The 72,089-nt window shown below is 36.4% G+C and overlaps 2 protein-coding genes and 3 long non-coding RNA genes across 6 annotated transcripts in view; 3 read left to right on the top strand and 2 right to left on the bottom strand.

The window, feature by feature from the left end:
• The first annotated feature begins 4,097 nt into the window (after window positions 1-4,097).
• LOC311084834 lies at window positions 4,098-8,535 on the top strand. The gene is made up of 4 exons (XR_014606632.1): window positions 4,098-4,641; window positions 4,793-4,892; window positions 7,418-7,644; window positions 8,227-8,535. It is a non-coding gene; the product is annotated as an uncharacterized lncRNA (long non-coding RNA).
• Window positions 8,536-17,785: 9,250 nt separating this feature from the next.
• LOC311084996 lies at window positions 17,786-18,819 on the bottom strand. The gene is made up of 3 exons (XR_014606694.1): window positions 18,685-18,819; window positions 18,021-18,135; window positions 17,786-17,903 (listed from the first exon to the last, which is right to left on the bottom strand). It is a non-coding gene; the product is annotated as an uncharacterized lncRNA (long non-coding RNA).
• Window positions 18,820-21,518: 2,699 nt separating this feature from the next.
• Window positions 21,519-33,834, top strand: LOC311084784 (uncharacterized protein). The gene is made up of 7 exons (XM_084117062.1): window positions 21,519-22,183; window positions 24,948-25,277; window positions 25,773-26,114; window positions 26,476-26,609; window positions 27,273-27,347; window positions 30,891-31,215; window positions 31,643-33,834. The coding sequence occupies exons 1-5, from the start codon at window positions 21,979-21,981 to the stop codon at window positions 27,285-27,287; spliced, it is 1,026 nt and encodes a 341-aa protein (XP_083973188.1). The 5' UTR covers window positions 21,519-21,978; the 3' UTR covers window positions 27,288-27,347; window positions 30,891-31,215; window positions 31,643-33,834.
• Window positions 33,835-52,529: 18,695 nt separating this feature from the next.
• On the top strand, window positions 52,530-65,445 carry LOC311085606 (uncharacterized protein). The gene is made up of 6 exons (XM_084118142.1): window positions 52,530-52,818; window positions 53,819-54,148; window positions 59,157-59,483; window positions 61,569-61,706; window positions 63,553-63,705; window positions 64,371-65,445. Exons 1-6 carry the CDS (start codon window positions 52,770-52,772, stop codon window positions 64,457-64,459), a joined length of 1,086 nt encoding a protein of 361 aa, XP_083974268.1. The 5' UTR covers window positions 52,530-52,769; the 3' UTR covers window positions 64,460-65,445.
• Window positions 65,446-71,286: 5,841 nt separating this feature from the next.
• LOC311084111 overlaps window positions 71,287-72,089 on the bottom strand; it is a 3,608-nt gene continuing 2,805 nt past the window's right edge. The window contains exon 5 of one of the 2 annotated variants that reach the window (XR_014606435.1): window positions 71,287-71,354. This is a non-coding gene — a long non-coding RNA (uncharacterized lncRNA). The remainder of the gene's footprint in view (window positions 71,355-72,089) is intronic. The other variant, XR_014606436.1, reaches the window with a different exon arrangement.

A 72,089-nucleotide genomic window follows, 5' to 3' on the forward strand; every position in this document is an offset into this window, starting at 1 on the left:
ATGAGGTTAAGGGTCGGTTTAGGGTCAAGGTTCGGGTTAGGCACTTAGTTGTGATGGGTAAGGTTAGGGTAAGCGGCTATTGCATTGTGTCAATGAATGTCCTCATAAAGATAGATGTACAAGAATGTGTGTGTGTGTGTGTGTGTGTGTGTGTGTGTGTGTGTGTGTGTGTGTGTGTTTTAAATTAGATTTGAACGTCCATAACCCCGTTGGAAACTGGAAAGAAAGTGTGGTGTTTAAGGAAATCAATATGTGAAGATTTAAAGCTTCCTGCTTGTAACAATAGGCTACTAACTTACAGTAATGCCACGTGTTCCTGCAGAACCTATATTTGTCCATCAGGTCAAACCACATTTCTGACAGGTGTAAAGAGAGAGAAAGAGAAAAGGGAGAATACAGTCGGAATTGTGAGGCTTTAAGAGTCGAACTTGAAAATGCTTAATTGATTCATACAATTTTGATGATTGGTAAAGTTATGAGAATAATTATTTAGCCCTTCATGAATCCATCTCTGAATATCTCACTTCAAACCCCTCAGAATAATCCTGAATGTGTCTGCTGGGATTTCCAAATAATACTCAAAGTTAAACCAGTCCAAAATTGTTAAATGCCTTGCTTTGAATAAAAATCTGAAGTTTGTATATCATCAATGGTTTTTAATGTGTGCTACATGTGTGATTCTCAGCAGTCTCCACAGACTCAGCTACGGTTATCATCAGAGGTTCCTAGTGAAAGCGTCACACAGCTGGAAAAAAAATTATCTTCTCATGGCGACAGGTACGTACTCTGTGTGATCCTCTTCTTTACCATTCTGTAAAAAAAATAAAAAAATGTACAAAATAAAAAATAAATCACACGATATATCTTAAAAAACAACAACAACAAAAAACGTAACCTCTGTCAGCGGTTCTCAGTGGTTTTGCTTCGGGACCCACATTTTACTAAAATAATGACATCACTTTACTATATAAAATTGTTTTCCTTCCATAGGTAAGGGGATTTCATTCAAATCAAATATTGACATGAAGTAATATTAGCATGAATGGCACAAATGTATATTATTACACGTCATATTACAAACATAATGCAAGATAAATAATATATAACAACACAAGTGTTATTTAAAGCAACCTGGGGCCCAGCATTATATCACCTTGAGCCAAGTGATTTCATGAATGAATGAAATGAAAAACAAAGGTGTTCTAGAGAATTCAGGTATTTGGAAGACACATGAATCAGAACTGAATTTCATTTCATTGTAATGTGAAAGATTCACTCTTCTTTTAATGAGCATCATCAGCACGTTTTCCCATAGACGGATAATTGCTAGCTGACTGAAATCAATAGAAATAATTCACTGAATACAGTGAAATATAGACAAATAAAGAAGTGTGAAGTCCGCACACTGAAAATTACTGCTCAAAAAGAATTTATTCAAGCATCGTTTCGACCCTCAGGTCTTCATCAGGCACAATGAGTGAACAATTGTGCCTAATGAAGTCCTGAGGGTCGAAACGTTGCTTGAATAAATTCTTGTGTGGACTTCACACTTTTCTTTATTTGTCTGTATCATTCAGTTGTCTTGCATCTGCGCCCAATCTGGGTGTTTGGGATGTGCACACCATTTTTGTATTTTTGATTCTACAGTGAAATATAAACATGGGTCTAACCTTGCTATAATTGCAAAACATTCGTTTTTGTATGTCAAATTGAAACTGATTTCACACAAAGGACTTCACAGAAGATCTTGCCTGTTTGTGCAAGTAATGTGGTCAGTGTTCACGGCATCAGTGATAGATGCTTCAACTGGAGAGTAAATGTTGAAATTAACTTGAATTTCATGTTGAAATGAACTTGGATTTTGCTTTGTCACAGAAAATGCACTGATTGAGAAACAAGAAGGAACACCTTCTTGGAGCTCCTTCAGATTGAATTGACAGAGATTTGACATGGCGCAGAGAGACCTTTTTCAATGATGATGATTCTCCAGATGTAGAAGCCTTTGACACTTGTAAACGATTTATTTTCCCTGTAAAGTTTTTATAGCAGTATTGGTGATAGCCAATTGTATCCAAAGGCAAGTCCTCTAATGTTAATGGAATCTGTTCACAAATATCCATCATGCGGTGAACTGGCTGCTCGGATATCTCGGATACTGTGTAGATATGATAGCTTCTCGCTTTCCGAAAGCCTGTGATTATAGTAAAAACTGTTGAAAAATTACTTTAAGTTATGACTACAAAGGTATATCTTAATTATAGTTTCAAATACTCACTGAAATTGTTCCAAAAGAGAGAGCAGTGGAAGATGGCGATCTGCAGGTACCAACCAACGGCCACCAACTGCCAAATGCAAAGCCCCAACATTCCCAAATGGGCAGTTAGTCAACTTTTTGGACCTTTTTGGATTTTTTTCTGTAGTTTATTATTTTATTTCCCTGGGTCAGAATTGTAAAGAAAAATGTGTCCATTTGTCTCTGTGAGTTGTTTACATCAAAAGTTATGCCACTTTATATCATATTTAGATTTTTTGGGTTTGTGCAAAGGGTTAAAAATAAAGCATTTTGGACATTATTTCAGCTTGGTACCCAATTTAATCTTAAAATAGACACTTGAATGATAAATAAATAACAGATTGTGAAAAAAAAAATCACCCCATGCGCTTGAGAAAATGAAAATATAGTTGATCCTCTACACATCTTTGGCCATTTTTTGCTATTTTTGTCCAGAAATAGGGTCAATATGTTGTCAAATGTCAAAAATAACCATTCCATTAAATTCCTGGGGTCAGAATTGTATGGGAAAATGTGTTCATTTGTCTCTGTGTGTTGTCTACTTTGTGTAGATGTTATGCCACTTTCTACATAATTTTTAGATTTTTCGGGTTCCGGTCGGGTGCAGCAAAAGGTTAAAAATGAAGCCTTTGGGACATTATTTCAGCTTGGTACCTGGCAGATTCTGAAAATAGACACTTTAAGGATTTAAAAACATCAGGTGGCATAAAATTGATCTTACTGAAATACATAAATATCATGATATACTGTGGACATTTGAAGCTGAAACGTCTCTCATAGCTAAAATCAAAAAGAAGCAAATCTTCTCCACATATGATGATGTTCCTGATGGGAGATTCAGATTCTGCTGGTGTGGTGGAACACAGGAGAAATCGCAATGGATATAGTAAAGCAAAACAGAATGCAAGTACATACAGCTTATTTTACAAGATCTCATATATCTTGTTAAATCTGATTTATGATTTGATTTATGTTAAAATCCTTTAAAATAACAGTTATAGGAATACATTATTGTATTATTAAATAATTACAATCCTTTTTTTAAATATAAAAAGTTCTGTTTTGTTGTTTTATTAACACTTTTTGGTTTCACTGTTTGCCTATTGCCTATATAGCTGGAAAGATATATGTATGTTCATGTGATAAATGGCATTAAAACATCTTATGAACATCCTTTTAATGGTGAATTCCTAGTTTGGACACTAGATGGTGGTCTAATGCAGTATGAATACTGCTTGTTGTATACACACACTTTATGTATTAATAAAATATCAGACAATGTATCCATCTCATTGTTCAACATGGAAGTAAGGTGTTTTCTGTGAATGTGCAAGACTTTATTATCCTCGATTTATTAGCAGCTACCATGAAGAATATCAAAGTAAACCAGCTTGTTTATAATTAAGACAATACATTAACATATATGTATCAGTTTTCAATATCGAGCAGCATAACAAGCTGTTTTATACAGTTAAAAATAACTTGGAAGTCAGACACATTAAAATTACAAATGGCCGTGCCCACTCTTATCTAAAAATAAGGTGATAAGTGTGAGATGTGGTTCTTACAAATAGGCTAGTAATAATAAATAGCATGGGAAACAGCAACAGTTATTATAGTGACATTACTTAAAAAAGAAATAACAAAAAATTATTTTAGAATTTATTTTACACTCTTTGAAGATCTTTCAAGAAGTGAACATTATTAATACAGTTTATAAAAACAGTAGGCTAGTATGATACCACATTTATTCTGGGTGGGAATGTGATCAATCCCTCTAGTGGTCAAGTGTTGTTATATTTGTATTTCTGAGGATCTTTGGGATAGAAATACAGAGAGGATGTAGCATTAGATGGGGACATGCACGTTTGATGCAGGATATTATTTACGTTTGGAAGAACATGGCAGCTAAGAAGTTATTCATTGTCAACAATCCAAAGTAAGAGCTTAGACCGTTTTATGCTCTTTTATTTGATCAAAATGAATGTTTTTGTGTATGCTACATCTCCCTGGATGCCGCGATGGTCACGTGACATTATCTTAGTGACATCGTAGTTAATATTAGCTGCGTAGTTATTTGAGCGGGATCCATTTTCTGAAACAATTTCAGTCCTGTGCTCCGGACATGAATGATTCCTAAAATAATGTGTGTTGTTGTTGAGATGTGCAATTATTTTAAGAGACCAGTTTACGATTTTCACCTGAATGAAGATGATGAATCAGGTGAAAAGTCCCTCAGACACACATTGAAGGAGGGAACCGAGACATCAAACCAGAAGATCACAGAGACTGAGAAAAGATGTGGGCACTTTGACTTGTAGCCTAAACAACCTCTCAGAGCACCCTAGGTAGGCCACTAAACAGGTAGCCTACTCACATCCACCAGAACTACATATTAGCTAATAAGGCATATTATCAAATATGTTAAACAAAACATACATTATATATAATGTATAAAGCCTATTGTTAATAGGATTAACACTCCTTTACACACACTAGTGTTTTGTTCCCTGATTCTTCATCTGCACGGGGTGGTTACAGAACTGGAACTGGAGCAGGAGTGGATATCTTGAGCTGTCCTCGTCAATGGAAACTTGAGGTGATATTTTTCTATCTGATTATGATCTTGATCTCATTCTGTTATGCTATAATTTAAAAAAAAAATCAAGATTGTTAGAAGCATTAAGTTAGTTTATTATCAAAATTGATGGAAAAAAAATAAATAATTAACAAAATCATACATTGTAAGTCATACATTGCATTTATTCTTAACATGACCCAGACACTGGGAGAAGAAAAAATGTGCTTTTTTTACGGCAAAAAAAACAAACAAACAGGATATGACCACTATAAGGTAAAAAGGTTATCAAGAATAGTTCTGCTTGGAGAGAACTGATGCTAGATCTAGAAATAACTTCTGAAACTGCACTCTCAGAAATAAAGGTACAAGTGGTCAATGTGGTGGTACCTTTTCAACCAATTAGATACTAATATGTACCCATAATGGAACAGATCACTTAAAAATGAAAATTCTGTCATCACTTACTCAACCTCAAGTTGTTTAGGACCTGTATGAGTTTCTGTCTTCTGCTGAACACAAAAGAAGATATTTTGAAGAATGTCGGTAAGAGCCCCATTGACTTCCATAGTAGGGTAAAAAATACTATTATTATTATTATTATTAGTCCATCAACTGTTTGATTACCAACATTCTTCAAAATATCTTATTTTGTGTTCAGCAGAAGACTGTTCATACAGGTCTAAAACAACTTGAGGGTGAGTAAATGATGACAGAATTTTCATTTTTAAGTGAACTGTTCCTTTAAGGAGTAAATAGGGTACCTTTTGAAAGCACCCCCCAATTAACAGCTTTTGTACCTTTTTTTCTGAGAGTGTAGTTTCAGTAGTTATTTCCGACTCAAAGTATGTGATATTTTCATTTCTCACAGTAGTATCATTGTTTGTCAGACATCATCATTGATAGTTCATAGTTTCTCTGTTGAGCAGAAGTCAATGGCTTCATGTGAGCAGGAATGGAAAAAACACCTGCAACGACATGCTTTTCACAGAAATGCTATTCACTCAGACTGACACCTTTGACATGCATTCACACAAACACGCTATTCACACCTCAGAGATGCTCTCACAAACTGCCATCAAACACAGACCTCCAGCAGGAGACACATGCCCATGCAGAAGCTGTTTGTCTACCCAACAGATCAAACCACATATCTGTGCAGAAGTGTATAAATGAATAAATGAGACCACATCCAGGGTTCACTTTGACTCCTTTTGACGAGAAGTTTGTATCTACGTTTTACACATTTGACCTGAAGAGTAACACATACAAATACTCCCATGGGTCATAGGATTTACATGATTAGTTTAAAGTCCCTGTATTATAATTAAGGTAAATACTTTTAAAGATTTTAGGAGAGCATTTAATATGTCCATTGTTAATATCACACTTTAAACCCCTTCAGGATGATCCTGCTGTATGTCTGCTGTGATTTCCTAATGAAACATGTGGTGATTCTCAAAAAACCCAAACTCAACCATTGACTCAAGCACTGAAAGTCGTTGCAGGATGTTCTTAGTGAAATTATCACAATCTGGGTCTTGTACTCATCTTGTGATCATCTTCTCATAGCGATTGGTGCATAAACCACACGATCCTCCTCTTCAACTTTCTGTAAAAAAATGCATAACACAAGATATAATAATAATGATAATAATAATAATAATAAATGTGAAGTGATATAGTTTTTCGAACTAATAAGGCTTTCATAAAGGGGTGCATTTTAAAGTTAAAATCAATCAATCTGGTGCACTTTGAGAGTTCAAAATTAAAAGCTCCAACCCATATTCAGTGTGTAAATTAAACAAAGGAAAATTCAAACCTCTTTTAGTTGTGTCTGTCTACTTTACACTACTACATTATAATAGTTATAATATTAATCCCATGACAGTAATACCCATATATTGTAAAACAAATGAACTGAAAAATAAAGGACGGTCATTGTCAGCGCAAAACACATTTTTGAGCACGTGAATGCTGATTCTTGTCAGCACTGGATTCTAGTCAGTGCTTGAGCGCTGGTCTATGATTGGAAAATTAATAGAGTTGTTGCAGTAACGATACATAGCTTAGGCTACATGTTGCATTAAACTGGAAGAAGAATCACAACAAGCGTATCGGTGAGAACACTCATTTAAACAGCATATACACACACCCGAACTTGACTGCACATCATATTTTTGACATTATTGATACTGCTTTCAATTGTAATGCAATAGAAATGAACACAAGAAAACCTGCCACACTCTGCGCATATGTTTTACAACATAATTTAACATATACATAGTCCTAACACTTTAAATAGCCCACTTAAAGTGTTTATTACAAATAAATTACTAAATGCTTAAAATGAATAAAAGTAAATTAACAAAAATTTGCGTTTAAATATTTAAACTCGTGAATGCCCCCCTTTCAAAAATCTTGGTTCCAAACTAATGACGGAACAGATGAACAGAATGAGTTATCAAATGAGTAACCATGGAAACAAAGACAGCAAACATACTCAAACTGAACATAACTGTGACTGTACGCCCCTTCCCGGAAAGGAGTGACCTCGAGCCAACAGTTCCAATGAGGGAGGAGGCTGAGGTGGAGGACAGGAACCAGTGTGGTGCAGATGGTGGGAGGAGCCAGGAGGAGGAGGAGGCCCGAGAGTCTCGCCGGGATGAAAACCCACAGCGGCGGCGATGGAGGGAGGACCATGGCAACGACTGAAGGCAGTCGCACACCGGACGAGAAGCGCTGCGTCATGCCATGCCTAGGACAAGTCGAGGTATCGCACACCAGACGCGCACTTTCTCAGTTTATGGCCAGCAATATTGCTATGTTTAAGGACATTATGAAATTAAGATAATGTCTGTACTGTGTTATGATTGTACTGTACAATTAAATACAATCGTTGAAAACTAAAGTCTGCAGTCGGAACACTTTACCTTGTGGCGTCCGTTAACTGAATGAATTGAGAATCTACCCTGAAAATTCGATAACATAAGCAATTTCCATCCATGCAGCTGATTTCTATAAATGAATATAAAACTAAATGTATCTTGCATCACAGGGTAAAGTCAGTACATTAACGACGATTTGAGACAAATATAATCTCAAATCTGACCGACCGTCGTCAGTCAGCAATATTCTGTTCTTGCATGGATATTTTGCTGTATAGCTAGTTAGCCAACAGTTTTCGTTTATTCGTACTTATAATTTTGAGTGACAGATGTTGTATTTAATGTAGCCTATTTTTCTCGGTGACATGATTGTTGTTGACAGTCTCATGATAAGACAAATAACAAATACAATTCTTGCATAGCCAACATTATATATTTTTTTATATACCAAATCACTCTTTCTTTAGGGGAAAATTATTCTAAGTGGACAGCGGGTAAACAGCGGAAGAGAACCTATCAGGGAGCGGGACGGGAAAAACAGTCCCGCGCAGACCTGTACCTGGTGGAGCCGAGGGGCCGAGGGAGGAGCAAAGGCAGAGAAGTCAGGGCAATGACCCGAGGCGGAGCAACGGGATCAGTGGGTGGAGGCGGAGCTAGGGATCCACTCTTATATCCTGGAGCAGAGAGGCTGATGGGGGGCAGCAGAGATTGGGCAGAGTAATGAGGCGATTCCAGAAGAGGAGGCAGGAGAGGGAGGCCGGGCGGGACCAGCAGAGATAAAGGTAGGCATTCAGAGTTGGGCGGGATCAGCGCGGGCATGGAATAATTCTCTTCCTAAATCCATTTCTCAGAGGTCCCTCACTCACCCTCTGTGAAGGGAATGTCAACGAGGCTCCAATCCCCCCGTACTCCACTCTTGCTGGTGATCACACACCTGGTCAGACTCATATTCAGACTCAGTCGCTCCATCTTGTGCCGGCTCTTCATCTGCGGTGGGCTCAGACGTCGTGTCCATCCCACGAGGGTGGTGTCAGGATGGACTCTGACTCAGAAGTGGGGCTGGTGATGTCCTCCTCGGGACTGATGATGAACTATGATACTTTGTTCACCAGCACCCACTCCACATAGATATGTCACAGTTATTTTCAGTTTAGAGTTTGTTTTCAGTCATTGCACTTTATTCACTTGTTCGTCATTTGTTACCATGTTTTCTCATTTGATCAGTCATTCTGTCCAACTGTGTCCAAAGTAGTTCCCTTTGTTTGCTCCTTGTATTTAAGTCCTCGTGTTTCATTTGAGTTGTTTCCCATCTCATCAGTGAACAGTTGTTACCTTGCCTGCTTTCATTGAGTTTCATGTTGTGGATTATCCATTAAATGGATAAAATAATGGATCAAACGACCGTACGTGACAGAAGCCCAGACCAAAGACAAGATATTTGCAGCGTTGCAACAGAGTGAGGTTTATGTGAAAGATCATTATACTATGAAAGCACATTTCCTCCACATAAGAAAAAAATCATGCTCTGATAAAAGTCAAATTATGAGATTAAAAATTCTAAATTATGTCATTCCATTCCATTTTAAGTCAGAATTTCGACATTGAAATCTCATAATTTCATCTTTGTGATATTTTTGTACTTTTTAAGTGATAATTTTGACTTTTAAATCTCATAATTTTTCTTTATGTGGTGGAAATGGGATTCATATTATACAGACAAAAACACAAGCGTACACTGATCAGGATCTGAAATTATAAAAATACTCAACAAATTAACAATAAAGTGTCTCACCGTTTTCTGTGCGTTTCTTTTGTAGAATGTCGTCTCAGCGTAAGTGATCTCATCTGAACAAGTCTCAACTGTATGAACAATAATAAATGCATTAAAACAGCAAGATTAAAACTAGATCTGGTTCTTCACAACATATATGTTATTATTAGGGCTTTCTAAGTTAACAGCAGTTTTTAAAAATGGCATTAACAAATTTCATTTGCTTTAGACCTATAACTTTTTCACAGACAAAAAGTTCCTAAAAGAGTGTTTATCATTAAATTTAGAGAGACACATAAATCACACATACATTTACACTTTTTGACAAAAGTAAAGTCTTTTACATTCTTTGTATTTATTCAGCTTTTGGCTCAACAAGCACAACAAAAGTCATCATTCATATATATTTTAATTTAAGCACCAGCTGCATCTTTGCACATGTAAGGCTACGTTCATAAAATGGAGACATCTTTTTATTTATTAAAAATAAACATTTGTTTTTGTATTTTCAGTGTTGATGCTGTTTGAGAAATACAGAGTCTGTTTTTTGTGCAAGAGAGATGAGTATAGAGCGACATTCTGTGTCATTATTTAGAAATAGACATGAATTCTGATATGAGTGCTATTGTGTTTGACCAACACACTAGTTTGGTTTCAAAAGATGTTAACTACAACATTATGAGAATCATTTTAATTAAATGATAAAATAGGACTATTATTTGGCTACAATTTTAGAGCATATTTTCTATTTATTATTTGTTTGTTTAAAAGCTGTATGTAACACTTGCCTTCTTTGTCAATTTTTCTACATTTCCTGCAGATCCAGAAGATCCAAAATCCTGCAACAATCATCAGAGATCCAGCAGAGATCAACACTATCAGAGACACTGAGACTGGAGGAACTGAAGGAGAGGAAAAGAGAGACATTAATGTAAGTGAATGTGTCTGATCTACAACAGAAGACAGAGATCAGGTCAGTAAACACACACATCTATCATCAGAGCTGTGGTACCTGCACATGTGTGACAGAGTGTGTTGATGTCCAGATGTGTGGTCTGGTTGCTGATGGGATTGTTCAGCACACAGCTGTAGGTGTTTTTATCCTGATATTCCACCTCCAGAGGTAGAGAGAGACTGATGCTGAGATCACACACACTGATGCTGGACAATACACTGATTCCTGCGTACCAGGAGAGAGTCGCATCACTCACATTCAACACTGATGAACACACCAATGAACATGATGATGATGATGATGATGATGATGAAGAACATTGTGAAGAGTTTCTGATGATGACTGGAACAGGCAGATGAGCTGAGAAAGATGAGATTAATAAGCAGAAATATGGATAAATCTACAGTGTTATTTTTGATTTATTGTTGATGAGCAGTGATTGTGTCTGTCATCTCATACTATAATATAATTAAACATTTCAATATTTAAATATCTAATAATACAAGAAGCACAAGAGGAATTGCATCTCGACTCACCATAGACAGAAACACTGAATGTTCTTGATGTCAGTGTCTGCCCTATTGTCTCTAGTTGATAATCTCCAGTATGTTCAGTTGTGGTGTTTGTGATGGTCAGAGATCCAGTTTGATCGTCCAGCTTCAGTCTGTCTCTGAATCTCCCATCAGGAACATCATCATATGTGGAGAAGATTTGCTTCTTCTTTTTGATTTTAGCTATGAGAGACTTTTCAGCTCCATATTTCCACAGTATGTCGTCGTTTTCATGTATTTCAGTAACATCAGTGTTTAGAGTAACAGAATCTCCCTCCATCACTGACACTGAATCACCAAACACACCTGGAGAACAAACAGATTTTAGAGATTAAGGCTCATGATGGTTTTACAAAGTCAGCTGAAGTTGAGAACATCCAGAGCATCAGCAGAAACACAATGTAAAATGTCTTTAAACCGCTACCGTACAGAGAAACTGTCAGAATAAAGCAGAGAAAACACAAATGTCAATTTTAAAGGATAACTCTCGCCAAAATGCAACCTAGGGTCTTTTTGTGAATCTACCCGAGGCAAACATTCGTTTAAAAGCGAATGGAAACGCCACTTTTAAGACTGACGTATTTTTGTTTTCTGTCAAATTGATTTTTGAATGCGAATGATTGGGGCATTTCTATGATAGCATCAAAAATCACTATTTTTAAAACACCAAGAAGGCTCGACACAACATGAAACTTACAAAGTATCACCAGGAGCTCTACACATGAACTCGAGCATTCAAAACATTGTTTGTGTACACAGAGTTTACTAAAAAGAAAGATTTTGAACACAACCCAACACGCGGTAATTCTTTGGATTTTCATACTAAATATTTCAGGCTATTTAATACATTAAAACATAAACGCATAAACCCCAAAATATGAACTCAAAGCAAACAGATTTCCAAAAAACAGCTACAACCGTTACAGTCTTATAGTTGAGTTGAATTTAAAGTTTCTATCTTAAATGTACAGTAAGACCAGGATCAAAATGATGGTTTACATGTAAGTCTGGTTACTTCAAAGTTTAATGTTTGCTGCATCAGAATTATTAGATACATCTTGATATAATCTATGGATTGAAGCGTTATAGTGCATCACATCCTTAATCTTTAATTTATTTTACAGTTGTCTAGTGTTTAAAGTTACATAACATATTGAAAATAAATACATGATTGAAAGTACAGTTTTAATTGTGCTGGATATTTTAATGATTTTTTTTTTTAATAGATGAGATTTAGATCACTAGATAGTCTGCACTATAAGGTTGTGTATTAGTTCAACTTATATGAAAATAACCTAAGTTGAACAGTAGCAGACATGCTTTTCCTAAAAAAAAAAAAAAAAAAACCTTACACATTTTCTTTATAACTTACCAATCAGACTCCAGCCGCACAAACAGAAAACAAACATGCAAGACATTTTCTTCAGTTGTTCAACATCTGATGTGACAGCAGAACTGGTGTGTGAATCCTCCCACTGTTTAACACTCCTCACTCGCTGCATTTGCATAATGTTATAGGTCATCTGGCCCTTGTTAAGACTTCTATTGTTCTTAATGTATTAATATTTTATATTTTAATCAAGTCAATAAAAATCATTATCTTTTTATCCCATAAAGGTTCATATTAGAATCAGAATCAGAATGAGCTTCATTCACCAAGTGTGCGCAAACACACAAGGAATTTGTTGTGGTTTTTCATTTAGTATCTAAACGGCACATATTAGCTCCTTTAAAAGGGCACCGCCCCAGTGAACACTTTCATTCTGAGAGCGCAGTTACCCGACTGCTTTAAATGGATAAAAGTAAAATATTGTGGGAATTGTGGATAACCTGCCTTTCATGGTAAAATGCAGCTCAACTCTAGATTTGTATATTTAGGCTACTCTAAATTTTAGTGAATTGAAAAACTAGAGTAAAAGATAAAACCATCTGGCATCTCACAGTTTGACTGAAGTTCATCATCTGAGTCAAACTGAAAGAGACTGTGGTTGGTTTTTACAGAAATGAAGTTTGACCTGCTGGTGGACAGACATTTAGGTGACACTGGGAATTTAGTGCTTGTGTGTTTAGTTTGAAGGTGAAGAGTTTCTTCCTGTCCTGATGGGGGGGGGGGGGGGTGTGGCATTTAATTATGTCAATGTTCTCAGCTTCAAGTAACCGCTTTACCCGTTTTGCAGTGTGACAGGGGGCATTGTCTTGCATGAGAATTGCAGGCTGATTGGGATATACTTGCAGGGAAGGAACCACATGTTGCCGAAGGAGGTTCTGATAAACATTTCCATTCACCCTGCTATAGCTGTATAATAGGCCCAGCTCCTGCTGCAGAAAACATCCCCCAAACCATGACACTTCCTCCTCCACCTCTGACTGACTTTGTTACTCACTTTGGGTTCAATCTTTCCCCAGTTTGACGCGGAACATAATGTTTCTCATCGGACCCAAATCAATTAAACTTACTTTCATCACTAAAGTGAACTTTTGACCAGTTCTCCTTTGTCCACACGACATGCTCCTCCGCAAAGGTTAGTCTAGCCTTTTGATTCTTTCTGCTGATGAGAAGCTTGGTCACTGCAGAGTGAGCTTTCAGTCCGAATGCTCTTAAACGACGAGACACTGGCTATACATGGACACTTATAATCGGATTGACGGCTCAATCAGACTTAAAAAACTTAATGTAAACACCTTAATCGATCCGATTGAGCTCGATCCAAATGAAATTTCGATGAAAGGGGTGGTTTATTCCTTTTGTAATCCGATCGAGAGAACATGTAAACACTTGATCGGATTGAAAACCGAAACTGAAAGGACTGCGCATGAGCAATGACGTTAAATAGCGTAATGACGTATGATGCGCGGAACAAGCTGTTCTTCCTGTTGCATAAAGTGTTCAGTCATTCTAAAGTTCTCATTTCACTCAGCATCTGTGAAGTGATGCAGGACAACGTCTCACCAGTCCTTGTTTCAGTCTTTGTCCTCATCCACAGACGACTGGTTTTGGGCATTTTTACTGCGTGATAAGCAGCACGGCAAAACGGTTAATGCTCATTATCTCCAAATCATGACTAGAGACAGATTAATATTACGTCTGCTGTTTAAAACAAATAAAGAACCAATAGAGGAGAATAGTTATGCGCGAACAGTGGGAAACTCTTTATATTGTGCAGTGTGCGCATGTCAAAAAATCTATTCCGATTTGAGACTTGTGACTAAATGTAAACGCGCACATCAACCCGATTACTTTATTTATCGTTCATGTAAACACCGTGTTCGGATTCATCAATCGTATTGGTGTCCATGTATGCCGAGACAGATCCTTACAGTAGCCCCGTTTACATGCACACTTTTTTGCTATTCTGATTGAGATCGTTCTGATTGACGGATTCCGGTTGACTGTTTACATGGGATGTTATCTAAACCGATCTGGTGTTTACATGTGCTGACGCTTTCAATCGAAGTCATTTTCTGACATGCGCACACAGCTTGTCTGCCGGATCTGGAAGCTCATTATTTCCACGTTTTCAATCCTGTCAAGATGGTGCATCACTTAATTGTCGCGTTTAGTTGTAGGCATCAGACACGTTTCCACTGTCGGGCCAGTGCGAGCCATAAACGTGGCATTTGTATTGTGTAGGCTATTGTTCTTTGTTAATTATTGTCTTGTTTTGTATTTGCATCAGTTTTTCATTCTCATACTCATATCACACTCATTATAGCATATAATTAAATATAGGCCATCATTATTGTAAAAAAAAAAAAAAAGAAAAGAAGGAAGTTTTATCAGAAAACTGATCAGAAAGAAATCACTGTAAACAGCCTGATCGATCGCAAAACAAGAGCGACTGTTTGCTGGCATTTGTGTTGTTTAATTGAATATTTAAAACCCAAGAATAGATGTTTTACCACAGGTTTACAATACATTTATCATAATGAATTAATTTGTGTCAAAATTGCACATTATCACAGAAATAAAGTGGTTTACCGATGACGTTTGTGAACGTTTACAAAAGAAAGAGGACACAAAACTTATTCGCGTCTGTTTCTGTTTATTTGGTAGCCTAGTAACAGGACGTATTTACATCACATTTAGAAAGAATGTTCATTTCTACAAATATGCCACCAAAAATATGACCTGAGGAGCTTTAGCACTCTCTCCCAGAAGGATACAGTTATATTTTCAGTCAGAGAAAAAGAGTATAGTCCGAGACATAGGCTACTGAAAGATAAAATAAAAACAGGATTATGATTTGTCTGATTTCTTCAAGCGTACATATTTACCATGTTTACTATGGTAATGGTTAGCGTGCATAGTTTTTTTGCATCGGGTATAAATATTCCTACCTTATACGGTGATCAGAAGTAAGAAGCAGCTCAAAGTAATCGGATCAGCTCGTTTACATGGTGTAATCTTTCGTTTGATCGGTTCATGAAAAGGTTTATTCCACCCCCTTCAATCCGACTGAAATTTCAATCGGTTTGAGAATTTTAATTCCGATTGAGGTGTTGACATGGAGCATTTTCATTCTGATTGGACTTGCACCTGGTATTCAACCCTCTGATTATCTTCATTTGGGACGACACTAGTTATCTTTGGGGTCCCCAGACAATAACATTTAATTTTGTAACAGAATAATATATATATATATTTTTTTTACAAATGTAATTTTACACTGTTTATTAATGTTTTACTCAACATTTGTGCAGTTTTTGGAAGATTTATGATATATTTTATGATATATGATATATTTTGCCCATATTTTGTAAAATGTAGTTTTAAAAGTAAAAATGATCATTTTAGCTACTAGATGGCTCCACTATATGACTATATTTGACTAACTGAAAGACATCTTTTCACAAGATTTTCCAGTTGGATTCATATATAAATATTATGAATTCACAATTCTAACAATAAAAATGTTTGTTTTTTTTGTACTGAAATTTTGTTTTTTTCAAATAATGTTACATTATGATTAGAATCAAACCTGAAAAGGATAAAAGTTGCAATTTTAGAGTTTATCATTGTTACGTCCCTAAAATGGCTAAGGGCATGAGGGAACACAACATAAAATAATTTAATTCCCGGATTAGTCAGCCTGGTTAATGTTTCTAAGATGCTGGTGCAAAAGGACACAAAGACAAAAAAATAAGGTTCAAATCATGAAAATACATGTATTTATTCATAGCACCCACGTGCACAAATGAGAGAGAGACAAATACCGTACCCAGGGAGTAGGAACTTGAGCGGGGCTAAATTAAAGAAATAAACAAAACAAAACCCACAATAACTACTTTCCCGTCCCCACTAAACTACTACCACAAGAAAATAAAACAAAACAAAATCAACGGCGATTCAGCACGCCCTACTTAATCTACACTACATAAAACAAAAACATACAATATAGCACCCGCTCCTTACCTGATGTACTAACACGGATTTCCCCTAGGTGTTGCATGAATGGAAGTCACGTGACATGCTTTCCTATTCACTACTCCCTGGCCGGTTACAAAGCAATATACAAAAAGAAACATAGGGACTCAAGTCCAACGTAAACCAAAAATAACAATACTGCGAAAAAAAATAAACGGTTAATCCAAAAGTATAAACAGTGAATAACAAACAAAAGAAAACAAGGCACGTCACGCGTGAACCCAAAACGAAAACCAAACAAAGCTTCTCTCTCTCCCGCTTCCGGTCTACGTCACTCTTTTATAGTAAGGACGCCCATTCAAGTGTATCCTACGTCGTAATGATGATGGACAGCCAGCAGCACCGCCCTGAGAGGTGATAGCGGAGAGAGAAAAACAGCAAAACAGGAAAAACTACAAAAACACCATATCCTCTGAGTACGTAACAATCATTTATTTTCATATAATTGTACAAATGTGATCTACACTTCAGTTACTAACTGTAACGGAACAGATATGTTGTCACGGTGTGGGTTTTGTGTCTTGTTCCTTGTCTGTCATGTAATTCCCTGCTTGTCATGTGATCCTGCCATGTGTCTTGTCCCATGTTCAGCTGTTCCCTGTTATGTTGATTAGTCTTCCCAGGTGTTTCAGTTTAACCACGCCCCCTTGTTATCTTGTTTAGCTTGTGTTCCCTTGTATTTAAGCCCTGTGTTTTAGTTCAGTCCTGGTGAGTTCTTGATGTTGTAACGTTTGCTGTTGTCTCCTTGTTCCCGTCCTGAGTTCCCGGTGTCGTGCCGAAAAGTGATGGTCCGCCGAAAATTGATTGCGCCCAGTCTCTTTACGTCTACAGCTGGATCAAACAGACATAACGTGCAAATAACCATCAGTTTATGTCCGTGGTAATAGCAAAGGTATGTCTGTGTGATACTTTAACGTTTCTTTTAACATAATAATAACAATTGTGGCCAAATAAGTGTGTGCAGTTTATAGCTTAATCAGGTATGACATTTACATGATTATAGGAAATAATAGAAGCCTGTTGTTGCCGATGGAATACGTGTTTGTATTTGGAAAACGGACTGTATCCTATAACATGACTTACTGCGGAGCTATATATAAAATAAAGACATGATCTCTTTTGCAATTATCCTTATGACTCTGCATTATTTTACCTGTTGTGTACCAACCAATCCAGCCATTTTTACCTGTTAAAATACCTTTAAATGTCGAAAACAACCCATAAAATGCAGTATTCTACTTACAACAAAATGATTGAAGCCTCTACTTATTGCAAAAAATAATGCAATCAATTTTCGGCAGACCATCACTTTTCGGCACGACACCTGTTCCTGGTTCCTGTTCTGAGTGTTCTGTCGTGTACCCTGGATTACCTGTTTGTTTGTTTGTTTGTTTGTTTATTAAAGTGCTTGCGATTGGATTCACTCTCCGCTTCATTCCTGCCTGCATCGTTACATATGTACAGTTAGATTATATATTGAGTACAAATACATGACATGAACATTAAAATGCAATGAATTGAACAGCATAAGTTAACAAATAAGCAAATAAGCCAGCTACCTCCGTTTCTCAAGTGCGGGTGAAGCTCCGGGTTTAGCTTCGTCCTGTCACTGGCCTGTAAATTGGGTTGGTCCGGTCGGAGATCCTTTATCGTTTTTTTTCTTCCAGCGAACGCCTTGTGAAAGGTTTTTATTTGTAAATCAATGACAGAATTTGGTTTAACTTCTGCCATTCTCTCTACAAAAATGATCAGCCTAGCAAGGTTTTGTGGCAAGTGGCAAAGTGGCAAAAAGCGTTGAGTTGTTGAATGGCAATCAGATTGGATAAAATAACATGTATCCAATTCTGATTCGCCAGGGACGCAGCGACCTGCGTCCGGAGGAGAATCTTTAAGAAACCAATTAGAGACCAGCTTCAGGTCACATGCTGCCCAAAAATTTAAAGACTCCATAGAGCTGGTAAGTCCCGCCCATCCGTAAAACCCCATGGACCTCTAGGTTGAAAAATCGTCAATGCAAGTGAATGGGAGAAAATAATTATTTTCTGGTCCCGTTTGAATTGTGCCATGAATGTGAACATATGTTGTCTGTGAATTTTTTATATAATTTTTCATGTTACGAGTTTGACAGTATATTGTATGATTCTTCGGCTAGCAGTTGTGGAAAAGACATAACGAGAAAGACTACATGTCGCTATGTGACGCCACCCCATAAAGTTGACTTACCCGTGGTTTTCGCCAACCTCAACGATTTTGTCCTCTCCCTGAAAGAAGGCGGTGAAGTGCACCAAATACACAGCCATGTTTAGCGGGATCCGTGAGCTAGTGTCCATGTGCGAGTGGTGGTGACGTTTCAAACGCGTCAAAAGCAGCGAAGAGTTGTAGTCCACAAAGTGCTCTCACACAAAGTCTAACCATATCAAACTTCTACCCGCTAAATTGTAGCATTCTTCACACGAAAAGTTATATAAAAAATTCACAGACAACATATGTTCACATTCATGGCACAATTCAAACGGGACCAGAAAATAATTATTTTCTCCCATTCACTTGCATTGACGGTTTTTCAACCTAGAGGTCCAGTGGGGTTAGCGGAGGGGGCGGGACTTACCAGCTCTATAGACATCCATTTGTCCGGCGTCCCTCTCACATGAAACCGCATGAAACTTATTGAAAAACATAATAAAGAAAATAGTTAACCGATTAAAGCCAGTTTTTATTAAATGCTGAGGCTCTTACTACTTACATTGTATGAGTAAACTATTTTATTTTTTATTTTTATTTCATTTTTATATCATTTTTGTATACATGTATATTTCTGGAATTTTGATGGGCCTCTATTGACAAGCCCTCTATTGACAAGCCGCTACTCGTGCATTTGTCTTATGTGGACGACCAGCCTTTTTGGGGGACTTGAATGAATGAGTGTCTTTTGTAAAGTTTCAATATTCTAGAAATCACTGATTTGGAACGACCAATTTCTGTTGCAATAGCTGGTCATCCCTTTGGCCTTCATCAGGACAACCTGGTGTCGCAGGGTTCATTCACCTTAGAGTGGCTTGCCATCTTGCAAGGTCAGTTAAAATTGGAAAGTTTGCTGCCTGTTAAATAGGGTTTGCCAGATAATTAAGGAAATTAGCACCAAGTGCCACATTATCACCACTGACTTGGAGGTATTTGAAAGAGTTCTCTAATTTTGACCAGAGTTATTTTGTAATTGTCTCGTTTAAGTTTTATATACTGTACTTCAAAATATATTTAACTAATGAAATATGCAAAAAAAAAAAAAAAAACACCAAAAAAACCCCCCACTGCCCTCCATTTTAATGTGTTAAGATAAAGAGAACGTTTAGTTGAGTTTCTGGATGCTATGCTATTTGTGAACCACTAAATTAAACTAATACACAGCAACAAAATACAAAAAAAATATATTAAAAATGCTACTGTAAAAATGTCTGAAATGGAGCATAGTGACAGTCAAGCACACTGGGCATGAGGCCCCAGTGCATCTTTTAACGCTCCCTCAAAGTCAGCTGAGATATAGCGCCTCCAACTGGGCCAACAATGCAATGGCTATTCTAACAGTACTGTCATGTTTGTCAACTTAATGGGCCTTAACTTCAAAATGCTACAGTAAAAATATCTGAAATTGTGTGTGATGATAGTCAAGCACACTGGGTGTGAAGCACCAATGAAACGCCCCCAAATGGGCCAACAATGTGATGGCTCTTCTTACTGTCAGATTGGGTCCATAACTTCAAAATGTTAGTCTGTGTGACCATACATCTGTATAATGCTTTTCTCAAATACACATAATTTCTAAGCAGCTTTACAGAAAATGCATGTTTCTATGTTACAAAACCATAATAGCATTTTATGAGATGATATCATAAAGTACAGTTGTAAAATAGCACAAATTGTAGTATATAGAAATATCATATATGCATTTAAGCTAAATTAGTGTGTATTTTAAAGCAATGATAGATTTGATTATTTTGTATAATCATACGTTTGATGTCCTGGAGTCCTTGCAGGGGTAGGTTTCATCTATCCAAAGGTGCGGGCTCATCTGAAGTCTTCATAAGAGGCTGGATCCAAGCTGGAGCTGACATACTCTCTAATTACCTTGTGATGTTGAAATTTGTAATAATAATAAAGAAAATATTCAATCGATTTGATGACATGCAATAATTACAGAATAATGTTATAGTTTTTATATTTTAACAGTTATTTTCTGATGTCTGACATTTCTGTTATTTACCTTTCAAAATAGTTAATTAATCTTTTCTGAAAATAGAAACAACAGAATCCCTAAACAGTGTGAATAAGAGAAAACCCACATGGTCCCTAAATTTAGCTGATGACGTTGAATAATAATAATAAAATTTAAAAAAATGTAATTATATTTTATGTGTATATTTTTACAGTCCATTTGCGCTGGTAGGCCTATATCAGTGTAATTTTCATTTCAAAATAGTTTACTTTTCTTTTATTATAAAAATAGACATAAAAGCAACACAATCATTTATAAAAGCGTAAAAAAAGAGCACATTCTCAACGCGGAAGTTCTCATCTTTTAAGGTGGAACGGATAGCGTCAGAATAAAAAGCTGGATTCAGCGTCCTCTATCCAGTTTGCTGTATACTGCTTGTTTATTTTATTGACTATACACTAAACTATCTACTATTACTTAGTATTCGCATTGCGTTTAGGAAGACACTTCAACTAGGCTACTGAAAAACCTATTCTCATTATATTGTTATGACCTGATAGTCAGCGCTAGCAGCTGGGTGCATTATGGGTAATTGTTTGTTGGGAGTTGATTTATGCATTATTAAAGCATGATGGTTGTGTTTTTGTGTTAGTAAAGTTATGTGTGTTTATGTTTAAGGTATTTATGGTGTTCTTGGTTCATTTACTGTTTTGTTATGTGAAAATGTGGTTTTCACCGTCATGGAAAGAGATGTGTAAGATGGGTTTTACTCTGTGCAGTTCTTATTCTCTGGCCAAATTCTAGATGGAGAAAGAAGACAGTGCTGCCTCCTGCTGGTTTGTGTTACTGCTGCTCTTCTTCTCGCAGAGATAATCATCGTGCGGTGTATGCTTATAAGCATATTATAAGTATATTATACAGTCTATGGGCGTATGGGACACGAGCTTGCGCTAGCAATTAGTGTAGTTAAAGAAATGTAGAATAGCTTAGCTCCAGTCAGCTACCACGTTTAATAATTGGCAGTTATTACAATGATTCAGTTAGTATTTGTAAAAGAGGGGGGATTAAATGTAAGGAAATAGATTTTTATTTCTAGAATGAGGATTGGTCACACGTTTCACTTTATTTATTTTAGGAAAACACCAGAGTGGCTTGTGTTCATATCTGGAACCTGAGACAGTGCACCATGTTTTGATTTCTTGTAGAATTTATAAGAATTTGTATTAATTTTTTTAATAGACACTGTACTGTATAGCAGGATAGTGCACTAAAGTGATAGTTCCATAGATGGCAGCAATGAAATTAGTATGTTACCGGCTGTCGTAAAACCCCAAAGAAGAAGGAAAAGAAGAAGAAGGCTACTGAAAGAGCTGTGTCGCCATTATAGCAGAAAGACAGACCTTATGTTTCAGAAACTGCATACATTTGTTTTTTTGTTTTTTATTAAATCTGCATTCAAAATGAAGCTTTTCGTTAATTTGCTGTCGTTAATCTTGTTTGTACCCGAGAATGGTAAGAACTTGCATTACAATATTTCTTCCGTGTTGTTGTTTCTGCACTAACCATGTGCGCATGCGCATCGGAAAGTGTTAGTGTGAGAACAGAGCCAACCATGGTCCCGTTCGATGATCAATGAAACGAGATAAAGGGTGCTTCTCAATCTCAATACTCTTAATTTTAAGAGTTTAAATGTATGCTTTCTCGTTTCCTCGCTTCTCCAGTCTGTGACCCGGAAACCGATCGAGCACAGACATCTTGAAGGACATCTCCATTCTCTGACTGCACCGTGAGGAATGAAGCTACGTTCACACACTACACGCGACCAAGCGACGCGATCATTTTCAATGGGGAGCGGGCGACTTCCGGTGACACGCGCGGTCGCGACCGTTTGCGACTGGACGGGGCGTGTCTGGCGACGCGACAAAGTTGAGAAATTTGTAACTTTATGCAAATGAAGAGCGACTTTCGGGAGCGACAACCAATAGGAGTGAAGTCAGTGGAGCACACGTGATCCGTCACTCTTCAGTGCTGCGTCCGACCGAGGCAAGATGAATGAGAAGTTTATTTTAGCAGTCAGAAACTGTCCAATAATGTCTCCGTGTACATACAGTGGTACTCGCCGTGCTGACTCCGAGCCTGAATGGTTTCGTGAACTCAGAAAGACCAGTATTTGCCCATTTGCAGTGGCTGGCGGTGAGGTCGTTAGTGTATGTTTCTTTTTTCTGTTGAACACACACAAACACGCAAAATATATTTTAAAGAATGATGGTTATCAAACCATTTCTGGTCCTCATTGGCTTTTTTCTTACTATGGAAGTCAATGGAGTCCATCAACTGTTTGGTAACCGACATTCTTCAAAATATCTTCTTTTATGTTCAGCAGAAGAAAAAACCTCATAGTTTGAAACAACTTGAGAGAGAGTAAATGATGACAGAATTTAAATTTTGGGGGGAACTAACCCTTTAACTTTAACGGTAAGCAATACTTCTACAGCATTTATTAATCTGACTTAATCTCAACATTTACTAATACATTTTTAAGATAAATATTTTGTTCAACAAATATATTGTTCATTGTTAATTCATTAACTACTGTAAACAAATGACACCTTACTATATCAAGACATTTCAACAACAAATAATAGAACAAAAAATATAATCCAGAAACTATACACAAGTATAATTGTAATATAATAATAATAAAAATAATAAATAAGACATTAAGTCATGTTTGTTCTTAGTTTCACTTTCATGGACTTTTAAGTTTATATTCGGTAGTTCCTTAATTCCAGTTTCCCGCTCCTCGTTTGTTGTCATGGACACTAATATGATTTGTCATTCCTTTCAGCTGTGTTCACTTCTTCATATTTTCATATCTTCAGTATGTATGTCACTTTAAGTTTCAATTCTCAGTTGTCCGGTCTACGTTATGTTGTTATCACTTCTGTCTGTTTGTTTACTTGTCTTGGATGCCTATTTGAAGCTCTGCTGACACATATTTACAGTGGGGGAATTTTTTTTTAACTTTTACTCAGAGATAATAATAATGTAAACATATACTGTACAAAAGTCTTAGACGCCTTAGTATTTTTTTTATATATATATATATATATATATATATATATATATACGTAGGAGATTCTAACAGTAGGACTAAATATTTAGTAGAAAACATGCCACTGTAGGCTATTATCTTTATCTGCGTCTTAATGTGGTGGAAAATAGCATAATTCTCCGGTCAATTTTAACATTGAGCTAATTTTTTTGTAAATTTGGAGTGCTGTCAATACAGAGAACAACGACAAAAATCGGTGTTGCCTACACCGTGTTATCCTCTTTTTAAAATTTGCACCCTGTTGACTTCAATGGGGCAAGTTTTAAACCTGCTTTTAGCCTCTTAACATCCTTGATGTGTCATTACAAGTGCACAGCTAATGTGAGTGATTCCTTCAGAGTGAACACGGGTGAATCTGACTGCAGTAGATGTGAAAGATATTAATAAAAAATGATGTTATTTCAGCCAGCGCACATACCTGTATTTACATCCTGTTTTCGGTCGAAGTCCATAGTAATCGATTGTCGAGTTCACACGCATAGGTTTAGTTACTTATGATCACGCGCGTGAACTCGACAATCGATTAATATGGACTTCGACCGAAAACAGGATGTAAATACAGGTATGTGCGCTGGCTGAAATAACACCATTTTTATTCATATCTTTCACATCTACTGCAGTCAGATTCACTCGTGTTCACTCTGAAGGAATCACTCACATGACCTGGGCACTTGTAATGACACATCAAGGATGTTAAGAGGCTAAAAGCAGGTTTAAAACTGGCCCCATTGAAGTCAACAGGGTGCAAATTTTAAAAAGAGGATAACACGGTGTAGCCAACACCGATTTTTGTCGTTGTTCTCTGTACTGACAGCACTCCAAATGTACAAAAAAATGAGCTCAATGTTAAAAATGACCGGAGTTCTCCTTTAAGTATTTTCATGGGTGATATGAATATTTATTATGAGTCCATGAAAATGTTTGATTATATGAATGTGCAAATATATGCATAGGGAAAGGGGGTAAAAATATGAACCGGGATGTGTATTGTGTGTTGTATAAGATCATCCGTGAGACTCATGTATGTTTGTGAGTGTGTGAGTCAATAATGATCTTCTGCTGTTTGTTTGCAGACATATTTCTCAACTCAAAATCTTCATGATATGCAATATTTCACAGCACTATTATATATGTTTTGTTTGGTTTGTGTTTCTTCTCCAGGTTCGTCTGGTGTTGATGATGAAGTGTCAGTGTCAGTGTTGGAGGGAGATTCAGTCACTCTAAACACTGGTGTTGAAACAAAAAAACAAGAAGATATTAAATGGTATTTCAGTGGCCTTCTCGTCGCTCAAATCAGTGGAGATCTCAGTTATAACTGTACAGATGTTCAGTGTAATGAAGGCACTGAGAGATTCAGAGACAGACTGAAGCTGGATCATCAGACTGGATCTCTGACCATCACAAACACCAGAAACACAGACTCTGGACTCTATGAACTGAAGATCATCAGCAGCAGTGACAGTGGAGATGTCTTCATTGTTACTGTTCATGGTGAGTCATTAGGGAATGTTTAAATGCAGTTTATATGTGTTTAAAGCACTTTGTTAATGTGTTTTTACAATGATTTTTAGTTTTTTAATGTGTATATTAATTCACTTACAGTACATAGATCATCTCTTTACTGTGACATTTATATAATAATCTCACTTTACATCATTAAACAGTTCCTTTTGATTTAAAACTAAATCATTTATATTGGCAGGATGCTTTAACGGTTAATGTTTTTCATAGGAATCTGCAGTTGAGCTCAGATGGAGTCTACAGCGTTTAATCACACCATCTCTGATCAGTTTCTGTTATTATCTATTTAAATGAGGATTTAATGTAAAATAAGAATGCCAGATGTGTTTATGAGCACAAACCATGCATTAATGTATATTTTCAGATCGAAAGTCAGAGAGGTCATGTTCACAGTTCTCTCATGTTGTGTAGTTTTTGTTTGTTTTCAGCAAAAGATCCTCCAGCATCTGTTGGTTTGTGTTTCAGGTGTTTCTGCTGCTGAACGAGATGAAGTGAAGAGAAAGTCAGTGAAGGAGGGAGAATCTGTTACTTTAGATCCTGGTGTAGTAAAAAACACAAGTGATGTGATGATGTGGTATTTTAAAGACACTCTCATCGCTGAAATCACTGGAAATCAGAGTAAGATCTGTACAGATGAACAGTGTAAAGAGAGATTCAGAGACAGACTGAAGCTGGATCATCAGACTGGATCTCTGATCATCACAAACACCAGAAACACAGACTCTGGAGAATATAAACTACTGATCATCATCAACAACAGCAGCTTCAGCATCACTAGAGAGAAGAGATTCAGTGTTTCTGTCATTGGTGAGTGTATAATTCAGCCATTAAATGCATTTTCCTTTGAGGAATTTAATGAACAGTTCAATATTTTAAATCAACTCATTAAATGGGCACTGGACTGTTTAAAAAAAGTGAGCTTTGACTCAATGGCACTTTAACTAATGTTATTAACATGAAAAATGCAGTTTTCCTGTGAACAGTGTTTCCTGTTGATCTCTCAGCTGATGCTGTTTTAACTGCTGTTGCTAAAGACAATAGATGAAGCCCTTAATCAGTTAAATAACTCATGACCAAAGTAGAAAGGTGTAAATATCTGTCTAAGATATTGGTAAATACTAGATGGATAATCATTCACTCTCTCGTAATAATGTCTGTTTCTCTGTAGTTGTTCCAGGTTCAGGTCTGTCTTCAGGAGCTGTAGCAGGAATAGTTGTTGGTGTTCTGCTGGTGTTTGCTGCTGTAACTGCTGCTGTGATTTACTATCGTCAACACAGGACCTATACACTAGCAGCACAGAGAGTAAGTATTACATACAGCTTACTTATATAACAATATATATTCATATATTAAATATATGAGATTTAATTAGTTATTATCCTTTCTATTTAACACTACAGAAGCAGATATTCACCGGTGAGGCAGTCAAAGCGAGATAGCAAGTGTCTTATTAGAAAACACCAATACAACAGTTTAAGCAATTTAGATGTGATATTGAACTCAATATCATTCAAGTTTATATTACTGTTGCAAAAAAGATGTAATGCAGTTTAAGACAGTGATAAATATTTAGGAACTGTAATCCTCTTTATGAACAACAGAAAACAAGTAATAAAAACTCAGTGAGTGTTTTAGCGCAATTTTCTCACCTCATGGGATCACAACACTAAGAGATAGTAAATCTTTTCCTGGATTTTTTTTGTGCGTTCCCGAGATTAGACCTTCCTTAACATAATGCCGAAAACCCGAAGTCTCTAGGTGGTCTGGTTGAGGAGTAGATAGAAGTGCAAGATTGGTGCGCACAGACGCACAGAACAGAAATCATGAGTTAACAAGCGCAATTTGTCCGGTGGAAAATTGCGCTAAAAACACAATTCCAAGTCTGTAGTGTTTTTGTGTTTGTGTAACTGAAACATCAATCCTTCTCATCATTTAAACCTTCTGTGAATCTGTGTTTTCTTACAGGAGAATGACTTGTGATAACTCACCATGTGATCCGAATGACAGGAAATCAAGAAATGATGGAGAGAAGAGGATCAGGTGAAACTCATCGCTCACAGAGTCATTGTGTCACGATTCCTAGCAGGGTTCCCGCGGGGTCTTAAAAGTAAAAAATTCTGAACTTTAAATTTAAGGCCTTAAAATGTCTTAAAAACGGCCATTTTTCATCTGCGGTCTTACATTTAATTTAGTCAGGTCTTAAAAAGGTTTTATCCTCGTTCATTTCCAGAAACACTGGCCGCAGAAAGTTATTACAAAGTAGCAAAAAAGTATGAAGTCGTGGCCTACAAAGCGGAGCTCTAGAGCAGGGGTCTCCAACACGTCGCTCGTGAGCTACCAGTAGCTCATGGCCTGATTGGAGGTAGCTTGCCGAGGGGCCGTTCACATATTGCGTCTTTTGCGCGCTGAAGTTCGTTCAAATGTAGGCGCACGGTAGCTTTATTTGAAGCTTGTTTTTTTTCCAGGCGCAGCGAGATTAAAAAAAAATCTCAACTAGAGAATGTCTAATAAGGCGAGAAGTTTCACTCTCAGTAAACTTCCGGCTTCTGAACTGGTTGCAGTTCCACTCTGGCTCCATATGAGGGCGCTCACAGGACGAGTGCAGATTGAATGGAGGTCTATGGCAGTATACCCATCAAAATCCACTTTTCTCAGGATATAATTTTTTGTCTAGTAATTTGAATGTTGTATTCGAAAGGAGATGCAAAGAAATTACACATTGCTGGGTGTTTTAGAGTCACTTATTTGCTTTAAAAAGTCTTTTAAATTGTCAATGACGTCATACAAATCGTACGACCAGAGATACTGCTTTACGGCAATCCTTCAGTCACTTAAGTGCTTTCACGCTCTGCACTTTCTTTTCTCTCGAGGCATCGACAACACAGCTGACACAGGTAAAATACACGTGCTAGAAGAGTTTTGTTTGTTTCTGGTCCCGCTTCAGATGCCACGATGCCATCGGTATCTCTGGTCGTAATCAGTCCTTCACTGACCAATCAGCGTTCATTAGCAGAATGCTAGCGTGTTATGGGCAACAACAACTCAACCTGTAAGAAATCGAAAGGACATAAGTACTCGTTCATTCAACTTTCGACCTATAACCCATGTTGAACTTGCAAAACCTACAATCAAATCTGAGATTTCTCAACAGCAATCGGGTGAAAGAGACAAATTTAGCCGTCTAGCGCCATAGACTCCCATTCATTTTTCACTCATAGTCGATCGCCCCCCCAGTGGAACTCTGGTGGAACTACAACCAAAATTCGGTACAATAGGACTTAATAGGGAGTGGGCAGGCTCTCCGTAGACGGGCTCTGTCTCAACTCTTCAGAATGCCGCAAACGTACCGCAGGTCATGTGACAAGAACCAACCAATCAGCTTCGCCCTTTCCGTAACAACATTGAAAGCTCAGTCAACTTGAAGGATGGGGGTGCACTCAAACACTGCAGGTGTTTTTCTCTTCTCCGTAAATAAATCTTGTAGCAGAGCTACAGCAAGCGTTTCGGTGGTGGAAATCCATTAGCTGCTAAAACTTCTTTGTCTTTGTGGAGAGTGTGGTGCATGGTTGCACAGCAACGACAGACGCCATGGGAAAATCTGACCGAATCTTACTATTAATAATAAAAGATAAGCTAAAGTTCATTGTAAATGTCAGTAATTTATCTTTTTTGACTCATTCTTTTTAAAAAGAAATATTTTAAATCTGAAATATGTGAGGTTTATCTTTTTTAAAAACCTTTTTTGTCAAAACTTTATTTGAACTTGTAGTATATAACACGTTGCAAGACACTTTTAAAATCTGGCTATCATTTTTAATGGTATTATTTTAATGTGTATGTAAACAAAAAGTGCATATTGATGCTAATTTAATTTGTTATTTGCTGGTTTTTGACAAAACTTTTTGAACAGGATTCTGTGATAACCGTGATAATATTTGTCACTATAATCATGAAATGTTCATGCCATTTCATCTCTAGTTATGATCAACTATGAGCAACTAAAATCAACTAATTATGTGTTTTTACAGTATAATATGCAAAGTACAATTGTATATTTTTGTTTTATTTGTATATATATATATATATATATATATATATATATATATATATATATATATATATATATATATATATATATATATATATATTATGTTTGTCTTGTTTTCCATTAAATCAAGATACATTTAGTTAAGAAGCAAAATTACTTTAGATAAAGGTTTTGTTTTGTGAAAGAAGAAAAAAATCATTCAAATTAAGTGAGTCTCCCAGTAGGGTCAGAAAAATAAACTTAATTCAGGAAGAAAAGTTTATTTTTCTAACCGATTTGACAGATATTTCCCCTTATTTTAAGCATAAACACACTTAATTTAGATTTTTTAGGAGTTAGATACTGTTTACTCCTCTGTATTTTAGTACATTATAAAACAGTATGCAATAATAACATATTGACGCCTTATTGGGACAATAAAGCCCTCCGTACACCTACCCGATAAACACGTTATTATAAAATAACCGGTTGGAATTCAACTTTTTTTACACACATTTTCTTAATATTTATTGAAAACAAACACCTTTCCGATCTGATATGTGATCGGAAAAGGAAGTAGAACAAGTTCGGCTAAAGGCGGATTCGGACTCGGGTCGATCGGATCAAAAAATTTACAACGTGTCTTACTACGCCACTGCTGCTGACAGGTTACAGCCGTTTTTTGGCTTTTCTCTGGCCCAATCAGACAGTGGTGGGCGGAGTTAGTGTAAATACTCTCCGCCAGTAAGACGGGCTGTTTGCACTTAGTGTAAATAAACACTCCATATAAGGACACAGGGAGATAATCAGAGAAACAGGTGTGACTCAAACCAGTAACCAAGGCAACAGACACTGTAATCAAACAAGCGGCAAAACTAGAACAAAGGAAACATGCTCGAACAGAACATGACCCTTACACAACTTTTTTTCTTATTAGAGTCGCGACACCTACAGTGTTTTAGCGTCATTTTCTTTTGTTTGATGTATAATACAAGCTATTTGATGGATATATCATGGATTTTATATGATTTATTTATAACAATATACCTTAATTATTAAAGATACATAATCTGATTATTTATTGATATCAATTTTAAACAATGTAGTTAACTAATGTAACATTATAGTGTTTTTTGACTGTAGGATATCATGAGATAATATTCACTTAATGTTCATTTTGTAACAAATACTTGAAGAGACAGAGTTTGGATATTTGATGCTAAATATATTCAGAATAAACATTAAATAATAAAAAAAAGTGCAACATGTACTTCTCACTTAAAAAGACACTTTAAAATAAGGTTTCATTTGTTAACTTTAGTTAACTACATTAATTAAAGGGATAGTTCACCCAAAATAAAAACATTGTCATCAATTACTCGCCCTAAAGTCATCCTGATCAGTGAATGTGTAAATCAGTGACGTTCTTCTGTTGTTTGTTTCCATGCGTTTCATATCCAGACATATTTCTCCACTCAAAATCTTCATGATATGTAGAAAAAACATTTTCACAGCACTATTATATATTTTTTGTTTGGTTTATGTTTCTTCTCCAGGTTCGTCTGGTGTTGATACAGAAAGTGTCAGTGATGGAGGGAGATTCAGTCACTCTAAACACTGGTGTTCAAACAAACCAACAAGAAAAGATTAGATGGTATTTTAATGGCATTCGCATCGCTCAAATCAATAGAGATCAGAGGAAGATCTGTACAGATGTTCAGTGTAATAAAGATATTGAGAGATTCAGAGACAGACTGAAGCTGGATCATCAGACTGGATATCTGACCATCACAAACACCAGAAACACAGACTCTGGACTTTATGAACTGAATATCATCAGTAGCAGGATTAGTGGAAATATCTTCAATGTTACTGTTCATGGTGAGTCATTAGGGAATGTTTAAATGCAGTTTAAATGTGTTTAAAGCACATTGTTAATCTGTTTATGTAATGTTTTTACAATGATAATCAGTTTTTTTTGTTTTTTTGCCTGTATATTAATTCACATACAGTACAGTATATAGGCCTAGATAATCTCTTTACTGTGCAATTATCTCACTTTACATCTTTAAACAGTTATTTTTTATTTAAAACTAAATCATTTATATTGGAAAGCTGCTTTAACATTTTTTTTCAGGATTTAATGTAAAATAAGAATGTCAAATGTGTTTATGAGCACAAACCATGCATAAATGTATCCTTTCAGATCGAAAGTCTAGAGAGGTCATGTTCACAGTTCTCTCATGTTGTGTAGTTTTTGTTTGTTTTCAGCAAAAGATCCTCCAGCATCTGTTGGTTTGTGTTTCAGGTGTTTCTGCTGCTGAACGAGATGAAGTGAAGAGAAACGAGAGAGAATCTGTTACTTTTGATCCTGGTGTAGTAAAAAACACAAGTGATGTGATGACGTGGTATTTTAAAGACATTCTCATCGCTGAAATCACTGGAGATCAGAGTAAGATCTGTACAGATGAACAGTGTAAAGAGAGATTCAGAGACAGACTGAAGCTGGATCATCAGACTGGATCTCTGATCATCACAAACACCAGAAACACAGACTCTGGAGAATACAAACTACTGATCAACATCATCAACAGCAGCTTCAGCATCACTAGAGAGAAGAGATTCAGTGTTTCTGTCATTGGTGAGCGTATAATTCAGCCATTCAAAGCATTTTCCTTTGAGGAATTTAATGAACAGTTTAATATTTTAAAGGGGTCATATAATGCCATTTTTGTACAAGCTAATATGATTCTTCAGGGTCTAAATTAAACGTTTGTAATATACCTTAATTAAAAATTATCATTAGGATTGTAAAGTATGCACTTAGTGTAAATAAACACTCCATATAAGGACACAGGGAGATAATCAGAGAAACAGGTGTGACTCAAACCAGTAACCAAGGCAACAAACACTGTAATCAAACAAGCGGCAAAACTAGAACAAATGAAACCTGCTCGAATAGACCATGACCCTTACAAAACTTTTAGATATTAGTTGTGGAAAACAAGACAAAAATTCAAAGTAAGAAAATAAATTGTATAACCACAAGTGCTCTTAACAGTCTGATTTTTTTTATACTGTTAGTGTTTTTACTGGAATTGTTGCTGTAACTGGAAATGTCTTGCACCCTTATATTATTAATGTTTCTATTTTAACCACTAACACTAACCCTTGGTTATCCACCTTGATCAGAAAACAGTGGTTGACCATCTCTGAATAGCATTAGCAGAGCATGTCCAGCAGCGGCTCTGGAGACAAAACCTGCATTAATAAGCTTAGAAATTCATCGACTTATCTTATGGTGAAGCACTTTACTGGGAGCATTTATTCTGTTCAATGCCTGTAACTGGACTCATATATGATACAGGCTGCATTAAAAGTTTTTACTATGGCAGTAGACCTGTGAAATACAAGATGTGATGCTTGTCAGCAGGAGTGTTACAATGTAGAACAAAACATCTGTAGCATTTTATGAGGTGCTAATTTTATTTTTTAATTTTTTAATTTTATTTTTTGGCTTGTGAGGAGACGTCATGTTATTTGTCTGTTTTTCAATCTTGTGTCTCTTTTCAGTTTAAAAAAAATGTATTGTGTTTTTCATGTAGAAAAATATCACTTTACTTAATTAAGTTATGTAGCCTACTTTCTAAGCTTGTCAACTTATAGTATTCATTGGTTCTTTCTTTTGGCAGATATCTTGTTTTCTTGTTCCTATTTTTGGATTTGTCTTTCATCTGGTGTCAGTTAATATGTAAATAACCTCATGTCACCATGTCTCGTGATATTTTTATTTGTGTCAGGTAAATGTTTAAATGTTTAAAAAAATGTCATTTTACCAGTCACAAATCAGTTAGAGGTAAAGGCAAATATTGTATATTATATTGTATATTATTGTATATAATATATATATTGTAAGATATTGTTTGCATTCTGGGCTGAATATTAGACATTTTCCTTTGTTTTCCTTATCTTTACATTAGCCTAGGGAAAAAAGTGCCTTTTATGTGGGTCAAGAAAATATTTATATCTTTACTGTATGTGGTGATTAATATTAAAACATGATTCACTTATGGCGGATGGAATCTGTGTCTCTCTTAAATATGTTGTGTTTGTGTTATCAGAAATAATCATGTACTAAACTACTGAATCATTGAGTTATAAATGATTTCATCACTGATGCACTAAACTTCCACCAGCTGTTATTAGTGATTCTTAATACAGTAAAACTATTATATCACACACCACTCAGAAATTACTCTTTAAGGATCTCATATTAAATTATGATTTTATAGTAGGAACCATTTCAGTTGTAGGCTAAATATAAGGGGAAATATGATTGCATGTCAGTTGCGGTATGTGGTTTAGCAATGCATCATTTTTGTCAATAATGTTATTCTTGACTAAGCAAATACCACATTACCGGCGTGATATATAAAACTGTATTTTTGAAAGCCAAAGCAATATTTTGAATAAAACATGAAATGCTATTATTTGAGTCATATGGTGCAAAATGTGTGCGAGTGGAGAAATCAGGATGTGTGTTTTTGTACACTGTTTTTCTGATGAGTGAAAGTGAGAATCAATGATGTTCTCCATTGATGTTTGTTTTCATGTTACATTATGAATCCAGACATATTATCCAGACCTACAAACTTTATAATCTCTAGAAAAAATATTTTTATAGTACTTTCCTGGTGTGTTCAGCTGGTGTGATTCACTACCACCACAGTATCTCAATGTAAAAAGTTTTAACCTAATAAACCAAAGAAGTCTGTCTTTAATTGAGTTAGTTATTATTATAAACAGGCAGCAGGAGGCAGTGCACTTTTCAAGTAGATGTCTTATTTAGATCATTATAGACTAGTTTTGGGAGAAACTAAGGAGCTTTTTGAAACTGAATCAATTGAACAAACTGATTCGTAAAATGATTCACTGTTTCGAATCGCTCCAATCTCCACACGCTGGCGACCCCTGCTGGTCACAACAGTGTAAATGCAACAAAAACGCAGTCCAAACCTATTTTATTACAGTCTATGGTCCAAACATGCATATAACATCTTCTACAAACCCATTGTAAACGTTGAAGGTGTAATCTATTACAGAATATTAACTAATCATGTAATACCAATACCATTAAACATTTATAATGGCTGTAATATAAGTAATATTTTATTAAATTGAAGGGCTCTTCATTTTTATTATAGAAATGTGTTATCAAATGCCAACAATTTATACAAATTATATAGAGACACTCATGGGTTCACAGAGATCATCGCCCCCTAGCGGCGAACCATTCAAAGCTCTGAGTCTGACATAACGAAGCCTCGTTCACTGAAATCACGTGACTTTGGCAGTTTGATTATTTGTTCCGAACCACTGAATATCACAAAATAGTCTAGTAGCCAACTAGGTGAACCCGGAAATGTTGAGTACACCAAAGTTTTTTTGCAGAAATGTGAAGTATGGGTCCCCAGCATACAGAAACTGCCGGATGCTAATTCGCCAATGTTGACCAATTTGCATAATTAGCATAATTAGCATTATTAGCTTAATCGTCCATTTTTAGCAGATATTTTACACTGTATGGCCAATTTCTACAATATGTGAGTGGTTTTAGAGGTTTTAGAGGATGCTGATTTCATTTTTGGCATTTTCTTAATTTTAAAATAATTAATAAATTAATTTTATTACATATTTTGATTTATTTAGGCAAATTCTGATTACTTTCAGTTATAATTTTAGGTTATTTTTATGGTATACAAAATAACTTACATTTCAGAATCTTGAGTGCTCTTGTGAATATTGATGCATTGTTTAGGGTGTGGTGAGGCTGAATCCCCTCCTGACACTTTTGAAGATTCAAAATTGCTTTTTGGATAAACAATGAATATTTGTTAGGCTGAATGTTATACATTTCTGGAGGGAAAAGCAATGCGGGTATTTGACATAACTTGGATCCTGCAACTGTACGATACATATTAATGGGGTAGCTCTTTAAGACACCCAATGAGATGACATCACCTAAGCCCATCACCATGTGTGATCAACAAACTATGTACAAATATGCACTGTATACATGCCATTCAAGACAGGCCACGCAAGTCGCTAGGGCAACTCCCGAATGGCAGAAGGGCTGTCCAGGTTGGTCCGCAAGTCGCAAGATCCAACGGGAACCCAGTTAAAACTCCGCCAGATGCAAGAGTTAAAACTGAGTCTGGCCAACCCGGGTCAGCCCACCACACCAAAAGCTAACCAAGAGGGCCTCACCTCCGCACCACATAAAGCACACACTGGCTACCACCTTCAGGCAAACTACTATGCCTCACAATTAATTAACAAAAGGCAGCCTCATCATCTTCACTATCCTCGTCTGTCCTGGTGAGTCGAGCAATGGTCCAAAGACACTTATATTCTTCATTTTAGACACACCTTCATCACTGTGACGATCTTGCACAACATTGTAGGCTGACCAGTCCAGGGGAAGCAAGACCATGGCATGTCTTGTGCGGCAACCATTGGGTGTGAAGACTACAAGATCAAAGTTATCACCCCAACTGTGAATAGGGCCAATGCACCTCTTCAGTCCATACCCACAGGTACTTACACTGAAAAAAAATTATTCATTGAACTTAATCAATTTTAGTTCAACTTAACGCATTTGTTTAAATGTAGGTAAAATAAATTGAATGCAACCACTTACGATAAAAAAAATTGATTAAATTCAACTAATCATTTATTTCAGTGTATCTGCATCATCTGAGGCGTATTTGGCAGCTGATTTCCGGAACCCGGAGGACCTCATCATATGTTACAACAAGACCATGCTCATTTAGGTTCCGAAACAGTTCTGAACTACCTTATGATGAAGTTTTACAGCTAGCCCCAAAGTTGTGTGATTCCAGCTTTTACGGATGTGCTGATGCATTGAGCAAGTGTGAGTGCTGGTTTGGTCACCGTTTCTACCCTGGACACAAGACTGGAGACAAGTCTTAGGAGAGTTGGACTTGTATATTGAATGACCCTTTCATGATAAAGCTGCCAAGGTCGTATTCACGAGGCAATGGAATATTCTGGACCTCTCCCCGCACTTTTCTGACAAACTTGTCGACATCATCATCGTCATCATTGAAGAGGCCAGTTTGTCCTACTAATTTGAGTTATTTAGCAATGTACGGCCTAAAGCCAACAATCGTCTGACATCCTTCAACTCTCAGTACAATAACGGCATCACCATAATAATCACACAGGTGTGCTAGCATTTGTTTCCAGCACAAACTCCCAGAATTAGCTACAAAAACATCATGTAATTTGGAGACAGTCCAAGTCACTGACTTGTTTGCACTCATGTGGTCAATGACCGAAGCTAGGCAGCTGTCAATTGGTTTACTAGCAGTTGCATTAGAGTCAATAGGTACCTTCCTGAAAGCATTGTAACACTTGGAGTGATACTGAGCATCAGCTGCAGGTAGGTCCATGATGCTATTTACCCGTAGCTTCACAACTTCTGCCCAATCATCCTGCCGTTCATTAGCCTGGAAAGCCAGACCTACATCAAGATGTTAGGTCTGGCAACTCACAATTGGCACGGCTCAATCCGAGGGGCGGGATAAATGGTTGTCTTTCAAATTCCCTCTTCACGCAATAGGATAGCGCTACAACCAACCAGAGTGTTTGCCCACCAGCGGAGCTAGTTGATAGATTAAACTTTTGCCGTATCTGGTCGGCAAAACTACAAACACATCTTCCTTTTTTAAGAATGACTTAAGTGTCGTACTTTGTTCTTTTCTCAAAGAAAAGCTTAACTCCAAGTCCTCCAGAGTCACGGCCAAAGCCGATTGGAAAGACCGCTTTTCGCCAGCAGCAGCCGCCATTCTTTGTTTTCCAAGTAGCAGGGAATTCACGCAGAACCATCACAACTCTGCCGTCATTGTTAAGCCCGCCCATCAACTCTATACATGATTTGATTGGCCTGACTAGAGTTTGGTTTTTCCAGCTCGAAAGTCAACGGAGAGTTGCTAGACTACACTGGCTGCAAAATAAATTTTGCTGCCGCTAGGGTGCATCTAGATTTCTAGGCTAGCCGTTCATCACATTTAGACAAAATCACATCTTTCAAGGGTGGAAGGCCTGGCCTATCTAAAGTCTGACATTTTTTAACTGGATTCCACCTGTTAGGATTTTTAGAGTATTTTTCTTCACAAATAAGACCACAGAACAAGCACTGTTTTGAATAATCAAAGGCAGAGAGTTGAGAACGAATGATTCGCTTTCCTGGCTGACTCTGACATGAGTCTGACTTGCGTTTGCTCAAGTTTCTAGAGCTAGTAGTATATGAGCTGTAGCAAGATTTGTGACATAGCACAGAAGCTGATGAAGCACCATCAGAAGCAATAATGTTTGACAAAGTCTCATGTATGGCTGTGTCTCCGAGCTCTTAATTAGCATAGTAGCGATTCCTTTGGACCCAGATATTTTAAAGTTGCCAACTTTTCCACTGCATGGAGCAAACAGACACTTCTTTCCCGACATTTCGACCTGATCAAACCATCTCTCTTTGTTTTGAAAGTACTTAACCCTAGAGTTGAATGGTTAAATAATCCTCCACAACAACTTGAGAAAGCAGCAATAACACTGAATATCGACTGTTTTTAATCCTTTCCTTATCAAACCACAAGAAGTCTGAATTTTAAAAAAAAGAAGAATCCGAAATTTTTAAATAATGGTAACTCATTTTAGAACACCAGATTCACCCACAAAATGGATCTGACTAGAAATTTACAATGTATTGAACAATACTGTCACTATAACTCTGTCCACCTTTTATCTTAATGTGAAAACATAAGTAATATCAACATTAAAATGTCAACATTAAATCCCTTGACTGACTTTTACGAATATTAAGGTGATATAAGAAAAAAATATTTGCAAGGTGAATTTCTACTTTAAAACTAGACTATGCTCCCTTGCTTTACAACATACTTATTACAACTACACCAGCTAGCTGCAACAGCTTATTTGCATAAAAACATAACTGGACCTCAAGAAATGTAAACAAATTTAGGTTAGCAACATTCACATCAAAGAGCAAGAGCTCTTGTGATTCTGAAATGTGAGATTATTGTGTTTACCATGAAATAACCCAAAATTTTGGCCGAAATTAATAAAAAATGTCTAAATTTATCCAAATGTGTTATAGAATTACCATTTTGAAGTCTGAAAGTGCCAGAAATGAAATCAGCATCCTCTAAAACCTCTAAAACCACTCACACATTGTAGAAATTGCCCATACAGTGCAAATTATGTGGTCAAAATGGACGATTAAGCTAATAATGCTAATTATGCTAATTATGCAAATTGCTCAACATATGTAAATTAGCATCCGGCAGTTTCTGTATGCTGGGGACCCATACTTCACATTTCTGCAATAAAACTTTGGTGTACTCAACATTTCCGGGTTCACAATGGGGCTCTATGGGCTGGCTACTAGACTAAAAGGTGCTGTTCACAAGAATAATGTCAGGGTTGCCAACTTGGGACTTTGACTGGAGTGAGACTCTGTAAAACATCAGTGCGCGCGCGTAACCCTAACCCTAATTTTAAAAACATCAGTCCTTGTTTACTTGGTATAAACCCTGATTTATGAAAAAAAAAAAGTTTTTTCAAAATGTACAATTAATTTATTGATTGCACTATAAAAAAAATTAAGATAGAGTGTTACGACCAGCTCAAGCCATAACATAAAAGGGGATCAAACAGAAATGTTCATTCAAAAATAAGATTTATTGAGTTAAACATATCACAAACAGTAACAATAATAATAATAAACAAAAGTCTAGGGTTAAGGGAAAACAACATATTGACAACATGTGTAAGCAAAACACAATGAGCCACTCATGAGGAGAGTATCCCCATGGAGTGCCTGCTCTAAACAAGACACAGCACTCTTTTATACACAACTGATTATCAATTAGGATGAGGAAGACCAATCAGGAACTCCCACGTCCAGGACCAATGGGATCAGGAGACTCAGGGACGTCACATAGAGGTGATTAAATAACAAACATGTAAAACAACAACATCAAAACAATAAAAATCTCAAAACAAAAGGGACACATAATAGTTCCTCCACCTCCCCAGAAAACCACAACACAAGTTTCACACATTAGGCCTGTTGTAGCCTATGCCACAGTGGCAGTGTTGGCCTGCTTCACTACATCTGCAGGAGGCTCGTACCTGAAGCAGGGTTCAATCCGGTCATGAACGTTCATTGCGTCTGTCACGTGACAAATGAACGAAAGACTCGGAAAGTAATTATTTATGTTCCCTGTAAATTATTTTTGACTGCATTATAATGATTTCTTAATTCAGAATATGATAAAGACTGTGTAGGTGGATGTGTCCGGGGAATTTGGCTGTTAAAAGTATAACATTTAAAGCCCCTTAAATGAACGAAATGACTCGAAAAAAGATTCGAACAAACGAGTGAGTAAAAAAAGCAACTTTAAAAAAAGCAAAAATGTTTTTCACAATTTTAATCACATTTTCTGTATTTACATACCTTTAGGGACTATGATACAAAATCCAGGAAATAATTAAGTTGATTATAATGATAAATTCTGCCAAAAAGAATATAGTAGGCTACTAAACTATGTAGGCTATAAGAAAAAATATGTCTTACTTTTTTTATTGTTTAATATGGGGCCAATTGCCAAGAATTGAGAGAATCATTTTATAAAGTCAAAAATGTTCACCATTAATGTTTTGTGTGCAAATAAAATTTAAATAATGTGAGACTCAATTTCCACTGTAATGTAGAAACAACATAAAGACAGTATATTTTAAACAATTGTTTAATGCCTTTTTTTATGAATGAAGGCCAGTATCACTGTAGCTACTGATGTCTCCATGAAAATGATTTTTTTTACTTTTGAAAATTATAACAACTTTTAATATAAGTGAACTTAAAACTTTCCTCACATAAACCCAAAAATAAATGTAATATTTATGTGCCCTTCCTGTCTAACAGGTATGAAATATACAGAAATTGAATTAGGTTATCAGAGAGTCCGCACTGCATAAATTATGAATTAAATTAGATTAATCCTTTACGATTAATCTAACGGACGAACGTGATTTCGAAAAGAGGGGGGGACATGTCCCCCCGTCCACATAGGAAATTACGCCCGTGAGTGAAAGGCACACCATTTTGTTATCTGCTTACCTTGATTGTCATCCAAACTTTCAAACGCGCATCAGTGGCTCCGACTCCGAACCTGTGCTCTGACCCTCTCACACGCAACTGACGTAGGTCTATCAGGTGCAAGGTTTTCAGCGAATCAACGATCAGAACATACTGCAGTGAGAACGTTGTAGGCAGATGTTACAGCTGTGGGCCTTAAACTCCTCTCCTGTCATTAATACGCTGTGGTCTAGTCATCAACAAAAAATTAACGGATTGAGAGGGGAGAAACATGGATTTTGGCGTGACATTTCTTGCGTGTGCGTGAGAGCGTGAGATTGATGCTGAAAGCGTGAGTGTCACGCCAGATGCGTGACAGTTGGCAACCCTGATAATGTTATTAACACATTATTCCGTTTTCCTGTGAACATTGTTTCCTGTTGAGTTCACAGTGCTCTGATGCATTTTCTTAAAAAAAAACACCAGATAGAGATATTTATCAATTAAATCAATGTCATAAAATGAACTCAAAAAAAGAAAGGTGTAAATTTCAGTCAAGGATATTGATAGTGTTGATTATCTGTTGCTCTCTAATAATAAAGTCTTACAGGTGTGGATTGGACCGACATGAGGGTGAGTGAGTTATGACCATTTAATTTTTTAGGTGAGATAACCTTTTGATATTGAGTCAATTTAATATCAGTCACATGATGGCAGAACCTTACACACACAAAGACAAAACTCAACAATGATATAACATCACTAAATCCACCTGTCTGAGAACAGTCTTACAGCAACAACACAATTTTGACAAAATGTGCAGTTACAAAATCTGTAATTACTGTTTTGTTTTTTTTGTTTTTGTTTTTTTTGCCTTGGAATGAATGTTATGTTCAGTCATTCAGTCAAACAGCATTGATTTTCAGTATAGGCCTTCTTTATGTAGTAGGCTAAAACTGTTTTGTGTAAAGCAGAAGTCAAACTAGTTTCATCTAAACAGTAATGGGAAAAAAATGTCCTTCAACCACATTTTATTGACAGACACAAACTGACAACAACCACACACTTCCGATTAGGAATGGAGAAACAAAGCCTTTAAAAGCGCTGAAAGTTTTTAGAAAAGTTTCAAAGCATCAGGAGTGTCTAAAACAGCGCTATCACGTGACAGATCAAATATAAAGCAGCCATATTATAGCCTGTGTGTGTGTGTGTGTGTGTGTGTATACTTGTACAATATCTTTGTGAGGACCAGTTTGAGTTTTAGACCATTGGAGTGAAGACAAAGAGAGTAAAGTGAGGACATTTTGTCCGGTCCTTACTTTCTGAGAGCCCTTTAAAGGCCTGTTTGAGGGTCAAGACTTGGTTTTAGGGATAAGGTTATAATGAGGTTAAGGGTCGGTTTAGGGTCAGGGGTCGGGTTAGGCACTTAGTTGTGATGGGTAAGGTTAGGGTAAGCGGCTAGAGATTGCATTGTGTCAATGAATGTCCTCATAAAGATAGATGTACAAGAATGTGTGTGTGTGTGTGTGTGTGTGTGTGTGTGTGTGTGTGTTAAATTAGACTTGAATGTCCATAACCCCGTCAAACATTCCTACATGCCAAAGTGAAGCAGTCACGTGACTGGAAAGAATGTGTGGTGTTTCTAGCGAAATCAATGTGACGCTTCCTGCTTGTAACAATAGGCTACTTACAGTAAACCACGTGTTCATGCAGAACCTATATTTGTCCACCCATCAGGTCAAACCACATTTCTGTAGACTACAGGTGTAAAGAGAGAGAAAGAGAAAAGGGAGAATACAGTCGGAACTGTGAGGCTTTAAGAGTCGAACTTGAAAATGCTTAATTGATTCATACAATTTTGATGATTGGTAAAGTTAGGAGAATAATTATTTAGCCCTTCATGAATCCATCTCTGAATATCTCTCTTCAAACCCCTCAGAATGATCCTGCTGTGTGTCTGCTGGGATTTCCAAATAATACTCAAAGTTAAACCAGTCCAAAATTGTTAAATGCCTGGCTGAGAATACAAATCTGAAGTGTGTATATAATGTCAATAGTTTTTAATGTGTGCTACATGTGTGATTCTCAGCAGTCTCCACAGACTCAGCTAAGGTTGTCCCTGTGAAAGCGTCACACAGCTGGAAAAAATTATCTTCTCATGGCGACAGGTGTGTACTCTGTGTGATCCTCTTCTTTACCATTCTGTAAAAATAATAATAATAATAATAATTTAAAAGAATTAAATAAATAAATAAATCACACGATATCTCTTAAAAAAGAAAAAGAAAACGTAATCTCTATCAGCGGTTCTCAGTGGTTTTGCTTCGGGACCCACATTTTACACTATAAAATTGTTTACCTTCCATAGGGAATTTCATTCAAAATATTGACGAAGTAATATTAGCATGAAATGCGCAAATGTACGGAGCCCCTAAAGGGACGTGGTGGTGGAAATATTTTTAGGTTGGGAGAATTTATTTTTTTTTTTTCCTAATCTTTTGCGTTCCCTCGCAAAACTTTTGCGTTCCCTCGCAAAGATATTTGCGTTCCCACGCAAAACCTGTTTTGAGCTCGGACAGACACTTCCTGTTTAATGTCCCGCTGGCAGTGTTTCAGAGCTCCGTACGTTAATGGAGAGTTTCATAGTGTTTGAACTTGGACTCAAATATAAAGAAATGCGGTCAGTGCTTAACTCAAGGAGTTCAGTGAAATTGGCAGTAGGCTATTCACATAGGCTATTCGAACTTCTTTTTTTTTTATTATTCGTTTTGCCCTGCTGTCTGTAACTCTCTCAGAACAGGATGTGACTTGGTTTCACACAAAGGATTTCCCAGAAGATCTAGTGTTTGTGCAAGTAATGTGGTCAATGTTCACAGCATCAGTGATAGATGCTCCCGCGTAAAGGAAAATATTTGTGTGTGTTTAATGTTCCGCTACGGTGGAGATTTAGAAGTGTTTCTGTTGATTTTGCGTTTAGCTGCTAACAGCGCTAAAGTAATGGAGCTTGTGCTCAGGATGTGGGCGAACACATGAAGACAGTGTGTGTGTGTTGCTTCATTATCACTGAGCTAATGCTAATGCTAGTACTGACAACAGTCTTATCTTACTTGCTCATACCATACATTAAATATAACAAAAAACAAAAATATGTTTAGTATGACAACATATTGCTGGCTAGCGAGGGCGTTTGATTTTGACATTGATGTGGACAGATTGTACAAACAGCCTCTGCCCTTTTTTGTATTTATGACTTTTGACCACAAAACCATGACAAAGAAACTAAACAGAACATGACCATGACATACTAGATAAAAAATACGTTTTTTAATGGTCATAAAGTAATTTAAATCCAAATGTATTACCTCAGACAGTATGTAATTTCAGATGCAGTGTTTGTGTCTTTAAAGTCTGGCCAATAGCAGTTACATTTATGCATTCGACAGACACTTTTATCCAAAGCAACTTACATTGCATTTTAAGGTACACATTTACATTTTACTCTTTATCAGTTCTTGCTTTTCCTGGGAATCAAACCCATGACCTTGGCGTTGCAAGCGCCAACACTCTACTGTTTGAGCTACAGGAAAGCTAATCCAGGGATAATAAATCTTACAGTTCAGATTCAAATTAGACAAATATACTTTTTGAGTGACTTATATATAAAAATGATTAACAGTTAAAGCATAAGATGAATCACATGATTAACTTGAAAGGATGTAACCCTGATTCCGTTAAACATTTATACTGTATCTACTTCTCAGTTACTGTCAGTGGTGTGGCAGTTACATCAAGGAAAAATGACATCAGTGCCTCATGTTGGGCACTGGAAATATTTATTAATTGAGTGTATTGAGTAATACGTGATTTGAATCAGTGTTTATATCTGCTGAAGTGATAGAGACACAGAACATAAATTAGTAGAAAATGATCTTACCGATTTCTGTGCTTTTCGTTCGTGGAACGTTGGCTCTGTGTAAATGATCTCATCTTCACAAGTCTGAACTGTTTGCACAACAACAATTATATCATTAAAGCTTCAAGCAGCATTTATCGGGGTTCAAGCAGTTAAGGCCTTTAATCACACAAGCATCAAAAGACATTAAGTTTTATTTAGCAAGCATTTAACAACTGCCATCATAGATGAAAAAGTCAATTTACAGCATTTTACCAGGAAATATATGGTTTTAAAGCGTTTTTACAGTTATATCACCTTTTTGCCTGAGTCTTCTTATAGTCTTGCCTGATCTCCACCACTTTTATTACTCAAAGTGTGCCCATATATATGTGTCATATTTGTTGTAAATATGTCATTTTGATAAGGAGTTTACACAATTAAATTCAGTGGCGTAACGAGCCAACACCGGGCCCTTTAGTATGACATTGATGACGCAATGTCTGCGAGTAGGCTACCATGAATAGGGCAGGATATGATCATACACAGCATATAAGAGATGAGATGACTAACAAAATCAGGAGTAGCCTACGCTCACCAAAAACAAAACAACAAAAAAAACACTGGTGACAGCGCACCATAACACATTGTTAGGCCTAGGTCCAAATACATAAAAAAGATGCACTCTTACATTATAGCGGGATTTTCCGGGCTTTCCTAAGTGCAACTGCAAAGTTGTCGATTAGATCAGGATTGTGCGCACGGGCATTCTCAATTGACCCTTCGCAGGGAGTTTGATTGACAGGCGATCTGACTAATCATAATCCGCCATTTTGTCCTACAAAGCAGTCAGGAGAGTTAGTAGATTAAAATTGGAGGATTTAAATTTGAAAAACAAAGTGTACTGACGTCTTAGCACTTTAAAACAACATTCCTTTTATGTTCATTCATGTTTATTTTAATGCTATAAATTAACTAGAAGGAAGAGATGATCGGTTCACAAGCAGCTTTAACTGAGCCTCAAGTCTACAGCGATCTGTCAGACACATTAAAGAGTCACAAAACGGTATTTATTGTTTAAATGTCTCTAAAGAATGACTACATTTGAAAGGTGAGACTTTGTTTCATATCTAAAGTACTTGTCTGTCAGCGCGCAGTCTTTTCTCTGATCCGCAATGTATTTTTCACTGCGTGAGAACTTGGTGTGGCGTGAGAGTGGCGTCGCTTGTCAGACATAGCAACAGTAACTAAAGTGGGCGGGTCTTTGCGAACGGTCATTGACAGTATGGACAGGGATTCGCCAGTCCCAATTCAAAACAAATTTTATCACAATCCATCATTGTTCGTTTCAAACATTTGAGAGCATCAAAATGATCCATGGGTGAAATTGATTGGATTTAATTTATTTTTTTGTCAGTTCCTATTAATAATTTTAACATTTTGGCGTTATTGTTTAGCTATTTACCTATGTTTTTAAATTTCCTTTGTTTTTTTGTTGTTGTCTCGATCGGACTAACGGCTTTGAAGATAACCACAATTTTTTAAAGCTCTAAATGACACTTACAAAAACCATAAGGCGAAACCTGGCATGTTTGGTATTGTTGGACTCGGCAAGAATCAGGAGTCTTAGGAGGTCACTCCTGTGAAAAAAACACGGGCTTGAAACTTCTAAGGCTCCTTCAAGGCATTGTGCCAATGACGTATACTGAGTTTTTTGAGATACACCAATGTTCTCATAGATTATCATGGCACCCTGGACAAAGACACTGCGTGCCAATTTTCAGTAGACTAACGGTTGGGTGCGCTTATAGCTATTTTCATAATTTTTTTCACTGTTATAGCGCCACCAAGTGGCCAATTGTCACGATTTTTTTCATGTCAACTCAGATTGAGTTTATGAACATGTGTCCCAAGTTTAGCGAAAATATCTCTTTCCGCTCACAAGTTATAAACATTTTATAGCGCCACCAAGTGGCCAATTGCCATGATTTTTTTTCACGTGACCTCAGAATGAGCTCATGAACATGTGTCCCAAGTTTTGCGAAAATATCTCTTTCCGTTCACAAGTTATAACCGTTTTATAGTGCCACCTAGAGGCCAATTGTTGCGATTTTTTTTCAAGTGATCTTAGACTGAGCTCAGGAAGATGTATCCCAAGTTTAGAAAAAAAATCTCTTTCCAATGACAATTTATAACCGTTTTAGTAAAAGTGGCCCTGGTGCCATCAAATATTTTGGTTCCCCTTATCGACCGTTAATTGAAATTTTGAATTTTTTGGATGATTATTGATTGTCAGACTTCAGAGAATATTCTTGCAGTGGTTTGGTTCCGATCGGGCCAAAAACCTAGGAGAAGTTTGCAAAAATAGGTTTTTCAAAAAAATGCAATTTACTCGAAATTGGCGCCTGAAGGGCGAACAAATCGGAGATAGCCATTTTGTCCGCCTTGAGCCAAGGATTCCAACGATATAAGACACTTGATCCTGGGACAGACGGTCTAAGAGTTATGAGCGATTTTGAACTTTTGGTTGCTGTAGCGCCACCTATGGGCCAATCGGGGTCATACTCTGATAGGTTGTCCCCAAATTGAGGCCTACCATCTGGCCAGGTTTCAAGTCTCTAGGCCTTACGGTTTGTCCTGCACGATGCGTTTTACAAATCCTTACAATTACAATAGGGTTTCAGCATTTCATGCTTGAACCCCTAATTACATTTAGAAAGACATTCTTAAACCAGAAATGACTTAAATACATCTTTGACTGGGTCTGTGACTTGGTTTGGACTGTAGTTGCTTTTTAGGCAAAGTAATGAATGATGCAATCTGAAGCTGGTATTTCATCATACAAAATATGAATTGCATCATGTTATTTCTAAAAGTCATGGATGATCAGGGCAAACGGAGCCCATTAATGCTTGCAGACTAGACAAGAGATGCTCTATCTAATGAATACAACAAGCCAAGAAGCTCCGAGTAGACACTGAATAGGAATAAAATATGAACATATGTCTCATACTACATTTTATTTATATAACCCTTTATAACTGATTTTTAAAGTTTTATAAACAGGACATGCGACAGGTTTCTACACAATATACATAGACGTAAAATGTAAAAACTTAAATATCTTGGAAACAGTAGTCAATCACTTGTTCTCACTATCATATTTGAATTCAGCACATCAACATACATAATTAATTGCACATTTTATCTCTGAAGCAGACGACTTCTAATAAAGTGTAGACCGGTGTTATTTGATTCGTTGATGGCATTTCTGTTTGTACTTCCAGTGTGTTGTGATGCACTTTTGGTGCGAGTGAGATGATTAAAGAGTGTTGTAACTTGTCATTATATAGATAACTTCACATATTATTATTATTTTATTTTTTTTCAATGAAAAGGATCTAGGGTGTTCACTTTATGATAATTAGGGCTATCAGTTGATTAAACATATACCCCTGGTTTCACAGACAAGGCTTAAGTCTAGTCCCGGACTAAAATGCATGTTTGAGCTGTTTTACCTGAAAGGAACATGCACCTAGATATCTTAAAATATGTGTGTGCCATTGTTTTGTCTCAAGATGCTTATCAGTGATGTTTTTTTTTTTTTTTAAGGCATGATTATGAAAGCAACTTTAATGTAATAATTGAACTAAGGCCTTAGGGTATATTTAATGCTTGTTTAAAAGCATAGGAAACACTTGCCTTTTGGGTCTGTTTGTGTGTGTTTCCTGCAGATCCAGAAGATCACGACTACAGCAACAATCATCAGAGATCCAGCAGAGATCAACACTATCAGAGACACTGAGACTGGAGGAGGAGAAGGAGAGGAAAAGAGAGACATTAATGTGAGTGAATGCATCAGTCTGATCTACAACAGAAGACAGAGATCAGGTCAGTAAACACACACATCTATCATCAGTGCTGTGGTACCTGCACATGTGTGACAGAGTGTGTTGATGTCCAGATGTGTGGTCTGGTTGCTGATGGGATTGTTCAGCACACAGCTGTAGGTGTTTTTATCCTGATATTCCACCTCCAGAGGTAGAGAGAGACTGATGCTGAGATCACACACACTGATGCTGGACAATACACTGATTCCTGCGTACCAGGAGAGAGTCGCATCACTCACATTCAACACTGATGAACACACCAATGAACAATTTGATGATGACGATGATGAAGAACAGTCTCTGCTGATGACAGGAACAGGCAGACGAGCTGAAAAGTAAATGGAAATGAGGATAAATCTAATCAAGACACCTCAGAATTCAGTATGTTCAGTGAATGTTTAGTGTGAAAGTGAGTGTGTCTCTACTAAACACTCCTGAACCAGCTAACAAAGGCCTTCAGACTTATTAGAAACTTCCGAGCAAGGGTTTTGGAGCTACGCTTTACAGGACAGTGGACATTGGACACCCATGGATTAAACAGATTAAACCTTCATTATGTTAATAATAAAATAAGAATATCCACCTTTTTTTCAATGCCTTTGCATGAATTATTGTACTAACTTCAATTGTACTGGAACATTGAGTGCTAATATTTCAATGTGATTTCCATCAATATGACAGACAATAAATATTGTATTTACCTGCCTTAGAAACATTCCACTGAACACTGTTAATATGGATTAGAAGTGAAAAGGGGAGACAATTAACTGCATTTTAAAGCATTCGTGTGAAAACAAACCTAGAAAAGTGAGGATTTGCGGTGAAAAACGAGGGATTCATAATGCATTCCAGTGAATTATTAATGGAAAAGCTTAAATTGTAAATTAAAACGGGAGAAAAGACCACAAATGAATAGTATGTTGCCTTGTTTTAGATTCTTACAGTGGAATAGTGCAACCTTATGATTTGAAATGATTTGTTTGAGTCTTTTAGAGTTGAATTTCCCCATACATGAAGTGCCTCCTATTCACAACGCAGTAGATCTCTACTCACCATAGACAGAAACGCTGAATGATTTTGATGATTTTTTCTCTCCAGTTATCTCTAGTTTATAATCTCCAGCATGTTCAGTTGTGGTGTTTGTGATGGTCAGAGATCCAGTTTGATCGTCCAGCTTCAGTCTGTCTCTGAATCTCCCATCAGTAACATCATAAAAGACTTGATTTTCTTTGCTGATTTTAGCTATCAGAGACTTTTCAGCTCCAAATTTCCACGTTATGTCTTCAACTTCTTGTATTTTAGTAACATCAGTGTTAAGAGTAACAGAATCTCCCTCCATCACTGACACTGAATACCCAAACACACCTGATGAACATGAAATGGTTTTGTCACAGATGAATGCCTCTGTTAGTCAGCCTGAAATAATTTTTAGTTTGTAATGTTTAAATGTGAATCAAATGCAAAGAGCAAATAAAAGGTGTGAAGTTATGCGTCACGTTGCAAGTTTAATTCAGCTGAATATTTTCAATACATTTTTTAAATAATAGAAAAAATGTGTATATGAGCTATTTAGATCGTTAGACAGGCTCACTGCATCTGAATAATTTAATATGCACGCAGGATTCCTCTGTTTTTTGCCACATTAATTTGAAATGTATTTTTTAAGATCGTTGCTGGGTGAATCATGGAAGGAGGATTTCCATTTGTATGTCAACTTTTAAAACTGAGATTCAAAAAATGGCCTGTGATTTAAAAGCAGCTTAATGGTAGATTTCCTTTCTTAGTCTCCTTTAGTTTATATTAACAACAGAAATACCCCCCCTCCCCTCCCTCCAACCCCCTCAAACCAATATATATTACATTTCCATTTCCAAACTACAAACTCCTTGATAATTTCAGGATCCTGTACACTCAAATAAAGACCATAAACACAGACCTGAATCTAAGCTAAATTACGCAATATAAAGGTTTATAACTTACCTCCACACAAACAGAACAAGACCAGCATGTGAAACATTTTCTTCAATAGCTCAGTGAAAAATCTGACCTAATAATGTTCTACAAAAAAAAAAAATCAAAATGATTTATAACAAACACAATGGAACGGGTTACTGGTGTGTGAATCCTCCCCCAACAGTTTGACGACCCTCCTAGTTCACACATACACACACATGCGCGCCCACACACACACACTGATGGCATGTTGTGTTTAGATATATGCATATATGCTCTTCTGTCTCTTATTAAGAATTGAAATGTTCTTAATATCAAATACATTCATTTTTATGATTTAATATTGACAGTTTTTAAAGGTTATTGTCTGACTAACCAGGGGAGAGTGTTATATTGTGTACATCTACCAAAATTTCATGGTAAAATAAAGATTATTAGTTTTAAAATAGTTGTATATTCATTAAATTGTAGGGTATGACAAAAATGAAATAATTTAAAACAGTCTAGCATCTCACATTAACCATTTTTACTGAAGTGATAGTAGCTACACTAGTAGTTTCTCTTCTGGGTCAATCTGAAACTGTGGTCTGCTTTCTCCAGAAGTGAATGTGGTTTGAACTGTTAGTGGGCACACGTCATTTGCGTGAAAGGGTATAGGTGTGTGTTTAGTTTGGAGGTGAAGGGCTTCTTCCTGTCCTTTTTATGAATCTGATCCAATACACAGAACAGTTTAAAGTCAAATAAAAACTTTGTTTGACAGAGGTAATATCTCTAACTAACTAATGGAGTTTAGTTTAAACATAATGCAGTAGTCTTATCACTACTGTGAATGCTTAATAATGTTTAAATTAATCCAGATAACTATATGCCTCTTGCAGTTTTTCTCCTTATATTTTACGGGAACTTACTGTTAACCAGAAACAGGTTTTTATTGCCGCATTTTTACAATCTTTATTCTTTAACATAAATATGTTCTTATCCTTGTTCCGTTCCGGAAAATCTTGCATAAAACACGCCCTGTCATTTCCATATAAGGGCTTTCCTCATAGTTCTTCTTTATGGCTTTTCCTCCTCGCTATAACGCTCTCTAAAGACGATTCTTAGAGATTCAGAGATAGGCATGATAATCTTCCAGAGGAGTTATGAGCGATGATACGCAGGTGTTTCCTATTCGGAACTTCGGAAGCCTGTCGAAAAGACACGAATAGCTATCCTCACACTTCTGTCAATTGCAACAACGTTTTTCCTCTGCAGTTTAAAAAAACCGCACATCTCAAATAGCCTATTTCAACAGCCTATTTCTTTCTTTATTATTATGTATTATGAATGTATTAAATAACCAAATTTATTTATTTATTTGCAACATAAGGGAACGCAGCTCGACGCTTTGAAGTGACGCTCGAGTGATCAAGAATATTCCAATATAGGCTAAGAAAGATGTCCTTTTATTCCTCCGTCCTCGTTTTCTTTCCTTGCTGCATCCTACCCTCGCATCGTACGGGATTGATCTGAGACACGAGGAAAGGAAGCGAGGATGGACAAATAAGAAATGAGAAGCGCCCAAAGTGTCAAAAACAGTCAAAACAATCAAAAACAATAGACAGACTTTAAAAAGACCCACAGAGCTCCCGTTTCCCATTAGCTAGTTTCTAGCCTATCTGCATTTAGGCTATAGCCTGCTATATAGCCTAATCCCCTTAGCTCGAGATATAGTTAGGCTAATATTTTATATTCAAGTCGGATCTAATATCCGAAAACTAATTTAAATGGATTTGAAACAAACACTTTTAATCGGTTAACTGCAAGGGCGTAGATTTGGTTTGAACATTGGGGGGGTTGAAGTTTGGGTATGCCTCCTGATATAGTGATCATGGTATAAATATTGGGGGGGTTGTAATGCATAGATTTAAATATTGGGGGGGTTATCTCCCCCCCATCCCCCCCATCCCCCCCACAAACTATGCCCCTGGTTAACTGTGTGAATACCACAACAGAGTCTTTCACACGCACTTGCATGTTGTCTGCGTGGGGCTATTTATAGAATGTGTTTAGCGGGCAACTCACAGGCACCACGTTGGAGACCACTGCTATATAGGCGACTATAACTTAACTATACAAATATAATGTAAGAAATGTTTAAAGTGCAGTATAGGTAAGCCTTATAAAACTAACTTTCTGTCAGTGGCTAGTAGGACGACTCTTCTTCCTCAGTTTTTTTTTTTTTTTTTACACGTAGCCTATCGATAGGTGATCGTATTAGTGCCCCTGCTGTTGGCTGTTCATATTGCTTTATTACACTTTTTTTGTGCCGACGGCCCTCGGTTGGACGGCCGTTCTGGACTTTTCCAGAACGCACAGATTGTCAGTCCGTCCCTGATCTCGAGGACGCCCATTACTAAGAACATAACTTAACTAGAATAGGCTATAACTTAGCTCTCTTGATTTTCGTTTCACTTTTCCAAATACGACACCCTGAAAGCAGAGGACCAGAATAATCTTTTCATGAGGAAACGTGTGGGAAATGAACTTCATTTTTATTTTGATCTCAGCGAGTATTTTGCTCGACCATGGTAAGATTTTTTGTTTGTTTGTTTTAAGGCCTAATCTCTTTACTGGTCTACGATTTAAAAAAATACAAAAAAACCTGAAAATTTTATCATTAATTTATTTTAATCAATTTGAAATTCATTTAACTCGACATAAATACATAAATACATTTATTGTTTATATTTTGTATTTCTCTTTTCCCCCTACAAGAAAAAAGCTTGACCAACTCAAGCTTGGTTGGAGTTGATCAAATAGACATATTAATTGGTAGTTTTATGTCGATGAAGAATTATGTATTTGAGAACAATGTTTTTGAAGAATTACGTGTTTCTGAGGGTGCGGAGTCAGACAGAGTGGTGTGATGAATGAAGAAAAAAAGATATTAAATATGGCCAAATATATTGAAAATGGGTTCTTTATAAATCCTTAGGTCAAGCGACTTAATATAAAAACTTAATCTGAAAAGTTTCAATTGTATATATATATATATATATATATATATATATATATATATATATACACACACACATATATATAGGCCTACATATGTAGGCCTATGTACAGTATGTATTCATCAGATATACCTTGAATGTGTATTAAGTCACTGTCTGTAAATGCATAGAAATGTAAATGTAAACATGTTATGTACATGGGATATTTAAAGTGTAAACTGAAAATAATTTATATGAGTAATATGCATCAGAGGTCTATGACAATATGCTATGATCACTACTTGGTTGTTTGAATGTTGGGCTGTATATGTGTGAGGATGGGGAATTTAAATCAGGATGTGGGTTATATGTACAAGATCATACATGAGACTCTTGTATGTTTGTCTGATGAGTGAATGTGTAAATCACTGTTCTTCTGCTGTTTGATTACATGTTTTACATTATGAAAACAGTCAGATTTCTCTACACACAATCTTTGTGATCTGTAGAATAAAACATCTTCACAGCACTATATTGTTTAGTTTCGTTTAACTTATAATGCCATTTATAAAATTCTTCATTTCTTCTCCAGGTGTTGGTGTTGGATCAGATGAAGTGGCAGTGTCAGTGATGGAGGGAGATTCAGTCACTCTATACACTGGTGTTGACACAAACCAACAAGAAAAGATTAAATGGTATTTTAATGACACTCGTATCGCTCAAATCAATGGAGATCTCAGTTGTATCTGTACAGATGTTCAGTGTAATGAAGGCACTGAGAGATTCAGAGACAGACTGAAGCTGGATCATCAGACTGGATCTCTGATCATCACAAACATCACAAACACAGACACTGGAGGATATGAACTAAAGATTATCAGCATTAATAACAATGATAGGACCTTTAATGTTTCTGTCCATGGTGAGTTGTTTACTGAATGTTTAAAATCATGATATACAGTGCAATGCATAAGTGAATACACCCATGCTAAAGTTGACTAAAAAGAGGAATAAAAAATCATATTTTGGAAATTGAACTTAATGCCTTAATTTAAAAAATTAGGAAAAATCCAACCTTTAAGGACACCAATTTTCTTTGTGAATGAATAATGTATCGTAAATAAATAAATGTTCTTCCTTAAAATACATGGTGCATAAGTGAGTACACCCCTATGTTAAATTCCCATAGAGGCAGGCAGATTTTTATTTTTAAGTATTTTTTAAAAAAAAATGTTTAGGATACTATGCATCCTGATAAAGTTCCCTTGGCCTTTGGAATTAAAATAGCCCCACATCATCACATAGCCTTCACTATAGCTAGAGATTGACATGGAGTACTTTCCATAAGATCATCTCTCAATGCAAATCAAACCAGCTATTAGGCTAACTGAAATAAAACCATGCCAATCTCTAGGTATGGTGAAGGCTATGTGATGATGTGGGGCTATTTTAATTCCAAAGGCCAAGGGAACTTTATCAGGATGCATAGTATCCTGGATCCATGAAGTAACTGGTCTTTAAAAATAAAAATCTGCCTGCCTCTATGGGAATTTAACATAGGGGTGTACTCACTTATGCACCATGTATTTTAAGGAAGAACATTTATTTATTTAAGATACATTATTCATTCACAAAGAAAATTGGTGTCCTTAAAGGTTGGATTTTTCCTAATTTTTTAAATTAAGGCATTAAGTTCAATTTCCAAAATATGATTTTTTATTCCTCTTTTTAGTCAACTTTAGCATGGGTGTATTCACTTATGCATTGCACTGTATATGTTCAGATTTGTGTTTTATTAGCTGAAATATATTTTCTTTACAATTACCTGCATCATTAATCAGTTAAGTTTGAATAGAAATTGATTAAATTAATGAATCCCTTTCTTATCATCTACATCTACTATTGTTCCCTTTTGAGGGAACTCGGCACTGTCATTTGCTAAGACAGGCGTTTATCAGTGGACCGGTCCGCTGATAGACGCCTGCCTGTGCTTTCAAAAGCTCCCACTCCCATTTAAAAAAAAAAAAACCTTTTAAACACTTCCGTGTGCTCTCAAATGCTCCCGTGCATTGATCATTGTAGCCAATCACAGACAAATCTGATGAACTCGTGAACACAGTGGCCAATCAGAGGTGTTTACAATTCCCCTCAACAGCGCTCAAAGCGTCACATTTTTACCACTTGATACCAAAGTCGGTACTTTTGACAACACTAGTAACACGTGCATCCCTGCACGGACATACGTGTCCTGCCACTCATGGCTTGGAGCGTGGGAATATCTCTCCTCTCGCCTCCTTGACCTGCAAGGACACCAGCATACATGCACAGGGAAAAGAAACCGATCTCTTGAGGAGAGGCGCGCTTGGTATTTAAAGGTGCTGTATGTAGTTTTTAGCGGCCTCTAGCGGTGATGTTTCAGATTGCAACCAATAAGTTTACAAGCGCGTGCTCTTCGCGTGCTCGAATTTATGAGCGAGCACTGTGGGGTACCGGCCAGACTGAGACGTGTCACGCAACACACGGGAGAAAGCATCCCACAACATGCTGGAAACTCAGGTAAACTCCCACTGCAACGTTACAATAATAGGCTACTTTTATCAGCCTGACGTTGAACTAATGCTCCATGCTCGTACTATGATAAGTAGGCTATGGAACCCTATCAACCGTGCCGAATTTTGCCACTGCAAACACCACTTCACATTTTCTTCAGGAAATGTACATTCTAGGTTTGTAGATAAGGTTTCTCCATGATTCAAATGCCCTGCCGATGCTGATCCGTGTTTTTTACCCGAAGTTCATCCATCCGATTCACGTCTGGCCTTATGAGCTTCAGCAGAATTTTTTTTTTTTTTTTTTTTTATCAATATGTGGAGTTTGTGTTGGAGTCTGTGTTTTGCTGGGCGCAGGTCGTTTCTTAGTGTTATCAGACATGTCATAAGTTGCATAAGTCATAAGTCCATGTCATAAGTTGCAGTGTCGTCGCTGTTGAGTGCAAAGTCAGTAGGCTAGACGAGTCGAGAGGCTCGGGAACGCGCATGCAGGTGACGTCACTGGCGGTAAATCCGACCCGGGACCTTCACATAAAAATAAGAATACTTGCTTTCAGAGGTAATAGCAAAACCCGCAAAGTGAATAATTTTAATGTGAGATTACAACCCTTTCACACACAGGCAATAAAAAAAGGATTCGTTTTGGTAGAAAAGCTACATACAGCACCTTTAAAGGATTAGTTCACTTAAAAAAAAAAAAAACTCACCCTGATGTCATTCAAGATATCCATGTCTTTCTTTCTTCAGTCGAAAATAAATGAAGGTTTTTCAGGAAAACATTACAGGATTTTTCTACACAGAATGGACTTCAATGGCAACCAACTATTACAATGTTCAAAGAAGGTTCAAATGTCCGTCTCAATGCAGCTTCAAAGTCTCGACACGATCGCAGTCGAGAAATAAGGGTCTTATCTAGTGAAACGATCGGTCATTAAAAAAAAAACTCCCTAAACACAAATGCTCGTCTTGTACCATCTCTGAGATGTGCCACTTATTACGTCATCACGTTGGGAAGGTCACGGAAAAATAAATAAAAAATAATAATAATAAATTAAAACAAAGATGTCGGACGATTTTGAAGTTGGACGAGAAAATTAGATGGAATTTTTCGCCCTTCCCTACCTTTTTGAACCAGAGTACACAGACAAATAACTTAGATGACGTGATGCGTGACCTTTCCAATGTGATGACGCAATGCGTGGCACATCTCAGAGATGGTACACAACAAGCATTTGCGGTTAAAAAGTAGATATATATATATATATATATATATATATATATATATATATATATATATATTCTTTTTAGAAAATGACCGATTGGTTCGCTAGATAAGACCCTTATTTCTCGACTGGGATCGTGTAGAGACTTTGAAGCTGCATTGAGACGGACATTTGAACCTTCAAACCGTTGGTTGCCAGTGAAGTCCATTATATAAAGAAAAATCCTGGAATGTTTTCCCCCAAAACCTTAATTTCTTTTCGACTGAAGAAAGAAAGACATGGATATCTTGGATGACATTGGGGTGAGTAAATTATCAGCAACATTTTTGAAAGTGAACTAATCCTTTAACAGTGACAGTGACAAGGCTCCATTCGATTCAAGTTAGCCTCATTGCACGCCGCCAGTCCTGGTTGTTACAACGCCCCTTCTCTCTCTTACACCTACTCCAGTCAGGAACCCGACTAAGAGTGGCGATTTAAGGGTGACAGGGTGGTGGTGATAATAAGGGGGACGCAGCTATTCCATCACACAGATCATAAGTCCCCAGCTCCGGTGAGCCTTTCCTTGCTTCCGGACCTGCACAATGAGCTGGTGGGTTCGTGGAAGCACCCTTACTTTGCTCGCATAGTTCCTTTAAATTCATGTTACGCGATTATTGTGTGGATGTGTGCGCAGGGTTATGGACAAATGCCTCGGGTTAAAGAGAATTTAGCAAGCAATCTCCCCGAGGATATTTTTGTTACATCCAAGCCATGCTAGATAACATCTAGGCTGGTTCGAAAACATATGAATGAATGAATGAATTAATTAATTAATGAACCAGGCTGACTGGCCTGGACCAGGGTGAGGGTCTATCATCTGAGGCATCGAACAATCCATGGTAGTGACGGAGAGGCATTTGTGGCTTAACCCCTCAGCCATTAAAGGTGGGATGAGACATTTTTGAAATATGCTGTTTGGATGTTAGTCGGACTGACACAACAAGCGTGTAGCCAATCAGAATTAGGGGGCGTATGACCGTGGATGAGAGAGAACGATCAAGAGGGAGATTTGAACTGAAGAAAGACTGCAGAAGTAGAGATGAGACACAGTACAAAAGAGAAAAGTTCAGAAGAAACCACTTGAAAATGAAGGGTTATGTCTGGGCAAGAGCTTTAGGACCTGCATTAATATTAGGAAAGCTGTCCAGCGCTGGAGAGAGCGAAGCAGGAAGGCCTGAAAACAGAAAACAGGCCTGCTTTGATTCGCTCCACACGTGAGTCACACTGGTTGAGTGTCATTGTGTGTCTGGAGCTGTTGTGCTGTTGGCAACTAACAACCAACTCTTTTTTTGTAATTACTAATGTGTACTGTTGTAAATTTTTTGTGCTTCCTTGTCATTCGTTCATCATCTGCACTTTATTTTTCGTAAGCATTATTCTGATGCGCTTCTGCTTTAATAAATAAACATCCTCTCTTGTATTGCGTGCGTAACGGAGGCCAACTTGTGAGAGTCGCACTCTCTGCTTGAGAATGTGATGTTTAGTGTCATTGTTAATGCGCTCACCTTGTATGCAGGAGGATCTTTGTGTTTGAGACCGACTCGGAAGAGGGGTGTTAGGATTGGAGTGTGAGTTTTGGAGGCGGAGCAATGATGAAGGGGTGTGTTTGTTTGGATTGATTTCAAATGTCAACAGTGGCCAACAGCATATATCAAAAACGACTTACCGCACCTTTAAAGAGGGTGAAAAGACCTTCCTCCTTGATGCCCTAGTCTTGCCTTCCAGACTTTTCAGTGCTGCCCTTAAAACAGTGGTGGAGATCTCTCACCATGTCCAGGCTCCTCCAAAGTTTGCTGTTCCTTCTCTGAGAATGAGTTGCTCCTGGCTGCTCGAGGAGTAGGGCTGCCGCATTGGGAAAAAGCCGTTATCAGAACTGAGGGCTTTGATTTCAGCTTGAAGGATGGGAAAGACGGGTGATTGAGCTAGATCAAATTTTGGTTCTGAAATTGGGTTGAAATTATCTTTAACCACAGTTCACTTTTTATTTAGCAATCGAATGAATGTTTCGAATGAATTTCTCAAAATCCAGAATATTAATATGCAAATTCATGTTCCTTTTTTGTTGTGGAGTTTTCCCCAAGAAGATCCTTCAGTCAGATGTTTATTTGTGTTTCAGATTTTCCTGATGCAGTGATAGATAAAATGAAGACAAAGTCAGTGAAGGAGGGAGAATCTGTCACTTTCGATCCTGGTGAAATAAGAAAACTAAATGATGTGATGACGTGGTATTTTAATGGCACTTTTATTGCTAAAATTACTGGAGATTGTATAGATTTTCAGTGTGATGAAGATAATGAGAGATTCAGAGACAGACTGAAGCTGGATCATCAGACTGGATCTCTGACCATCACAAACATCACAAACACAGACTCTGGAGAATATGAACTACATATTATCAGCAACAGATGCAGCATCATAAGGAGCTTTGACGTTGCTCTTATTGGTTAGTATAATTTAGTCATTAATGTCTCACTTCTAGACACATCAGGCCAGTGTCATATTCACAGACTATGATTTGTAGCAACATATTTTTGTGTTGGGGAAAAAAAGGTGGGCCTATATTTATTTTCCCCTAACTAAAATACAGTAACGACCAAAAGTTTGGAAACATTACTATTTTTAATGTTTTTAAAATAAGTCTGTTATGCTCATCAAATGTCTACATTTTTTTTTTTTACTCCGTTATCATCAATGTTGTGCTGCTTTTTTCTGGATTTATTGATGAATAAAAAGTGAAAAAAGACCAGCATTTATTCAAAATTGAAATCTTTTCTAACAATATAAATCTTTACTATCACCTTTTATCAATTTAACATCCGCTGAACCTTGCTGAATAAAAGTATTACTTTTTTTCAAAAAAATTAACAAAAACATTACTGACCCCAAACTTTTAAATTGTAGTGTGTATTGTTACAAAAGATTTCTATTTTAAATAAATGCTGTAATGTATCAATAAAAAATATATTAAGCAGCAAAACTGTTTACAGCATCGTTAATAACAAATTATCAGAGTGTCACAGTATCAAATCAGAATGCTATTCAAATTATTTCTGAAGGATCATGTGACACTGAAGACTGGAGTAATGATGTTTAAAATTCAGCTATGCATCACAGAAATAAATTATATTTTAAAGTATATTAAAATTGAAAACCATTATTTTAAATTTCATAATTTTACTGTTTTCAGTATTTCTGATCAAATAAATACAGCCTTCATGAGCATAAGATATTTCTTTCAAAAACATTAAAGTTAATGTTTCCAAACCTTTGATCAGTACTGTATATCTGTACTGTATGTATGAAATTTATAACTCATTTTTAAATATTGTTTTGAAGTCACTGTGGAAATGAATAAAAAAAAAGTTCTGTAGTAAATATATTTTTTTTATGCCCATTCCTTATCTAACTGATTAAAATGATACTAATTTGTTTGTGATTTCTATAAAATGATTTTGAAAAATGCTAAATACTTTGAGTATTTACAAGTCATGTAAATACCCAAATGACTTGGTCAGAAAGTGTGAAAACCCTGAATCTCTGAACAACCACATGATGAATGAGGGTTTCCTTCATGGAGGCCATTTGTGATGGATTTTTTAACTAATCATAACCAACATTTATTTTTCTTGCAGAAACAACATATGCTTTTGAATTTTAAATGTTTCCAAACCCTTTGGTCAAAAACTCATGACTTTGAGTGTGTGAGTGTAAAAATAACAAATAGGGGAAATGAAACTGGACAGACGCCTAGGTTTGAAAACTTGTGATTAACAATGAAGTAAACAAGAAAACAGAGTTTGCTTCTACTTAGTAACAGAAGGGTTTGCATATGAAGAACCAATCAAATTGTAGGGAAATTAGGTAATGTATGCATTAGGTAATGCCATTTTTGCCATGCTCCAATTCTATAAATACTGTTTTATTCTTTTTGCTGGTGGGATTCTCTCTGAAATCTGCCTGAGATCCCCTGGCCGTGATTAAAGCATATTCGAAGGCATTGTTTGGAGTCTGTCTAGTTAATGCTGCGCAGCAAGATAGTTAGTGGAGCAAATTAGTTAGGGAAGCTTACTAGACACTTTGAGAGAGTTATAGGGAAAGGGACGAGATGTCGTCTGAACTCGAAGCCAGTTGTTGACTGTAGACGCAGAGCTACAGTATAAAGATTATTGGGTGTCGATTGGAGACGCCCCAGATATAGATATTAAGTGTCGAGATGCTTGGGTGTTGATTGGAGATGCCCCAGGTAATTAGGAGTCAGGTGCGTAAGAAGAAAAATGTACCATACTATGTATTTTCAGACTGAGCGCTGTGCAGCTTATTACTAATTGCACTGTATCACTTTATTTTTATTTAACTATTTTATTTTATTTGAATACATTTTATATTGGTTGTTAATTTTTATTGCTTATCTTTTACAGGTATTACCATTGTGTATAAAATGTGCTACATAAATAACTTGCCTTCCCTTGATGTTTAAAATGGTTGTTAACAGGCCGAAGTTATGACTGTATGCCTCTATTCATTGCAGATTCAAATGCAGAAACTCCAGCACTGAATCAACCTTCAGGTGGTTTAGTATATATTTTTCTTAGCTACGTGTCGCTACCGGTCGTGGCCTCAATGATTTACTGTCTCTACAGGAAGTGTAAACGAAGAAGACCAAAGAGTAAGTAACAATTTCATTTTCATAATCATTTTTCAAAGTTGCATGTTTGCAGCATTTTGTGTTAGTGATGTAAACACATTCCATCCAAAGTTGTGAATTTAGCCTAACTTGTGCTCAGCATTGGAATATCGCATAAAACATTTGCAATTAAGCACCATTTCCATCCAACGAGTCAAAAACACAAAACCGCAACTTCATGATAAACTAGCGGCAATTATCTCTAAGAAAATGGAAGTAGCTGGAAACCACTAAAAGTGGCTTTTGACGAAAAGTGGAAGTTTTGGAAAAGTGGAAGCTGACATGCATGTTATCTTGCATTCAGAGTCGGATCCCTTTGACTTTGACTGAGGCATTTCAGAATGACCAAACCAAGATTTCAGGTGCTGTGCAAAGAGATCAGTCCATTGGTTAGTCCAGTTATGCCATGCAATTGTGTTAATTTTTTTATTTTTTTTTATTTTTTTATGCACACCTTGTTTCCATCCTACGTTTTTTTTGCGATATCCCAAAATGTGCATTAACTTATGTGGATGGAAATACAGGTAGCCTATATAGTGATTTACAAATAAATGTTATAGGCCTACACAAGATGACACTTATGTTGTTTTGCTGTAGAATCATGGATTATAAATAAACTTCTTTATTACATGGCTCTTTGAAATGCTTGATTCTGATCCAGGCAGCAACATACACTCTAAAAAATGCTGGGTTGTTTATACCAACTTTGGGTCAGATATGGACAAACCCAAACGTTGGGTTAGAAAATGTAATTTAAAAATGTAACCCAATGGCTTTATTTGTCCATATTTGACCCAAAGTTGGGTTGAAACAATCCAGCATTTTTTAAAGTGTAGTGTTGGCCCAGATCCGGCCCACATCTGATACATGTGGAATCTATGTGTACCAGATGTGAGCCGGATCTGGGTCAATACTATGTTGCTCTCTGGGGATTGGCCAGTTACAACATTCCCAGGTCAGCTTTTTTGTTAATGACCATCATCAGGTCATCATCAGACCATCGCTCTGTACACTGATCGGCATATGACATAAGCATACTGCTTTCTAATCGCTCTCACGGTGCTTTGATGTCACACACTTGTCGGTCTGCGCACAGCCGCTTCAAGTTGAATACGCCTAATAGCAACGCTATAATGACTCTTATCTGGGTATTTGAGGCCAGCACATCTTTCATGTGTGTCAAATCACACACACACACTCTAGTTTCATTCAAACACAGCTGGTGCCATCTTGCACCTCAGTTATCGACTGTATTTACTTAAAACGAAACCTGAAGATTTCAGTATCAAAGTCGGCATGAAACAGAAGTTGTGATTGTACAAGTGAAACAGCTTCTAGAACAAGAACAAATGTTGGGCAGGTCTTGATTTTGTCTATAGTGAATTGACTGGACTGTTGTTGTTTGTGATCGGTGGATCTCATGTGATTGACAGGTTGCCTTTTCCTCGCGCCAGTAAACACGTATTCAGAGAAGAGATGTTATTTTGATAAAAGATACATACTTGCCTACATACTTGCATAAAACATCGGAATTGTTGACATTTTTTATTTCATGGAGATTGTAGGTCTAGAGTAATATTATTGATTTGACAGTCTTGTTGATTGAAGGATTGTAAATGATTATAAGATAATACATGGAGCATCAGATAATGTGTTTGTTCATGTTCTCTTGTGGTGTGAGTGTGAATGTGATTCAGTGTAATAAGGGTTTAAAGATAAATCAGAGAGCAAAATATCATTTAATTATTATTAAATTAGAGTATAATTAAAATTATACCAATTATTATGTGTTGATTGGTATTCTTCTTCTAATTTCTCTTTTTTCTAGGTACTGATTTGGCAGTTAATGGAGAATCTGATAATCTTAAGACTGATACTGAAATACAGAGAGATGAACTCCAGAACCACACACACTGGAATTCATCAGAATCAACAGAAATGGAAAAAACCGAATTGAAGTTATTCAGTGTTACTGTCTCTGGTGAGTAACTCAAATCTTTCAGTGCAACAGATTCTTAGATCAACACCGTGTCTGTCACGTACTGCTCAGAAACACTAAGATTGAGGATCCAAATACAGCATTTATTAAAGGGTAATCCAAAGACGTAGTGTCAATCATTTAAATGAAGGACTATGAGTTTATACAAGAAGCCAATTAATCATGTGACTGTAGATGTGTGTGTCAGAAGAGAACATCCTGATTTCTGTGAATCAGTCAATGTCATAGTGTGTATGATTGTAAATAGATGATTGTGTTGCATTTGTCTTCAGAATTTGTCATTGATGATATAAAGTGTACATCCAGACAGACGTCTTTGATAGTGTCACTTCTTGCTTTAGTTTCTCTTAATAAAACAAAGAATAAAAAGTAATAATTTGCCGTACGAAAAACATAAAAACTTTAAATCATCTGTTCATTTCCAATAATCTTTCATTTCAATTATCTGATAAAACAATTAAACACATTGACTTCAGATGTTTTATTATATTTACATTGTATTACCTCCTCATATATCCTGTCATTTCTTTGAGTAGATTCTTCATTGTTATTTGTGCAACACATTTTATTGGTGGAGATTCTTAACTCATCACTGTACATGCAAAAACACTGGTCTCTATTTTAATGACTTGTGTGCTTTCTTTTAGGTGACACTGTAAACAGAAGAAACAATTCAGAGGAGAGACACACTCCTTTCATTATAGGCTTTCATCAGCTTCAGCATAAAGAGACATAGTAAAAAATTATTTGACCATCCAGCATTACATTTCTAACATTTCTCCATTTATTGGAAAAGTTATCTGCAAGTTTACATTATTTTAGTGTATTTATTTTGCTTTTTGGTTTATTTATATTTTCTATGTTGGATTTTATGCTGTATAAAATTATTGCACTTACAGTAAGTGTAATAACATTTGAAAATTTAGTTTTCTAAAGGACTTCTGTTAATCTACCTCTTTGATCTGATATTTGCTGATTTCTTTTTTAACTTCAGATTGAATCATTTGTGTTGCAGCATTAACTTAATGAAAAAAATCATAGAGAATAAAATGTCACTACAAATGTTTGTTTATACTAACCCAGACTTTAGTAACCTTGGTCATGTGTGTGTGTGTTTTTTTTTTTTTTTTTATAGAAACCTGTTGATTTAGTTTGATCTGCCTTTTTTTTGTTACATTTTCTTCTCTTTGTCACTGTATATACTCTCTAGATTTTGGTTCAAATGACTTGTACTTGTGTAGGCGTCAGCGTTCTCTGGTATTTTATGTGAGCGGAGAGATGTCTTCTGTAACAGAGAGACATGGTTAGAATCACAGGTCAAATTCACACTGATTCATGATCTTCAGTTCCAGTCCTGACTATACCACATATCCGCGATTCACTTTCTACTACTGTATATCATTCTCTTATGGCATCTGAAATCACATACTTTACTATAGCAGCCAAAAATGAGAATGCGCCCTAATTCACAGTACTCGGATGTCCTTCTTCTTCCAGCAATATTCTGAAGTGAGCTAGGATGAACACTTTACTATCCCATGAGGCCACGGGAGAGGATTTAGGCTTGCTGGACTTTATACAGTGCTGCACAGACCAATCGGCGGATGACTTGAAGCAGTGCATGCTGGTTAGAAATTGTATCCAACTTTTTGTAACAGTAAAAGCTCTTTTCATGTAGTCACGATGATATATATTTGTTATGTTTATCAAAATAAAACTGATAAAATAACTAGAGCCCACTTTATTGACAGTATAGACTTATGTTGAACTTTATTCTTCTGCAAACAACTGCATCACTACTCTTCATATGCATGAACAATAGAAGGTGTAGGAAACTCAGAATTGAAGACCAGGAGACTTGGTTCTTTCTTCAGCGGGATTCTTTATCGAGAACACGAGCTGTCGGTAGCTGCAGTCATCAAGTCTGACTAAGGGAACTTTACATGGTATCTTATAGGCATTCAGTGGGCAGTCCTTAAATGTGCTGACCTTACACACAGCCTTAGGGATGACCACTAGATCGAATAATCTAAAGACAGTAGAGGCAAAAGACAATAGAGGCAATTACCCCCAACTGGAGATAATGGTATTCCCCAAATTGTATAAACAACACACACTGTAAAGAATTTCTAACCCTCCCAAATCAAAAATTTCAAGTGACCGATAACGTCTAAATTTTTCAATTGGCCCAAGTGAAATTCTGTAAATTATAAAATTAAATTTACAGATTTTCACATGGGCCAATTAAAATTTACAGAATTTCACTTGGGCCAATTGAAAAATTTAGATGTTATCGGTCACTTGAAATTTTTGATTTGGGAGGGTTAGAAATTTTTTACAGTGCATGGTCACGAGAACTAAGACTATGTAACATTCACACACAGTTCAACTCTTAGTAGGAAGATCAAAGACTAACAAAACCTCTTCAATGGAAACTATTTTGAATCTAATCAGTAAATTGATGCCATCATGTTCACCTTGAATGCCCAATACAGTGTAGTTCACCTTAGTTTTTCATGTGATGTTATGTAAGGATAGGATCAGCAGATCTAAAACATATTCTTAAATTTGTAATCCTACAAAGGAGAAGCGGCCAACTGCAACATTGAAGCATAATGAAACTCCATCGCTCCTCTGTGTGTCTCACAGGTATCTATCTCTCATTAGCATTTACTCCAGTGGCCTTGTTCCGCTCCCACGGCTCTTGGCCCACTTTTTAATGTCACAATATTGGAAATATTTCTGTTTTAAACCATGAAGCCGAGCCAATGGATATCAGACAAGCAGTGCTATGCGCAAGAGTTGTGCCGGTGAAGAAGTCTTTAATCTCAGTCAGTTCACTACAGAAAGTGAAAGTAAAAACAGTTTGCTTCTGGGAATCGGTATAAATGACTGGATTGCTCATGACCTCATAGAAAGGGTATTCCCTCACATTCTGTTGAATTAATAGGAAATCGTATGATTTTAATGGGAAAAGTCTGGAATTTCCCTTGCTTATTAAAAGTTATGTTCATCTTTATTACAGTAGGGTCAAAATCACCATAAAGTGCCTGTGAGACTTCACAATTTCCAAAATAAAAAGCTGATATTATCCATTTAATTTCATTTTTGTTTAATTAAGGAGACCTTAGGCTGTTAGAAATGCATGTTGGCCAAGCGGCACTTTTTATAAATAAACTGCAAGCAGGCAATGTATGGGCAAACCACAAAATATGTCCACCCTATCATGGAGAAATTCATAGTAGAGCAAATCGATTTTCATGGCATAAAATATAGATTTTCAAAAATATATATAGTCCCTTTCTCAACACATTTTATTTGATTGGAAAAGTCTTTTTTAAGCTCCATTTTTGCTCATTTACCTCCATTGCAACTTGCAGAATTAATATTGTTGCACTTTCTTTAAATAACATTTTAAAACAAAGATATCTGGTCAAACTTTCAAACAATACTTACAGGCCCTCATGTCTTTATAAAGAAATCACACTAAAGGTTTTAATAACTAGTTAAAATAATTTGCTTATTTTCATAGAAAGATAAATATGACAGGGTGGCCAACAGGCCCAGGTGGACAACAAAGGTGACAGGGTGGACAAAAGCTTTAATAGGTGAAGGGAACAAGAACATCAGAGAAACAAAAGGAACAACATGAAACTCGTAATTAAATCTGAACAACACACCTCTGTGTGTGGCTTTTTAAAACTATTTTTGTTGGCAAAATAGAGAAAGGTCAATATCACATTTGCAATTGAGCAGATATTCGGGAAAATGTGTTTAACTTTATCATATAATGTAAATTTAAGGACATTTGTACAATTTTGGACATTTGTTACCACTTTTTGGCGCTCCATATTTTGTTGACTTTGTTTGTACGGTTTGTTGTATTTTTTTCTTTTCTACACAGTACATTACAGACCATGCCTACACTTACTCTGATTTTGCTGACGTTACATTAGCACTCGTTTGTTTTACTTTCTATTTTGTTAACAAACCTTGGGTTAAGTTCGATGACAGTGTCCCTTCCTTTGTTGCATTCTTTTGGACTCTATTCAGCATGAACTCCAGCTCAATTTGCATATTTTTAAACGGTCAAGACAGTACGCCACTACCTGAACTTCAGAGCAATTTGAGGACATTGCTAACATGGCAATAGTTTTGTCATAATAACAATGACCAATTTTTTTTACTGTTTTCATGGTGTTTTTATACAGCCTTCATGGATTTGTTCTATTATCATCTGTGAACAAACATCTGTGATATGTATAGGGGTGAACAATATCCTTAAAAGTCTTTGCTTATACTCTCCTCAACCATGATTAACTGATGCTTAAATGCATTTATCAGATCATTTAAATGCCGTGAAGTATTTTTGCTACATAGAAAGAGCGTTTTCCACCTATTGTACATTTTATCATATGAGAATAAAAGACTAAATTCAATCTGTTCAATCCTATAAAGTGATCAAGTCTCTTAAGAAAATCTGGACAAAACTGCCTGATTCATATAGATTTGTTTTTATAAACTTTTTGAAGCGACAAATTGGTCATTCTGTGGGCCGTCAATGGAGGGACAGAAATCTCTTAGATTTCATTTTTGGAACAACATGAGTTGAGTAAATGATATCGGTTTCATTTTTGGTTGAACTATCCCTTTATCATAACTTTAGGTTAGGAAGAAAATGGCTGTTTATAGTAAACATACCCATGTTGCATAACCTGCTCTGGACATTATATCTAGGTGTGTCAGCGAAACAAGCACAGGCACAACTAGTCATAAACAACTTTCAGTTTACATTTATACAGAAGAACACACTTTTACTTTTACACACACATAAGCTTTTATTTCCACAGAATCAGGGCTGTGTGACTACTGTAAAATGAGGGTCTTTATTTTGCTCTTCGTGTGTGTGTTAGAGAGTGGTAAGTAAAAAATTAATTTGTTACAATGTCTTTTTCGAAGATAATGAAACAAAAAGTGTGTAGTGTGAACATGATGCTGTTTGAATTTTTTCAGGTGTAATCATTTATTCTTTAGCTATTTTCGTTTTAAATATCTATGGGTTTAGGATACAATTGTTATTTAATGAGGTTGCTGTAACAAATTGTGTGTAAAATTGTGTCCTGGTCATTTATTCTAAATCACTATTATTTTTTAAGAGCAATATTCAAAATAATTTGAATTGTTTTGTTAAATCAGTCTAAAATTTTCAATTGCTGATAAATTGGATAAATGCTTATAAAATAGCTGTAATTGCATTTGAAATAAAAAGGCATTGATACAGTACAATTAAAAAGAAATGAATAAAAAACATGAATCAATGGTGGAAAATAGCAATAAGCTCATTTACACCGGGGTCCAGCGATTGATAAAACGAGTAATGATCTCTGTGTGGGAAGGGGATGTGTTTGAAGAGGTGTTTGTGAGTGATGTGTAAGAGTATAAATGTGTAAATAAATGATGTTCATCTGCTGTTAGATTTCATGTGTTACATAATTAAAGGCAATTTGGTTGCAGTATTTAGACATATAAACAATACACAAAAAGTACATGCATACTCCCTTAAGAATCTTATCTAATTTCTTCCCAACATTGGAAAATGAAAAATTATTAAATATATATGAGCTCTACAGTTTAAAATAACTGTCCACCAGTGTTGTAGTCGAGACCAGCTCACTCGAGTCCGAGTCGAGACCGAGACCAGAGAGGGTCGAGTCCGAGTCGAGACCGAGACCAAAGAGGGTCGAGTCCGAGTCGAGTCGAGACCGAGACCAGAGAGGTTGGATAACCTAAGGTTGGGTCTAAAAAACCAGACCTAAAGATATCTTCAAGAATATGTAAAATATTTGGTGGTAACAATAAAATTGGCACCATACTCAAACAGTAAATCAAATATACCATGGAATCATGTACACTGTAATGGTAAAAAGGCCACATAGTAGGTGGTGTGTAAAGGTCATTTTATTACAATTATTACTTACAATTATTACAATCAGTAAGTGCTCTTGTCCACATTACAATACAAATAATAGAGAGAAATATGTAAGGGATAATGTATAGCGAGGTGAAATCAGCCTGAATCAGCCTGAAGGGGTTGTATTCATAACAACCGCCTTGCTATAGGCGGATCTTTTGTGACGTCATTGTTTATGTTTGCCGCGTTGCATCACGGGAATCGTGTGGCAGGAAACACCGCTAGATACCTGTAATTTGATTGTTTTGCACGTTTGGAGGAGGATTTAGAGAAGAGGATGGTTCACTCTTGCTGTGTGGTCGATTGTACGGCTCGTTGGGGGCCTGATAAAAAGTTTTTTCGAATTCCCTCCGAAAAGGATCGCGAAAAACGAAAGAAATGGTTGCGTGCAATTAGGCGATTGAACCTGGACACTCCGAAGCCTGGATTCCTAACGTTACTGATCGAGTTTGTGAGGCTCATTTTGTTCATGGTAGGCCTAAGTCTTAGTGACTATGTATTTATAGAAGATTGAATAAAATAAAAAATAATAAAACTGAGTCAAATCAACCGAGTCATATGTTTTCGCGTTCTGATTCAGGTGTCCCAAACCGCGATCCACAGCATCCAGACTACCGTATTTTCCGCACTATAAGCAGAGGCGCACCTTCAATAAATGGCCTATTTTATAACTGTTTTCATATATAGGGCGCACCGGATTATAATGCGCATAGAATAGAAGATACTGCAGTCAAACGTTTGACTGGGTTTGCGTTATGCAGTGGTCACCAACCTTTTCAAGCCTATAAGATCACATCCAAGTCCAAATGTAAACCAAGATCTTCCACTTGCAAAAAAAATATGAAAAAAACAAGTGGCTGAGCTGTAAAACCTTGTTTATACTCGACGCGTCCGCATGAGCGCGAAGGTAATAAAAAAACTAATATCCGTCTGCTCGGGCAGATTCGGCCCTGCTGAAAAAAACAATAGAAACCATTACAGAATTGCTAATGGTTTCCACTACAAAACCATTACAAACCATCAGCCGTTAACCATTAAAACCATTACCAAGTGGAGTCCATTACGTAGTGTGTTTTGGGCCATATTCCATTAGAATTTATTGGTTTTAAGGGTTTCCATTACAAATTTGTATTGGTCATGTATTTTAATGGTTTCCATTAGAGTTTTGTATTGGTTCTGATGGTTTCATTCCAATTTGTATTGGTCATGTATTTTAATGGTTTCCATTACAGTTTTGTATTGGTTCTGATGGTTTCATTACAAATTTGTATTGATCTTGAATTGCACATATTTAATGGTTTCCATTACAGTTTTTTGTATTGGTTAAGATTTGTAGGTTTAATGCATTTAGCTGTTAATAATTAGGACATTAATTATAGTTTTTAATTAATTAATTTGAATTATTATTACAATTATACACAACTGAAATAAGCTGCACACCAACTTTTCAATAGCTTACAGCTCAGGTTTTGTTTAGCAAAGAATGAAGAACATGCACCTGAAATAAAAATGATATACGGTACAGTATTAAGACCGTTTTTTTTACTCAACCCATATGGAAATAAACATCTGACACAAAACATTAATATTACATTTTTATTATTTGATTCACAGTTATTCTTTTACATTGTGTGGCTTCACTGGGGCTGAATGATTAGACCTGCAAAAAGAAGGAGAATTCATTAGGACAATGTACCTCTTAAACCACATTACCAGTCCATAAGATTATCCATACACTATATTTTTAAATATATTCATCCATCTTTGGGCGTACTTTGAGCAGATTCAAGATCTTGCCAGCTGTGAACTTTGTCCACTAGTCATGTAATGTTCATAGCATTACAGTCATCTGTTATTTAACCTTCTCCAGGTGTAGGTTTTCAATTATAAAACATAGTTCAGGTTAGGGATGCACCGAAATTTAGTCAAGTTAGCGTTTTTGCTCTTAAAAACAGACGCCCATAATATATCAAACTGCAGAGCCACAGCACTATTGAATGGGAAAGAAAGCTGGGTCTCGAGCAAAAAAAGCTGCTCAACAGTTACCCAATGATATGATGAAATGTAAAAGTACAAAGATATTATAAGAAAACATTACTATTACATTAACATATCGCACTGAAGTAGGCTGCTTTAAAATTAACATTTATTTAAATTAAAAGAAATTCTTCTTTTGGCAAAATTACATTTCCTTAATAACCTAAACAGAGGCTTTACTCCCTTAGAACTTAAATTATCAATGTTTCATTGCATCACTGTTGGAAAACCTTTTTACCTTTATAAAGGGTATTTTTTCCTGAATTTTATTAAATGTAGGCCTATGCTCCATCTTTCATTTCAAAATATTCAATTATCAATACATTCAATTAGAATAAGACACTAGGCTGTTAACAAT

Source organism: Abramis brama (genome assembly GCF_963993115.1).
Source record: "Abramis brama genome assembly, chromosome: 6".
In the NCBI taxonomy this organism is placed as follows: Eukaryota; Metazoa; Chordata; class Actinopteri; order Cypriniformes; family Leuciscidae; genus Abramis; species Abramis brama.

What these genes read in the sequence shown, in the direction of transcription:
- LOC311085606 (XM_084118142.1), top strand. Translation starts at nt 52,770, where the DNA reads ATGAACTTCATTTTTATTTTGATCTCAGCGAGTATTTTGCTCGACCAT. An exon ending in TAAACGAAGAAGACCAAAGA is followed by an intron (nt 61,707 to 63,552) that starts GTAAGTAACAAT and finishes TCTTTTTTCTAG; the next exon opens with GTACTGATTTGGCAGTTAAT. An exon ending in ATTCAGTGTTACTGTCTCTG is followed by an intron (nt 63,706 to 64,370) that starts GTGAGTAACTCA and finishes GCTTTCTTTTAG; the next exon opens with GTGACACTGTAAACAGAAGA.
- LOC311084784 (XM_084117062.1), top strand. Translation starts at nt 21,979, where the DNA reads ATGTTACCGGCTGTCGTAAAACCCCAAAGAAGAAGGAAAAGAAGAAGA. An exon ending in CTTGTTTGTACCCGAGAATG is followed by an intron (nt 22,184 to 24,947) that starts GTAAGAACTTGC and finishes TTTCTTCTCCAG; the next exon opens with GTTCGTCTGGTGTTGATGAT. An exon ending in CTTCATTGTTACTGTTCATG is followed by an intron (nt 25,278 to 25,772) that starts GTGAGTCATTAG and finishes TTTGTGTTTCAG; the next exon opens with GTGTTTCTGCTGCTGAACGA.